This window comes from Chelonoidis abingdonii, chromosome 2, assembly GCF_003597395.2.
Source record: "Chelonoidis abingdonii isolate Lonesome George chromosome 2, CheloAbing_2.0, whole genome shotgun sequence".
NCBI lineage: Eukaryota > Metazoa > Chordata > Testudines > Testudinidae > Chelonoidis > Chelonoidis abingdonii.
In genome coordinates this window covers 47,085,273-47,151,771 of record NC_133770.1, presented here as the reverse complement: position 1 = coordinate 47,151,771, position 66,499 = coordinate 47,085,273, and the positions used below count along the sequence as shown (strand labels likewise).

General features: G+C 43.4%; 2 protein-coding genes across 4 annotated transcripts in view; both read right to left on the bottom strand.

Annotated features, from left to right (window-relative positions):
• Nucleotides 1-12,910: 12,910 nt before the first annotated feature.
• On the bottom strand, nt 12,911-42,437 carry STEAP2 (STEAP2 metalloreductase). The gene is made up of 5 exons (XM_032780897.2): nt 42,363-42,437; nt 31,803-32,325; nt 27,666-28,193; nt 23,920-24,084; nt 12,911-15,197 (listed from the first exon to the last, which is right to left on the bottom strand). The coding sequence occupies exons 2-5, from the start codon at nt 32,292-32,294 to the stop codon at nt 14,913-14,915; spliced, it is 1,470 nt and encodes a 489-aa protein (XP_032636788.1). The 5' UTR covers nt 32,295-32,325; nt 42,363-42,437; the 3' UTR covers nt 12,911-14,912.
• Nucleotides 42,438-60,777: 18,340 nt separating this feature from the next.
• The window catches only part of STEAP1 (STEAP family member 1), a 17,239-nt gene continuing 11,517 nt past the window's right edge, over nt 60,778-66,499 (bottom strand). For 2 of the 3 annotated variants that reach the window (XM_032780900.2, XM_032780901.2), the window contains exons 3-5: nt 66,000-66,499; nt 63,972-64,136; nt 60,778-61,241 (exon numbers count right to left, since the gene is read on the bottom strand). The exon at nt 66,000-66,499 is cut by the window's right edge and continues 13 nt beyond it. In XM_032780900.2, the coding sequence (XP_032636791.1) occupies nt 60,984-61,241; nt 63,972-64,136; nt 66,000-66,499 (923 nt within the window). In that variant the 3' untranslated portion in view covers nt 60,778-60,983. The remainder of the gene's footprint in view (nt 61,242-63,971; nt 64,137-65,999) is intronic. The other variant, XM_032780904.2, reaches the window with a different exon arrangement.

The following is a 66,499-nucleotide window of genomic DNA, read 5'->3' as shown; positions in this document are numbered from 1 at the left end:
TGTGTTATTATCACATGGGGCAGCAATTCGGGTGATCACTGTGTAAGTGTGAGACAATAATATGAAAACAAGTGTGTATATATGGTGAGCAATAAGTCCTTTTCAATTACTAATTAAAAAGCAGAGAATGGGATTTTTATCTAAGTCGCAGAAACCAGAGTGGGAAAAAAGGAACGCAAAGCTCATTTAGTGCAGTCTGCTAATGTATTCTATAAAAATTTCAGAAACATTCATCAAAACGACTAAGTAGTGATCCTCAATCTGAATTGGAACAGGTAAAATGTGCAGCAACCAGAACATAATTGATGGCTGACAGCTGGCGACCACATCATCTTAAAGGTATGAATACCAAATTGGGCATATTATTGGGTTATGTAATGGTTTAATTACCCATGTTAAAAGTAAATGCCAGAGATACCAGGGGCAACCTGCACTGGTGTCTTGGCCAAGGCTTAATGGAGGTAAGCTTGTGGCCCAGAAGGGATGGGGTTCCTCCAGTGGCAGGTGCGGGCTGGGGGACCGAGCTTCTATCATCCAGCCACTTCCTTGACAGCTGCTGCAGTGGCCAGAAGCGCCACGGCCCTGTAAATCACTGTACCCAGAGCCCCTTTTGGTCCCCACAGTAGGCAGCCTGCCAGACATCAACAGCATAACAGTACCTAATGGCAGGGCGCAGGATGTGGGGCGATGGGATAGAGGGGGCAAGCGCTGTAAAGCATAAATGAACTGCCAACAGTCGAAGTGTTAACGTCAGCCATGTACGGGCTGGAACCATAGCCACGTTCTACCGGACGATGGTAGCAGCCCAAATAAGCATGAGGGGTATATCTAAAATCAGTGTCGTTAGTTTGCAGAAACGTATTTGCAGCACAAAGAACATCAGTAGGTGAAAAACAAGGAGGGCTAATAAGTGCAATTTAAGAAAGACATAATAGCAGATTCTGTTAATGAAGGGTCAGGTAATTAACTTTCTAGCTTGTATTGTAGACTAGTTAAGGCACATGTAAGATAACATGAAGAGTGGAATTTTGTCACATATTAGACAGTTACTTAATTACCTAAAAGCGGATAATCTCACAGGTTTGGTTTGAATGCTGATATAAATCGAATAACATCCTTAATGTACACCAAAAATTTGAATGGGGTGAATGATGCTAATTGAATCGAGCAAGTTAAATGAAATCTTGAATTATTAAGATACAGGTGCAGTAAAGTTAAAATTTGAGAAAGAGATTCCAAAAAAGTAAAAGATAGTGTTTCACCATTGACTGGGATTACAATATTGAACATTAATAAACAAGAATGTAGCATTGTTCAAGTGTTGGTCGTAATGTATTCATCATTTCATAATGCCTAATTTATTTTGTAGAAAGCGTGGGAGACTACTGGCACCTATATGCAACCTATCAAATGGAAAAAAAAAGTGAGGATTGCACGATGGTAAGAAACATAGAATTACATGAGAAATATATGCCATAACTGCATATAGGATCATGATCCTTGTAAAAATTCCACAACAGTAAAATTTTTCATGCTGATCAGTTATATATTAGTGATCTCACATGTGGAAGGATAGGATTAGTATGTATAACATAACTTTCTGTGATTTCATTTTTTTAATTGTTACTTATCAAGGTCCCAGTGTGTCTTGCAAGCGATGGGCCATACACGCAATGTACAGAAGGAACCAAAAGAAAACCTGACATATGAGAATAAAGAGTAGCAACTGCAAGACACTGTGCTTAGTTCACTTTCACTCAAAAAGAAAGGCAATAAGAACCCTACTGTGTTAAATGCCGTCTTGTGTCAAAACTAAATGACGCGCAAAGAAATTAGTTTTATGTACATATTTCATTTATAATAAAGTTTTTGGATTTTAAAATTAATTATTCTCAGTATTCTGTCCATCATAATAATGCAAGACTAATAAAATTGTAAAAGTAATTTTAAAAAATGAAAGTGGTGTCATCATAAGATGCTCAATACCCCAAACCCGTTACTTCCCTTTTCACGTATTCACATACAGTCAAGGAGAAGAGCGTGCTCAATCAAATCCAAGTAGTCAGTTTGGCACATTAGCCAGGAAAGAAGGCAGATCGTGAGAGTGTTTTCGACCAACAACTCATCCTCCCCATTTGCAACCCATGGACGCAGGAAGCAGATCGTGGAGTGGTTTTTGACTCATCAGACCCCATCCCTCCCCTTTGCAACCCCATGGACAGTGACAGTGCATAGGCACCAAGTCATTGGAAGTAGCCAGGAGGATCGCCAGTGGAAAATAATAAGGGGCCACTCTGGTTATCACCTTGGGTCAAGGGTGTGGCTGACGCCAAACCTACCCCCTTTACAACGTATTCACACACAAAAGGGGAAAGACGCGTGCCTCAATAATCCAATACGTCATTTGGCCCATTAGCAGGAGAAGCAGATCGTGAGTGTGTTTTCCGACCACAAACTCCATCCCTCCATTTTGCAACCCTCATGGACCAGTAAGCAGATCGTGAGTGTTTTCCGACCACAAACTCCATCCCTCCCCATTTGCAACCGCCATGGACCAGGAAGCAGATCGTGAAGTGTTTTCGACCACAACTCCATCCTCCCATTTGCAAACCCATGGACCAGGAAGCAGATTCGTCGAGTGTTTTTCGACCACAAACTCCATCCCTCCCCATTTGCAACCCCAATGGCCAGGAAGCAGATCGTGAGTGTTTTCGACCACAAACCCATCCCTCCCCATTTGCCATTTGCAACCAGGAAGCAGCAATTCCTGAGCATGAGCACAGATGGCGTCCTTATGAGGCAGAAACTGCAACTTGTTGCAAAACGGGAGGGTAGCTCAAAGTGTCGGTACACCGGCACGAAAGAACGGGGGAGGGGAGGCTGCCACATCCCCACCCTCAGCCCCTGTGCGCCAGTAGTTCTCTCGCTCACAGCACTTCCCTCCCTCCCACTTCAACTCTCTTACTCACAATGCCTCCCCCTACACCTCAACCCCACTTCCCCGGTAGCCTTCTCCCTCACAGCGCATCCCTCCACCTCAACCCTCTCACCCAGCAGCCCTCCTCACAGGCCGGGTGATTAACTTTTTGTGGGCCTGGCGCCAAACATATTTGTGGGCCACCCTGGGGAATGACTGTAAAAGGGGCCGGGGTAAAAGCACAGTGGGGCAGGAGCTAGGGTTGGTCTCTGGAGCAAAGGAGGGGTCAGGGGTAAACTGCAAGTGCAGCAGGGCTGGGGAGGGAGTAAACAGGATCCCCATCCCTGCCCACACTAGTGTTGCCGGCACAAAGTGCCTGAGGCCAAGCAACAGCCGGGGCAGTGGGGGGGGAATCGGTCCGTCGCCCGGTGTGAAGCGCCAATAAACACACCAGAGTGGAGAAGCAAACAAAGTTTATTTCAGATCTCAAAGCTGTGCAAGGAGACGAACGCCTCAAATCATGCACACCTAAAACAAGCAGTTTCTTCTTTTTATACCGGAGTTGCTTTCTGAGAACTTTTTCTTGCTGACTAGCTGATCTCTCACTCCCCCCTCCCTTCCCATCCAGCTGCAGTATTTTTCTCACTCAATCTTGTGTCTTCCCCCTTCCTCCCCCTCTCCACTGCTGAGACATGTATACCATATCTTAAAACGGCCTTGAGCATGCTTTAGCTTAGCTTCAATGTATTACAGCAAAGAACTGACTATTACAACCAAAAACTAACTGCTAACACTACATTTTTGCAGCTATTAGTACATTAGGTTACACTAGGGTTACACAAAGTGTTTAATATGGAGGAACATTAGTTCATTGAGGCCTGAGCAGGAGGGCTTCATCGGCACTCGTGATCTTCCACTCTCCCGAGTTACCTAGGGTTATGCCTAGTGATACCAACACTAGGCTGACCAGACAGCAAGCATGAAAAAAACGGGACAGGAGTGGGGGGTAATAGGATCCTATATAAGCAAAAGATCTCAAAATCGGGACTGTCCCTAATCTGTTCACACTAGCCCACACAGAGTGGGTACGTAGCTGGTTCTAGCGCATTCTCTTTGTCTCCCTCTGCACTGAGTTGCCCCTCCTCTTGCAGCAGTAGGACAGGTTCTCTTCCAGCCCTCTGGGGTGGGTGTTGGGAGTGGGAGGAGCGGAGGCTAATGTGGTTACTCCTATAACTGGACATGTAGTTTCCAGTCAGCACTGCTAACCGGACACTCAGGTCCTGTTTTCTACTGGAGTTTCCAGTCTAAAACTGGATATCTGGCAACAGGGCCGGCTTTAGGCTGATTCACCCGATTCTCAGGAATCGGGCCCCGTGCCTAAGAGGGCCCCCCACCTTAGATGCCTTTTTAATTTTTTTTACTTACCCCGGCTGCGGTCTGCTCCGGGGTCTTCCGTGGCCTCGCTCCCCTGACCAAAGCACCGGCGGGAGCAGGGCTGCCCCACAGCCCCACTCTCCCAGTTGGAGCTCTGGCTGGAGCATGGCAAACCCCGCGGTCCCGGCTGGAGCTCCGGCCGGAGCGCAGCAAACCCCGCAGCCCCGGCTGAAGCTCCGGCCGGAGCGTGGCAAGCCCCGCAGCCCTGCTCTCCCGGCTGGAGCTCCGGCCAGAGCACGGCAAGCCCCGCGGCCCTGGCTGGAGCTCTGGCTGGAGCGCGGCAAGCCCCGCGGCCCCGGCTGGAGCTCCAGCTGGAGTGCGGAAAGCCCCGCGGCCCCGCTCTCCCGGCTGGAGCTCCAGCCAGAGCACGGCAAGCCCCGCGGCCCTGGCTGGAGCTCCGGCTGGAGTGCGGCAAGCCCCGCTCTCCCGGCTGGAGCTCCGGGCCCTTTAAATAGCCCCCAGAGCCCTGGGGTAGTGGGGGGCTCTGGGGGCTATTTAAAGGGCCAGGGCTCCAACTGCCTCTGCCCATCCCCGGTCCTTTAAATAGCTGCCAGAGCCCTGCTGCCCCCATGCACTCCCCAGGGCTCCCGTGGCTATTTAAAAGGTCCGGGGCAGGGAAGCCCAGGGCCCTTTAAATAGCCCCCAGAGCCCTGGAATAGTAGGGGTCTTGGGGGCTATTTAAAGGGCCGGGGCTCCAGCTGCCTCTGCTGCACCCCCTGCCCTGCTTGCACCAGCCCCACCCCAGCTGCCTGCAGCCAGCTCTGCACCCCATGCCCACAGCCAGCCCCTGCCAAACCCCCTGCCCTGTCTCCAGCCAACCCCTGCCACATCCCCCTGCAGCTCTGCCTGAAGCCAGCCAGCCCCCCACACACCCCTGCCCGCACCAGCCCTGCACTGCCTGCCCTGCCCGCATCCAGCCCCGCACCCCCAGCCCTTTCTCCAGCCAACCCCTGCTGCATCCCTCTGCCTGAAGCCAGCCAGTCCCCTGGAAATAGGAAATAGGTCCACTCTGAGGAAATAGGTCCACTCTGAAGTAATGTCAGTAAGCTTCTGGCATCATCTCCAACCTGGCTAGAATAACCTCTTTTATGATGGTATAGGACCTGACCTGCTTATTGAATAGAGCCATGCATGGTCCTTGGGCCTCTCCAAGGAGAAATGGGATCACTCTGACCACCCAAAGATGGTACTGCCAACCCCTGTGCTACCTACTTGAAAGTGTATAGGAAAGCGCCTGGATCATCCTCTGGTCCTAGCTTCAACAGGCCTGATAATGGCCTGCTGGCCCCTGCTCCCCAGGAGCCACAGGACTGCCTGGGGTCCTGCCTGCCACCAGCATGCCCCCTCATGGCCAGAAGTGGTATTTCAGTAGCTTTGCCTCAGTTTCCCTATGTCCTTTCTCGCTCAGTCTGGCCATTGGTGTGACTTGGCCCTCTGGTCAGGCCACACAGCAGAATTCAATGTCTTTCAGGGCCTGAGAATCTTACTTAAAGTCCAAGGGAAAACAGCATAACAAGCAAATTGTCAGCCCAGGTGGGCTCAGCTGTTAGTCTCCTCTTCTTTGCAGTGTGGCCCCAGCTGCAATAAACTGTCCCAACATCAGCTCTAGTTCTTGGACTTCAATCTCACTGCCCAGGAGCAAGCACACCCAGGGTTTTCCACAAGGATCTAATTCCTTATCAGTTCCTGCTAGGCTCCTGTCATGTGATCTGGAATTGGGCAATTGTACCTGGTAGTTGGAGCAGAAGCAGAAGTCAGGCCTAACAGTCAGAGCAGGCATTGGTAGCTAGGAATCAGAGTTCAGGGTCAGAACTGGAGTCCAAGGCCAGATGCCAGAGCCAAGGGTCAGAGCCAGGGGTCGAGAAAGAGAGCCAGGGGTCAGAACTGGGTTATTTGGAGTGAGGCAAGGTAGGGGCAGGTTTGGGGCTAAGGCTAGAACAAAGCAGGAGCTAAATCCACTATAGGCAAATATTTTGAGTAGCTGCCAAATTACTGCGGTGGTAGGCTTAAGAGCTGGTCTGCTGACTCTTGCAACCAATCAGTCAGTATAGCCAAACAGGCAGCCTACTACAGGCCAGTTGTGCTCATTAGGGGTATGTCTACACAGCAAAGAAAAACCCACAGCTGGCCTGTGCCAGCCAACTTTGGCTCACTGGGCTGTTTTGTTGCTGTGTAGACTTCCAGGCTCAGCCTGGAGCCTGGGCTATAGCATCCTGTGAGGTCGGAGTGTCCCTTGAGCCCAGAAGTCCTCACAGCAATGAAGCAGCCCTGCACCCTGAATTCTGCAAGCCTGAGTCAGCTGGTATGGGACAGCCATGGGTTCTTCTTTGCTATGTAGACATACCCTTGGTTGCCCGGAGACTAGCTCTTCTGTAAGCCCTGCTTTCTGACAGCTCCTTTCCCACCACAGACCACTTTGTCTACTCTACTTCCCCCACCAGCCCCCTATTGGTGGGCTTGCTTCCTGTAAATCTGCACAGGTGTAGCAAGGTGGGCCAAAAGGATGGAACAGAGTACCACAAGATCCTTAAAGGGGCAAGCCACCTTGTTACAGTTAAACAATGGTAGGGTTTCCCAGGAGTGGCAGAACGCGGTGGCAGGTGCTAGTGCCCTGCAATGGAAATCTTGTAGGGCCTGCCCCTATGTAAACTTGTGCACGCCCAGGGGCAGTGGCAGGTGCAGAAGTGAGACCAGGAGCTGGATGGACTGAAGGAGCCACTCTGGGGCCCAGGATTGGCTGGGGAGCAGAGATCAGAACCCAGAGGGGCTGGAACAGGCCTGGGAGCAGGTAGGAACTCCCAGAACCCTAATTCTCAGGCTGGCTTCCCCACACCCCTCCAAGTCTCAGTATTTCCCCTCTAGGGTTGCCAACTTTGGTTGGATGAATTCTTGGAGATTTTATCACGACATAATCTTTAATTAAAGATTAAGCTTTAATTCCTGGAGACTCCAAGACAATCCTGGAAGGTTGGCATCCCTACTTCCCTATTCCCCATCCTTCCTCTGCCTCCCCCCATTCACAGAGAATTTTTGCCCCCACCCTCTGAGGCTTCCTGTCCTAGGGTTAGGATTATAAAGGGTAGGACTCTTTAGGCTGGGGATAAGGTTAGAAAAGTTAAAGCATCCCAGGCTAGGGTTAGGGTGACGAACCCTCCTTGGTAGTCGTAGATTGGAGATTGCTCTAAATTATGCTAGGAGAATGACCTGGAATAGAGTGGACCTGGTTTTAGGCATGCAAAGGCCAATTTTATACCCTTCATCCCTGAGCTGTACTATGAATTCTTCAGCTACTGTATGGGATTTGGGCTATAACTCAAATGTTTTTTTATTGAACATTTTTATCTATATTTTTCTCATACAGATTATCTTGATAATGCTAACTGGTTTGGAACTCATTTAATCTTGGATAAATCTGATATGAATTTTTTTGGACTGTTGTCTGGGCAGTCAATCCTGTGCTCTGTGTACTGAACTAAATTTTCTGAATTTCAGAAATAGATCAAAAGTACACTGGAATATTACAGCTTTAACTGTGTAGTGTTTGACTGACAAATGTATGGAAACCATATGTAAATTGGGCAGCATTATCTGTATATTATAAGCTTGGGTCATGAGACATTTACTGGTCAAGTGTTCCAAATATCACACTGCCAGGATTCATTTGCTCTCACTGCAACTTCTTCATGAATCAAGCTTTTTTTGCATGGGATGAAAGCAACGTTGTACAGGGCTGACTCTAGAGGTTCTGCTGCTCTAGGCAAACATCAATCCCTAAAAACCTGCAGTCAACCACACATTTTATGAAATTTGCTATCCCAGACAATTGGCTTATATGGTAGAGCCATCTCTTTCACAGTAAATTGATAATAAAATTATCCTTTCTATAATGTTTGATAATAATTATCCTTTTATAGTGTTTTGCATCAGAAAATTTTAATTCACCACATGCCAGGTACTTTACAACGGTGGACCCTGAGAGGTTCCTGTTGTTACTGCACATAACTTTTCTGAGTGAGAAGACATTTCAGTGCGTTTTTTTTCTGAACTCACTTTAAATTACATAAAGCAATGAGAGGCAGTATAGTCTAATAGGGAAAGCACCAGAGGTCTATGCCCAGCTCTGCTACTAATATACTGTTGACCTTGCTGATATTTACCTCTCTGTGCCTTTATTTCCTTCCACTCTTCGTCTGCTTGGACTGGAAGCTCTTCAGGGCAGGCACCGTCTCACGCTATGTATCTGTACAGAACCTAGCACAAGGGGGCACCGATCTCAGTTGGGGCCCCTAGATGCTATTGTGATGCAAATAACAAATAAAAGCAATCACTATAATGTATGAGAAAATGGTGCAGCAGTTGAACAAACTAGGGAAAAACAGACACCAATGGTGAAAAAATTTTCATCAGTGAGACAGGCAAGGCACAAGTAGAAAGAGGCATGAAAGTGTAATTTTGGACATTGAAGATATCAGACACCTGTTTCATTGTTTGTAAGAGATGATTTTGTATTATTGGTCAGACCTCTTCTGCAGAGAAGCAGCAACATGGGGAGGTTATACAAGGTAACATAAACTTGCCAAGTTCACTGATTTGTGCACAGGTGAAACTGTGACTTCATTGATGTCAATGGAAGTTAAGTTACTGACTTTGATGTGTCAGGATCACTCCAAAGCATAATTTTTATTTCTCTCTCTTGTCATAAATTTCCTTGAAACATATATAATGCTTCCAGAGAGGAGTGAGGGAGGGGAAAAGCTATTCATTTATTTTCCCATTGAAACACTTTTGCTTTTTCATACCCACAACCAAACAGGAAGAACACCAGCACTTGACAAACAAATTAAGCAGTCTCGCTTTTGCCTCAAATGTTTGTACTTTGCTCCTGAAAAATGTACTGACTATATTGCTAGTATTACAGTATTCAGTTTGTGCAACTGGAAGAAAAGAGGTGTGAATACTTGTAATAAGGTATGGGGCAGCCTCCCGCAGTGTATTTTTTAAAAATTAACTGTCATTCAGCCCATTCCAGAGGAAAACAAATGTGCTCTTCAGAAGCATTTTTATGAGCCCCACAGCCATTTCCTCTCTACAGGAGGACATATTAATCAAATCCCAAATGCATGTAAAAGAAAGGCAAAATAAAAAACACTAAGTTGAAATTTGAACAAGTCAAAATATTTGATATTAAGATTTTATTGATTTTTATGTAAAACAGATTCTATGGAAAAATATGTGAAAGCACTGCCAGTCATTTATAATAGCCCTGTTCAGACAGACAACACAAACAGTAACTGACAAAGTTGGAGTACACAACTACAGAGAGGACTGTCAAGTAAGGATTGCACAGAGGAGACTCATAATATGTTCACTATGAAACATTGTCAGCAAGGCATGAGAAACAGTATACAAAGATTATGGAGATCATTGTTTAAATTCGTTCAATGTGTCACTCATTTTAAAGGTAGCAATCTAGTTAACTGAAGCAGTATCATGTAGTGATAAAATATGAGAACTTGAAAGTTACTTATTACATTTATAGGAAATACTTATAAGAACTAGGATGAACAGCCAATAAAGGCAAAACTTTTGTGCTCCAAGAAGTACTGCTTGAAAAGAACTACTCATATGCCTCCACTACCACTGAGTCTGTTCACCTAACTCTTGAAAATATCATATTGAAGAAATCAATCTATCTAATATTTATTTGCATGACATTTCTGAGCCAGGTTCCTAACTCTATTCAAACATTGTGAAATTCATAGCTACTCGAGAATAAACAACAGCTGCCTTAACTGTTCCTTCCCATTAATGCTATGAGGGCTGCATTTATAGCTAATTACACATTGAACATGTACAAGATATTTTATAAGTGATTTACCAACAAATGAAAATACAGTTGCATGTTCTCATGTTGGCACGTCACATGCTATACAATGTTGGAACAAAATTCAGACGTGGCACCAGTACACTGTAAATGTAACATTGTCACCAACTAAGTAAAGAACTTAAAATACAACCAAATCTCAAAATAATTTACCTATTAAAAATTCAAACTTCAACAAGCTGATGTTTATCAGCTTTGTATATAATAGCGCTATTTAACAGAATTACACTGTCAAATTAAGCACAAATATGAAATATTTTTATGGCACTATATAATAAACGTAGTGGATAAAAAATACCATAATCATCTGCAGAAAACAAAGAACATGTTTCAAAATGTCATTCCAATTATTTACTGCAGAGAACATTTACTGATAAGAGTGCATTTACTGCTAGAATGTGTGCAGTATTGCATTATATGTTAAGTGGTATTTTGTTATGAAATATGGCAGGGGTGGCAAACTGTGGTTTGTGAGCCACATGTGGCTCCTTTACAGTTAATGTGTGGCTCGTGGAGCCTCCCATTCACCACCTGACTGTGGGGAGGGCGATCTTGGGGCTTCTGCCCTGTGGTGAGGTGGTAGGACTAGGGGCTTCTGCCAGTGATGACTGGTGCCAGCTGAGGGGGGGGCGGCACAACTTAAATGTTTGCCCTCACCAGCAGCTTGAGTCACGCCCCACCAGCACCCTCTTCTTACCCTCAGTGGCCCCTCCCTGCAGATCTCAGGAGTTAGCTCTGAGTGGACAGGCAGCAGTAAACAGCTGGGAGCTGTAGGGAGGGAGACTGAGTGGGGCCAGCAAACCCTGGCAAAAATGCAGGTAGACATGTGACCCTTTGGCTTCTGTCCAGCAGAGAGGGAAGTCTCAGGTCTTCAGCCTGGCACCTGCGCCTGCGGGGATCAGAACTTCAGCAGGAGCCAGGCTGAAGCCCTGAGCCCCGGCAGGCGCACCCTAGCTCTCAAACTTATGAATATTGTCATATGTAGCTCAGCAGGTCAGTAAGTTTGGCCACCCTTGGTGGCAAGGAAGAGAATTCAGTTATTTTCATTCTATATAGGACATAATATATAGGATATCCCTACAATCAATAAACGGTGAATGCAATGTTGCATAAAAATATATCATTCTCAAAGTTGGTTGTTGAAGTTATGCACCTAAATCTATATTTAGGCACCTAAATAATGGAGATGTCTAACTGTAGACAACCAACATTAAGAATTTTGACTTCAGAACTTGATCCTGCAAATCTGGACTCACTGGAGAAGTTCTTATGCAAACAGTTCCATGGAAATCAGAGATTAACCACATGAAGAAAGATTTCTTACATGAATAGAAGTTGGCAGGATCTGATCCATAATATGTGCCATACAAGACCTCGCCATTTTACTTTCAGAATTCTTGCTAAATAGAATCAATCTTTACAATAAAGTAAATTACAAAATATTTAATAGCAAGTCAGTTTGTTACTCCAGTTAGAAATGAATACATAGGCTAGCTGGGTACACTATTACATATGTAGCACAAAAATTTCATAAAATTTCTTAATTTAGTTGATCCAAAAATATAAGCTATTTCTTCACACTTCAATATTTCAACTTTCAAGTAACATAAAATAAAACGCACATATTTGTTATTTCCCATACACATGGTTTGAACCCCCCCACCCCCACCAATGCATAACAACATTTTATTTAAGAAACATCATGTGGTCCAGATTTACCATGAGTTTAAACATTCTTGAAATGAGTTAATCATGAAATGATCTAATTACTTTTTACATATGTTAAGCAGCATACTACACTGTATGATTTTTTTCCTGTTAGAATGAAGTATTTCTTTCCGCATAGAAATAAGGATAAATATAGTGCATCACACACCACAGAACAGATGGACTAAGGTGGCAATGCACAGTTGCTACTGTATTTTAATAATGCAACAATATTAATACTGTATTAGTGCCACAGCAATATTCCTAAAACATCAAACAAGATCTGGAAAGTTCTAGGAAAGATGAATTTTAGTTGGCATTTCTATATATTATGATAAAATTAATACAAACGTATTAAATATTGAAATAGTAATAGTCACAATCAGTAATAATTTTAGCTCAGTTGTACCCATGCAAATTCAGTGATTTCAAAAGGGCTACTGGAGTAGAACTGGGAGCAGAATTTGCTCCATGGCATTTACCGTATTCTGAGTCTTCAGGATGTCATACATTCCAATATAAGCTAGAAATTCTGTTCTCTTAGAATTCATCCCTCCCAACACAGTAGTTGGTTTTGTGCTGGGAACTAAGTGGGCTGGTACAGACAAAGTCCACCTACCCCTCTTTACAGCTTTGTATAGTGGCTGCTGACCCTCTGCACACATGGGGGAAATTTTTTTAAATGACATGTTTTTCAAAATATATCAAGAAAATTGGTTGAATTCCCCCAGCCGCCCAAACATCCCCTATTTGTCTAATCCCCATTTTTTAGTAGGCTTTCACTGGATAGTAAAGAGAACTAGAGACATGCAACACTGATTGTTTAGCTTGGCAGAGGTTCATGCAAATACTTAATTTTGTATGCAGTGTTATCCTATCTCTGAAAACTGGAAGGGAATCTGAAAGGTCACTGAGTCTAGCCCCCTACCTTCACTAGCAGGACCAAGTGCTGATTTTGCCCTAGATCTTTAAGTTGCCCCCCCCAAAGGCTGGGCTCACAAGCCTGGGTTTAGCAGGCCAATGCTCAAACCACTGAGCTATCCCTCCCTTATTATAGTTGTGTTGGTCCCAGGGTGTTAGAGAGACAAGGTGGATGCAGTAATATCTTTTATTGGACCAAATTCTGTTGGTGAGAGAGTCAAGCTTCCTAAAGACAAAAAGATATTAACTAACCCACCTTGTTTCACTTTATGTTGTGTCATTTTGAGGAAGTCCTCTGCCTGGAGTTTCAGTCTGGGTTTTGAGTTTGAACAAACCCTATATCTAAAGCAGAACACAGGCGAAACCATGTAAACTGCAGATTTTTTGTGATACTGACAAAACCATAAATGGGCCTAGGTTTGTTTTAAAGGCTTGGAGGCTGTAATGAATGTTGAAAAACCTAACTGAGGTTCTTCAGTTTGTAATGAAACTAAAAACAATTGGCACTGAGTTAGTTTGGATTTATGCTGGTGTAAGTGGGAGCAGAATTTGGCTCTAAATACATATTGCCTGGGTGTAGGGCTCATTACAAAAGTAGGCAGTAAAGTCAATGGGACTACTCATGTACTCAACTTAAGTATACACAAGTGCTATATGGATCAGAGTCATATTGCAGATATTTATCATAATGATGGAAAATTATTGCAAAAATGTGAGGAAAGAAAACAATTAAAGACAGCAAAACTGTAATACTGCAAAAATAGGTAGAGATGTAGAGCCAGATTCTGCACTTTGATGCATGAGAACAACTTCCACTGATTTCTATAGAAGCAGCACGAGTGTAAATGAGTAGAGTTTGGCCTATTCCGTAAAGAAGGAGAAAACATGCTAAAGTAGTCATTGATAAGTCATTCTAAACAACATTCAGAAAGCCTCAGAAAGCCTTAGGAAACCAAAATTACAAATTTTAGAGGGAAATTTCCATTTCACAAGATCATCAACTCATGTTAAAATGCTGAAGTATAGAAATATCTGTTTTTATTTCTTAAAAATTTACAGTAAAGCATTCCCCACAGATGGCTGTAAAAACAAAAGTTTCATATAAAAATAGAATGGGGTATTTGTGCAACAAAAGTACGTTAAAAGATCTTCAGGTTGAAAGAGAGGCAAATTCATGTGCCATAACTGAAACTCGAACACAGAAACACACAGATAATGTTAACATTATGGTTGTTCTCTGTTGTGTTTAAGATATTGGAAGTTTCACCCATAAAGTTCAATTTTTTTATTGCAAATTTCTCCCAACTTTAATTTTTTAAAATAATTTTTGGCATGTTTTATTTTTAAAGTGATCATTAGTTGATTGTACAAATTTATATAAATCCTTCTTGCACTTTCAAAGTATTGGATTGGATTTTCACTGCAATGACTCATTAACGTCAATGGACATTACAGGTCTAAAACCATATGCAGCACTTTGAAATCATAGTCCTTAATGCAACTAACATTTTTATTATATTCAAGTCATGTTTTGGTTCAAAATCCTTGTTGACCTACACAAATATGTGTAATGTATGTGTGGAATAAATAATTTCAACTATTAAAAATTTAATCTCAGCTGTTTCAAAACATGTTTATTTTCTAAATTATTAAAATATATTACTCTACATTCTGGACTGACTAACTAAAAATGATCGTTTTAATAAAAGAAGTACTGTCTGGAACATTTGCTATCAGTCAAAGAAATGCTGTCTGGAACATTTGGTTTTAATTATAAAACCACAATGTTTGTGATACAATTGTGCAAAGAAGCATTTTAAAAATCCTGATTTCACATTGTTTGCCCTCTTGTAACTTAAAATTGAAGTGATTTTTTTTTTTTAATTTTTGAAGAAAAATAAATTGCTCATTCCTTGGCTGAGAGCTTGTACCATATGCCAAGCAAGTCCATAGCAACTTTTACACATAGTTATATAAACTCCTAAAAACACAAGTTTTAAAACAAAAAGACAAGTGACAACTGTAGTGCTAATGGACACTATTCTACCATCACATCACCGTAATCCTTTCTGGTGAGAGATGTGGAACAGTCCCACCTCTTTCTTCCATAACTTGGCTTTTTTCCCAGCCTCTTCTGATTCTTCTCAGTTTCCTGCTTATACATGGAAAGAGTAAAATGATCTTACCTACAATTACAATAGAAGGCAAAACAAGGGCAAGAACAAAGTTTGGTGGTGTATAAAACCTGTAGTATTCTTCTTCAAAGGCTCTTTTCCACCCATAAATTAACACATGGAAAGTACTTATGAGCAGAGCGACATATCCCAGTGTAGACTTTGGGAAAAAACAGGGAAAAGAAACAGAAGTTAAAACTTGACACATTATCAGCCACACCTACTATACCTTTAAAATTTCAGCCAGGTTAAAAAAAATCTCAATGTTCTCATTATTGTAATGTGCTGAAAATTAAGGGCTAAATTCTACCCTGATTTACATCCCATCCCTCTTGGCTTCCACATGCTTGCTCTGCTTTGAAAAGGTAAGAGGTCCTCAAACATGTAAAGCAAACAAACTAGTCAAAATCTAAAATCTGGCAGTCCATTGAGTTTCAAGAGTGTAAATAATGAAGTCAATGGAGTTATGTAAGAGTAAAACTGGTGGTGTGATATCAGATTCAGGTACCCAGTGTGTCGCATGAGAGAACAAAGGGCTGGTTTGCTCAGTCATGAGTATCAAGCAGTGTGGCTATGCAGGAGGAGTCCTGGAAAGGAACTCCCTGATCACCATTGCTCTTACAAGGAGAAAGGATTAAATTGTGACACCCCTAAAGGATGCTGCCTGTTTCCCCATCACAATGGCCCAGCTCCACTGGTCAGATGGTGGAATCAAGACTTGGACCACTCCTTACGATGATGATACCACAAGCATACACCCATTAACTGGAGACTCCCCAGATAAAATCCAGTATGAGATGCTGGAGCCCTGCCTTTTCTTCCTATTGCTCAAAAAACTATGGGAAATTCCTTGCAAAAACCTATGCAAAAAGAACATTAAAGCTGCCCAGTTAAGCACTCAGTAGTCAGGAAATTAAGATTGCATCTGTAATGATAGCTGAATCTGACTTAAAAATGATTCTTAGCTGCATGATTGTTCTTTCCTTCTGAAATAATATAACTTTTTTGACATCCTTATAAAACGCATGTGATTAGGGCTTCCATAGGGATTCTTACCCCCATTCTTTTGTGTATAAACAATTTTTGTTGCCACCCTTTATCAGGCAGTACAAAACAGCCTGTTACAGGTGTAAATAGTTGTAGGAAAAAATTGTATAGTATATTTTTAAAATATCACAAGTGGAAATGTGCTATGTCTCTATGCTTACGTACAAGAGGTAAAGTTGCACAGGTAATCTTAACGTTGGCTTAACTTAATTTCTTGAATTGAGTGCTTTAAAACTTTTCATTTTAATATCACATCCCTTCCCTGACAACTAGTTAATGGGGATATCTGGAGTGTAGGGGGCTACACTCCACACCTAATCCTAAGCACATCGTCAACAGAACAATTATGCAGACTGAGTTAAAAGCATTAGCCTGCATTCTAGAAATCCCAAACCACCTTAAAAATTACTGGAGCAGTGCTCTTAACTGTGGTGTTTATCGTATGAAAGGAAACACTTCACCACCAAAACTGATGTAATGTCTCATTCAGTTGGGAAATATTTAGTGGAAGAATAATCAAAACTGGCTAGCAAGATTTTGTTCTCTAACTACAGTAAAAATAAAGAGGTAGAAACCTAACCTCTGTCCTGTTGTTAAGGAACAGTACAGCCTGAAGGGCAAAAGGAAAAAAGATTCAGTGACACAAAAAAGGGAAATATTTTTTGTCAGTCTTTTGAGGAAGGTAAGACTTTTGCATATAGCAAGCTGCTATTTTCTATGCATTACTTTTTCCGGTGCACAGAATGGTTTCCAGAGTTGTGCTGGCATTTGTTTAGATGTACTACCTCATTTAGTTAAAAAGTACAAGAACAAAAATTCCCAAGAAATTGAACATCTATACCAGACAGGATCTAGTCTATATTTGGCATACACAGGATCTTCTGGATATTCTGGAAAGAAATTCGGATGACAAATAAAAGCTAGGGCCTGACTCACCACTGCATTGCTCCAGTTCTATGCTGGTGTGATTCCCTTGAAATCAGTGCTGTTACACCAGTGTAAACATGGAACAACTTAGTGAATCTGACTGCTCATTTCTTCAGCAGGCTCAGCTATGGGTAATACTATATAACAATTATTGGAGAAAGCCAGTGATAATGAAATGCTTTACAGGCATTTTTCATCCTTTAAGCAGAGAAAGCTTAGTTTTATTTGTATGCCATCAGGGGACTAAGATTTGACAGAACATTATGTTACTGTTGCACCTAAAAGAGAGCCTGACAACAATTAAACTCCAGTCACACAAGGGATGGAGTATGGGGTTTTCTTCTGAGTTTACTACCCTCTTCATCTCCTCCCTCTGCACTAGTAAACCTGCCCAGCTAGAAAAGGGCTGCTCTTCATATAGTCTAGGCTCGTGCACTGTTCTGATTGTTACTTAGGTAATAATAGGAGATATACCAACCTCCTAGAACTGAAGGGACCTTGAGTCTAGCCCCCTGCCTTCATTAGCAGGACCAAATACTGATTTTGGCCCAGATCCCTAAGTGGCCCCCCTCAAAGATTGAGCTCATACCCCTGGGTTTAATAGCCCAATGCTCAAACCACTGAGCTATCCCTCCCCTCCACTTAGGTGTGATACAGCACAATAACAAACACATGATGTACTCCTGAAAAGTGTGACTAGTTAACTTAGTTAGGACTTGTCTACATGGCAACTGGCAAGGCCCAGTGTGAATCTACAGTGCACCAGCTTGCCACTCAGTAAGATCCCATGTGGAAACTGCTACAGTGCAGTGAAACTATGCCAAGCTGCACTCTGGGACTTTCAGTGCACTGTAGCAGTGTCCACACAAGATATTACTGTGAGGCAAACTGATGTGCTGTAGATTAACACTGTGGCTTGCCATACAGTAAATTACCATTTACACAAGCCCCTAGAAACCAAGTGTATTCAGCAAAGTGAGCTAGAAACAGCATGCGCATGAGTGTGCGGCTCTCAGAAGGGTGAGTGTCAGAAGGGGGAGGTCAGAAACTGAACAGCTGTAATGATGCTGAGTATCACAACCAGGATGTAGGTGGTCTGACCCAGTGGTCGGAGCAGAAGTCAGTCCAAGTCCAATGCCAGGAGGTCAGACTTGAAGATAGATTAGAGGGCAAACAGAGTCAGGTGTCAAGAGGAAGGCAAGGTTATGTTATCAGGAAATCAGGGTCAGGCACCAGGTTACAGATAACAATCAGAGAGACAGGGAAAGAACAAACCAGGGTCAGAAGCCAGCATCTTGGAACTGTCATTAGCAGGGTCAAAAGCAGACAGGTGGTCTGTGTCATTGCTCAGACAGCTCCTCATCATGGCTTCCTGGTTTATATACTGGTATCGGCCAGTCAGTGGGCTGTGGGGTGCCAATCAGGCCCTGAAGGGAGGTACTTCCTCTCGACTCTTGCTTTGCAGGGTCCTTTTCAGAATCCCCTGAATCCCAGCTTCTAGTTTTGCAGGGTCTTACACTGAGCCCTCAGTTGTAGGATAGAAGTGAGAATTTTAGCAACTAAGGGGAGGGATTGCTTAGTGGTTTGAGCATTGGCCTGCTAAACCTAGGGTTGCAAGCTCTATCCCTTGAGGGGGCTATTTAGGGATCTAGAGCAAAAATCTGTCTGGGGATTGAGCAGAGGGTTGGATTAGATGACCTCCTAAAGTCCATTCCAACCCTGATATTCCATGATTCATTGCTTTGGAAAAATCTATGCTTCTGCTAGATACAGGAGTAAAACTAGTGTCATGCTACTCTATCACCAACTCCCCTGGCGATACTGAGCTGACCAGCCCTTATTCCACTCTGCATCTCCTGCTGATTTCAGGCAGGATTATAATCATTAAGTGCAAACCTTCTTTATAATATTGTATTTCAGTAGATGGAGAAATAGCTCTAAAAGGGCATTTGCTGTATTTTATCTGGCTCTGCCTACGCACTCTATATGAGATCTGAACTTAATCACTGTTAATGTGTGGTGGAATGCCAGCTTCATTTTCCTTGGTAAAATAATCCTTGTAAGGTCAGTGATTATGAAACAAGGCTTGAGGCAGAGGATGTTTCCTAAGAATTAATGAGTAGCTAGGGAACATTTAATGCCCTGAGAAACAGCTAAAGACCATTACATTTAGTTAGTCATTAATCCCAAGGAAACACCTTGTGTTTCAATTATTACTGCCATTGCACACCAAAGGTGATAATTAAAAAGACAATTTGTCCAAATTCTCTTTAATGTGTAATGCAGTTTCACGAGGGCATGTCTAGAGGAGGAATGTCCTGCACACCAGGCAGACGTCTTGAATCATCTCTCAGCATTTCATTACTGTTTATAAGCTGTGATAACTAGAAACAAGTTGATTTTTATTACAGTGGGAATAGTTGTGGCATACTAGTGCATTCTAGTGCATTCCAAAGACCACAAAATAATTGTGCAATGATTTGCCTGTATGCACATTTCTACCCCTACCCCGAGACCCAAGTTTGGAAACTTTGGTAAGGAAAAGATACAAATGCATGACTTGCTGCTTGAGTTCCTGATCATACACTGGATGTATGGCTCAAATCACCTGTGACTAACTGTTGTTGTATTTTAAACTGAAGATTTAGTTCATACCATCATCTCTAGCATAGTCCCAGGCAGAGAACTTCTGAAGGAGAAAGTCTGCCTGGTAGTGAGGTTATGGAAATGCAAAGGGCCATAACTTTGCTTCTCTTCATTACCTAAGAAGTGGGTGGCACTTGTCAGGGACAGGGAAAAGCCAGATCAGTTGGGTGAAGTGCTGATTCAACACATTCCTTCAGCAACCGCTGTTGGAGGTTTCCTATAGATTCCCCACTTGACAGAAACCCAAGGACAGAGAAGGAGGAATCCCTCCACAGACAGAACACCCCTGACAATTGCAGCTAATGCAATGTTCAGTATCACTCACCTTAAAATGGCTATAATTTACAAAGCCCTTCTAGAACCCTAATTATTAAAGTAGTGATGATGTGTGTTACATGAGAGGAGATGTGATTGCTCTCCATAAATACATCAGAGGGATACATTCAAGGGAGGGAGAAGAATTATTTAAGTTAAGCGCCAATATGGACACAAGACCAAATGGATGTAAAGTGGCTATCAACAAGTTTAAGCTTGAAATTCGGCAAAGGTTTCTAACTAACAGAGGAGTGAAGTTCTAGTACAGGGTTTCAAAGGGAGCAGTAGAGGTAAAAAACCTAATCGGCTTCAAGATTGAGCTGAATAAGTTTCAGCAGTGGGTGAGGTTCTGTGGCTGCAGTGTGCAGGAGGTCAGATTAGATGATCACGCTGGTCCCTTCTGACCTTAAAGTGTCTGAGTCTACATAGACAAAAATCAGTCAACAGTGACAGGATTATGAACTAGGCAATGTAATTACAATGGGACAAACCAGACCTTAGTCAGACAGGACTCGGAATAAGGCCTACATTAATACACTCCAAACTATAGCAAAATACACACTTTTCAGACATGCTCTATCAGAATGTGTCCCGGCAACAGACATAAGTCTATTAGTACTTCATATCAATAACCACAGCTTAAAGGTGACAATAATTTCATTTCATGCTGACGTCTTTCTGTGATTAATTGTGCTTCTGGTATGCCTCAATTAAGTGTGCTTTTTGTATCCCTCAATGCCTCTTGCTGGTTATGTCTATTTGCTTCTCTATCAGCTTTCAGTACTACTTAAGATGTGTTACACGCAGGAAGTATATGAAGTGCTTCACCACAGCTTATTCCTAAGTGTTCTTCTGATCCTTCTATGTGATCTACACATATGTTGGGCTGCCATGCCTGCATTTTCCCAGCTGCTGCATGGCAGTTCCTAATTCGGGGCAGACAGTTCTGAGTTGGTCCCGTGACATGACAGTCTGTCTCTCATCAAACAGTGGCATTATTATTATAATGGTGACTTCTGCAAGTCAGGAATGCCTGCTGATGGGGATGAAAGGCCTCCTTTATGCCACATGTATAGCAAATGCAATCTCTTACATCCAGTCTCATGAGTAGAATGCATCTGGGAGCTAGCTATGCTTTGCCCTTCAAAGGCCCTGCATGCTGTAGTGTATGGAGGGCAGCAAATAAAAATAAAGTATATGGAAGTGGAAGAAGGACAACAAGGACAACGTGGCATGTTCCCACTGTGATGCTGGCAGACCAGGGTGCCAGCTCATGCCAAGGCCCCTAGGCCTCAGTGAATACTGACAAAATGCATAGCTGGAAACCAGTCTGTCTCACCTGGGTGTTAGCACTGTTAAAATAGATATTAGAGTTATAAGATTGTGTTTAGACTTTATGAAATGCTTGCAGGATGCTGCATGTATTAATCTCACTTAACATCTATACCCTATGTTATAAGGTTAGATAAAGCATTTGCATTGTAAACCTCTGTAACTGTATAACTCAAACAGGAAAGAAGCATTAAATAATGTAAAATGCCAGCTTCCTATAGAAGGTGTTAGGTCCTGCATACAAGAAAGCCCACTGAAACCAAATGAGCCATTCTGAAACATCAAAGGACATAGACTTTGTTGATTGCTCCCCCCACACTCTTGAAGTGGAGACACACAAGAGGCCTTATCCCATCACCTTGAACTTTGGGGGAAGTGAATATAAATTCCTGACAAGAACTATATCTCTATGCTGCTTGAACTCTGAGGGGTAAAGATTTCTAAGCATAAGCAAGAGTTTCCTATTGCTTGGCCTGGGTTAGCCCTAAAAGACATACAGAGCTTCCACAATACAGCAGCTTCTATTACCTTTTTGAATCTTAGACTGTAACTCATGTGTGTGTACATTTATCTAATTTAACCTTGTATTTCTTTTGCTAGTTAATAAATCTTAAATTATTTTATTATAGGATTACTACAAGCATTGTCTTTGATGGGGAGATCTAGGGTGCAAGTGACTGGTCCTTTGGGACTGGGAGTAACCTGAATATTGCTGTGATTTTTGGTGTAAGGGACTATCTATCTCAAAGTCAAGCTTGCGTAAGTGGCAAGGAGGACTGTCTGTGACTCCATGTTAAGGCTATTGTAGTGCTTGAGGAGTTCACATGTGAAATCTAAGTATAGAACTCGCTGCCTGTTTGGGGTTTGTGCCCTGCTTCTTCAGAGTCTGCCCTGAGGTTGATACTCATGCTTGTGAGCCACTTCAGATAGCTTAACACTCACCTCCAGAGATTGCGAATGCACCTCTGCTTCAGGTGTTCATGTGTGAAGGGAGGGAGGAAGCGTGCCAGGGCAGGAGGAAGGGACAAAAGGCTCCCCTTGAAAAATGCAAAAATACAGCCTGCCTAAGTATTGGGAGTTAATCTAGCAGGAATCAACATTAATTCCCCCTCTTTGGATGGGGAGCAAGTCACAGAAAATGGCAGCATTGCACCACAGGGACCCACACTGCCATGGAGACTGAAATGTGAGGAGCACCAGGTAGGTTGCTGTCCTTCCACGTCATTTCCTGAAAATTGCAGGGACCTGAAGTGTTGGAAGCTGCATTTCCTGCCCTTTCTGCAGCCCCAAAACCTATTGCCTGAAGGGATCATTCAGTGGAAACTCTATGAGGTAAACTTTATGGAATCTGTTTTTCTTCTACCAGTTTTACAATAGAACACCACAATATAGCCCCAAGAATCCTGTAGACTTATTCTAAATACACCCAAACCCTGCTATTACTGTATATGTTACTTCTCTCTTGAAGTATTGCTGGCACCTCCTGGAAAACACTGAAAACATTCTATGTGCTCTTTTTAAGAAAAAGTTAGGGACATTTGCATGAAAAGAAGGTCTATATAGTTTACGAGTTTATGTACTTCTGATGGCTCACTTGAGGAATAAGCACCAGAAGAGACAGACTTTTGTTTTGTTAACAAAAATATTTATTGTCTCTCAGTGAGTTCAGATTGAATCTGTTCTGTTTACAAGTAAACTGATGTTTTGTTCTAACTGCCTGCCCTGCAAATTCACTCTGGGATCTGAAAGTCAAGCTTTGCTCTTTTTACCCAGGGCATCATCCCCTATAATAAAGGTTCTAATGCCCATATTAGATCTTCAGTTATAAAGTTATGTGCATCCCCATTCAGTGACACCTGTTCAGTTGAATTGCCTGCAGTGCGTCTGCACATGTGTAACTGACTGAAACCCAATACATTCTGTCAATAAAAAAGGAATAGTGCCAGCCTACTCAGTCTTAGCTGTGTTGGTTCTGCAAGGCCAACAGAGTAAAATGCAGTAAATACTAATGTCACTAATGGAGATAGATTTCACTGAATACACACAGAAAGAGCTGCTTGGAATGTTTTTGACACATCACTTTTGTCAAAAAATATCCATTTGTCAAAATTGAAATGGCTCGTAAAAGAGGACTGAGTTTGTCAGATCTCTCGACTCAAAAAAATGTCAAGAAAAAGAGTTTCAAAATTGGGAAAATGTTTTGTTCTGACACTTCCTAAACAAAAAATTCTGGTTTTCAGGTTGGAAATGACTTTTCAAACTATCAAAATTATTATTCAAATGATCAAAACTAAACATTCTGTATAACCTGAGATTCAATTTTTTGGTTCACAAATATTTTTAAGATTTTGACTTCTCAACTCAATTTGAGACAGGAGAAAATTTTTAACTCCTGAAAACAATAGAAGGACAAGAAAACCATTTTCTGCCCAACTCTAAGAGGGACTCTCTCTGTTGAGTGAGAAGTTGTATCATTTTTACAGTTACTACTAAAAGGGGAAAAAACCCTTATATTTCATCCTATAGCAAAAGTGTGGTTCAAAATAAAAATGAACATGCATTCTTATTAACCAGTAAACCCCTTATTAACACAAACAACCAGAGAACACACACACCTGAATAAAACTGAATTCCCTCCAGTTTAAGGCACTGTTTACTGAAGGGATGGAAGTAACTGCCAACAAAGAAAGCAAGCCAAGACTCATTATTCCAAAGGAGATATACATTTCAATTCGCCACACTTCTTCCTCATTCCAAGAATTTTCCACATTTGCATGAACCTGAGAAGACAGCAGAAAAGATGGCTTTTATTTTCCAGAATATTAAATACTATTTACAAAAGCTCTTTTGATGAGTAATAGCCTCCAGTCTGAATTTTGTAAGAAAACAGATTACAAATAAATATAAAATGTAATCAAATATTTTAGAGATTTCTTCATGTCTTGGAGAAAAAGCTATTTGCTCCATCACTGCCGGTTCTGGGGGCATATTAGGTTGAAAGATATGTTGAAACAGTGGAAATCAGATGAGATTCTCCACATTGCGACACAAAGTATCTACATTTTTCAGGCATCAACAATTTATGTTCTACACTATAAAATGGGTGGGTCTGCAATTCTCTTTATTTTGTTGAACTTACAAATAAATTATTATTATTTCTTGCTATTGCTTCAACTCCTTGTACTAACTCCTAAATTACTCTGTCTCTTTTGTTGTTAACATCAGACATAAAAAAGATGGATGAGCTTGGATAGCCTCAAGACAGGAAAGAAACAATTCACTTCAACTGTCAAGTCACTTGTGTACTCAACTAGATCTCACAAATTTCCAGTTCCCCGGGGTCTATCAAATCTGTAATTATGTCAGTTCTTGCAAGGGGCCACCATTGACGATGACATGTGAGATTTTCAAATTAATATAAAAGATATGAGAACTTCTTAACAAAAAGTACTAGCAGGTCCTTTGACAAATATGTAAGCCTAAACACTTAGGGTTCCTTGCTGAATTCTGTGTAAGGCAGAGCTGCACTGTAATCCCCACATCAGGGCCATGTGTGATATTCCAGGCGCTTCCCACCTAAGTCTTCAAGATTTGGCTGCCAGCTTGGGGCAAGGTAGCCTGCGCCGTGAGCTCCTCCTAACAACCAAGTAACAAAACAACAACTCAGGATTTGCCTGTCTGTGCCTTTAAACAAAGAGTAAAAACTCCCTGCACATGCAAGTACTCTGTTGCTATGCTCAGGGCAAGGCAAGGCTCTGGCCTAGGTCCTGGGTGAACCTTGAGGAGGTCCTGTTCTGTCCCAGTCTTTGCCCATGAGCAAAAGGAAGCAAGCCTTCTTAATTGGCCTGCTGGTCCTTGACTGGTCAGTATTTCTTCCTAGCCCTTCTAAGCCTCTGGAGGACTGTCTTGCTGGTCACTAGTCTGAGTGGATTTTCCTTAAATGGGCGGTGTTAGACACTGAACCCTCCTGCAGGGGGAAAAGAAGACCTGACAGACCCCATCACAATGCCTGTCATAGATTCATTCATGCTCTTCAGCTGTCTTATTTCAATACTTCATGCTCACCCTTCTTTCTACACTGTTGATCCCATCCCCTTTTATTCTTTCCATTATTATGGCTTGACTTGCTTAGCTGCTACTTTCATAGATTCATAGACTCTAGGACTGGAAGGGACCTCGAGAGGTCATTGAGTCCAGTCCCCTGCCCTCATGGCAGGACCAAATACTGTCTAGACCATCCCGATAGACATTTATCTAACCTACTCTTAAATATCTCCAGAGATGGAGATTCCACAACCTCCCTAGGCAATTTATTCCAGTGTTTAACTACCCTGACAGTTAGGAACTTTTTCCTAATGTCCAACCTAAATCTCCCTTGCTGCAGTTTAAGCCCATTGCTTCTTGTTCTATCATTAGAGGCTAAGGTGAACAAGTTTTCTCCCTCCTCCTTATGACACCCTTTTAGATACCTGAAAACTGCTATCATGTCCCCTCTCAGTCTTCTCTTTTCCAAACTAAATAAACCCAATTCTTTCAGCCTTCCTTCATAGGTCATGTTCTCAAGACCTTTAATCATTCTTGTTGCTCTTCTCTGGACCCTCTCCAATTTCTCCACATCTTTCTTGAAATGCGGTGCCCAGAACTGGACACAATACTCCAGTTGAGGCCTAACCAGCGCAGAGTAGAGCGGAAGAATGACTTCTCGTGTCTTGTTTACAACACACCTGTTAATGCATCCCAGAATCACGTTTGCTTTTTTTGCAACAGTATCACACTGTTGACTCATATTTAGCTTGTGGTCCACTATGACCCCTAGATCTCTTTCTGCCATACTCCTTCCTAGACAGTCTCTTCCCATTCTGTATGTGTGAAACTGATTGTTCCTTCCTAAGTGGAGCACTTTGCATTTGTCTTTATTGAACTTCATCCGGTTTACCTCAGACCATTTCTCCAATTTGTCCAGATCATTTTGACTTTTGACCCTGTCCTCCAAAGCAGTTGCAATCCCTCCCAGTTTGGTATCGTCCGCAAACTTAATAAGCGTACTTTCTATGCCAACATCTAAGTCGTTGATGAATATATTGAACAGAGTCGGTCCTAAAACAGACCCCTGTGGAACCCCACTTGTTATACCTTTCCAGCAGGATTGGGAACCATTAATAACTACTCTCTGATTATGGTTATCCAGCCAGTTATTCACCCACTTTACAGTAGCCCCATCTAAATTGTATTTGTCTAGTTTATCGATAAGAATATCATGCAAGATAGTATCAAATGCCTTACTAAAGTCTAGGTATACCACATCCACCGCTTCTCCCTTATCCACAAGACTCGTTTTCCTATCAAAATGGCCCCCTCAAGGATTGAGCTCACAACCCTAGGTTTAGTAGGCTAATGCTCAAACCACTGAGCTATCCCACCTGCTACTTCATCCCTTGTCTCTGCAGACTTCATATGCTGAATGGCCAACCTGCTTTATGAAATGCTAGTGTAGAAGAAGAGGCAAACAGACACCTCACTGACAGTTTGATTAGGAAAAGCAGACCTTTCTGCCTAGGATGACTGTTTTGTCCAGGATTGTTTTGAGATAAAACTAACTGCTGCTCAGAACTCTGAGTCAATGCCTCCTGCCAGTAACTGTAAAGGAACAAAGAATTTCTTGTAAACAAAATATATTTTTTTACCACTAGTTTGAGAAGTGATAAAACATCTTCATTTTCCCTAGTAGGAACATATATTTGCTTAGGATTTTGCTGTCCTAGACAGTTCTGTAGTGTTATGGCATGCTATTAAACAGCTGGCATACCTCTGCCCAAAAGTGTCTGCATTTCAGTGACGCAGTGAGTGATCCCCGTGTATAGTTTGTATATTAATGCGGCCACCCTTAAAAATCTTTTCAAAAACATACATCTACATTTATGACATACACACACCAAAATCTTTGGGACCAGCGAGAGGAAAAGAACTTGCTAGATGTTTTGAGCTTTCTTACGAATTATCATTCAGTCCTTACACCCCAAGATGATAGAAACTAAGAGCGCTCTTCTGATTTTACCATTGCCTGCCTCTTCCCCACCCTCTCTAGGGTAATGTTCAAGCCCGGTGGAATTAAAAAATGGAACGAATGCTAGACACCCCCTACTGGAGGGACTTGATTGTGGCTGACCCCATTTGAAGCTTGCCACAAGGTAGGGGGCTCCTTGTACCCTCTTTCCCTATTGGCCAATAGGCAGTCACAATGTAGCACCAAAGATTTTCCATTGAAAATGTATTCAGAGACATTGATATATGTCACACAAGTATAACCAAGGCATTCTGATTCTCTCTTCTGTCATTAGATAAAAAATGGTATGTTCCTTACCTGCTGATAAGCCATATTAAGAAACAAGTATCGTTCAGACCTCCTCATAGGTAAGCAGAGACTATAAGCCACGTGCACGGTAGCAAAGAAGAAACTGAGTAGTCCCAGCTGTTTCCTACATTGCAACCAACTCTCCAGCCAGGGAGGAAGTCGCCTATACTTAGTGCCGTAATAAAGCTGATAAGCAGCTGCCAGGAGTCCTGATAAATACACCAGAGACAACAAAGTAATAGCAACAACTGGTAAAGTCTTGTTCACAATCTCAATGGGAATCTTGTAAAAGTCGCTTTGCTGATTTCTCACATATGGATGTATTATATCTCTGATGAAAGAATAGATGAAGAAAAAAGTGGCCAAACTAATAGCCACCACTACCGGCCCTTTCCACAATGTGAACAGCCGCAGAGGTAAGTTTTCAATCTCCCTTGCAGAAGACAATGCCCCCAAATCAATGGGAATAAAATTCAGCTGTCGGGCAAGTTCGATAACTTGATGGCGAGCTTGAACATTGTTACCGCATATAAAGACCTGATGGAAAAGTCAAATTAATCATTTTTAGTCACAGATGAAATCAACAATTTCAAGCCTCCAGGCAGATGTTACAGTACAAAGATCTAAACTAGCTATTGTCACTAGCATATCAACTGAACCACAAAAATTAACCCATGAACAACTCAGGTCAATATTGAAATATGAAAAATGATTAAACAAGGTAACCTACATAAAAAGACTATATATCATCTGAGTTAATATAAACTGGTTTCAAGATGCCTGGTATTCGCAACACTAAAATGTCTACAGGATTAGAATGAACTTTGGGCCAATGGCTAAAATCATGTTAAAAATGAATAAATCACTTAAATATAGAAAGTAGGGCTGTCAAGCAATTAAAAAATTAACTGTGATTAAAAAAATTAATCATGATCAATCGCTGTTAAACAATAATAGAATATCATTTATATGAATATTTTTGAATGTTTTCCACATTTTCAGATATATTGATTTCAATTACAACAAAGAATACAGTGTACAGTGCTCACTTTATATTTATTTTTATTATAAATATCTGCACTGAAAAATAAAAGAAATAGTATTTTTCAATTTACTTAATACAAGTATTATAGTGTAATCTCTTTATCATGAAAGTTGAACTTACAAATGTAGAGTTATGTTCAAAAAATAACTGCATTCAAAAATAAAACAATGTAAAACTTTAGAGTCTACAAGTCCACTCAGTTCTACTTTTTGTTCAGCCAATCACTCAGACAAACAAAAGTTTGTTTACATTTGCAGGAGATAATGCTGCCTGCTTCTTGTTTACAATGCCACCTGAAAGTGAGAACAGGTGTTCGCATGGCACTGTTGTAGCTGGCACTGCAAGATATTTATGTGCCAAATGCGCTAAAGATTCATATGTCCCCTCATGCTTCAACCACCATTCCAGAGGACATGCATCCATGCCGATGATGGGTTCTGCTCAATAACAATCCAAAGCAGTGCGAACTGACACATGCTCATTTTTATTATCTGAGTCAGATGCCACGAGCAGAAGGTTGATTTTCTTTTTTGGTGGTTCAGGTTCTGTAGTTTCCGCATGAGAGTTTTGCTCCTTTAAGACTTCTGAAAGCATGATCCACACCCCATCCTTCTCAGATTTTGCAAGGCACTTCAGATTCGTAAATCTGGGGTTGAGTGCTGTAGCTATCCTTTGAAATTGCACATTGGTACCTTCTTTGCATTTTGTCAAATCTGCAGTGAAAGTGTTCTTAAAATGAACAACATGCTGGGTCATCATCCGAGACTGCTATAACATGAAATACATGGTAGAATGTGGTTAAAAAACAGAGCAGAAGACATACAATTCTCCCCCAAGGAGTTTAGTCACAAATTTAATTAACACATTATTTTTTTAATGAGTGCCATCGGCATGGAAGCATGTTCCTGGAATGGTGACCAAAGCATGAAGGGATATACGAATGTTTAGCATATCTGGCACTTAAATTCCTCGGAATGCTGGCTACAAAAGTGCCATGTGAATGCCTGTTCTCACTTTCAGGTAACATTGTAAATAAGAAGCGGGAAGCATTACCTACCGTAAATATTAACAAACTTGTTTCTCTTAGCGATTGGCTGTGTAAGAAGTAGGACTGAGTGGACTTGTAGGCTCTAAAATTTTACACTGTTTTGGTTTTGAGTGCAGTTATGTAACAAAAAACCCCTACATTTGTAAGTTGCACTTTCATGATAGAGATTTCACTATGGTACTTGTATGAAATAAAATTGAAAAATACTATTTATTTTATCATTTTTACAGTGCAAATATTTGTAACACAAGTAATATAAAGTGAGTACTATACACTTTGTATTTTGTGTTGTAATTGAAATCCATATATTTGAAAATGTAGAAAAACATCCAAAATATTTAATAAATTTCAATTGGTATTCTATTATTTAACAGTGGGATTAAAACTGCAATTAATTGTGATTAATTTTGTTAACCACAATTAATTTTTTAATTAATCATGTGAGTTAACTGTGATTAATTGACAGCCTTAATAGAAAGCTTACCTAATGGCCCAGGACAGCTGCAATAACAACAAAAACCAAAGCAGGAACCCTACCTGACCTCTGTTTTTTAACTAATCATAGTTTGTACAACAATTTGAGCTGCATTTGACAGCTCAGGTTCTGAAAAAAAGTACGGATGGCTTAGCAGGATGTTAAAGGGGGAAAAAAAGCTGCAAGATCCAAGGGATACTTCATTATACTTAAAAAAAAAAGAGTGCTATTACACAATTTAAACAAAGTGCTAGATTTTGCTTCTTTTTTACCTACAGTCATGTAGTTTGCCCATCACCATGGCATCTGATCATCTTTTTAACCTACCGATGATCAGCTTTGAGTTCAACTTTAACTAAGGTCTAATAAAATAACTACATACAGCACAGTTCCACTCTGAAAGGTGACTCTGTAAAATGATGTATGTGAGCGAGGGTCCCATTTTTATTATATATATATCACACTGATTCCATATCAATTTACTCAGTTTAAAAATAAATAGACGGTTGTTTTCTAAACGCCAGATTTGGAAACTCATCCTTGGCTCTGGGAGCCATGCTAGGTTAGTTACTTCTCATGTTGCACCATAACCAGCAAAGGTTCCAAGAACTAGATTTTTGGCCTTGCTTAAATCACTTTTTCACTACTCCAGCAGCGCAAAAAAAACTTAAAGCGGCTTTAACGAGCAGCTGAGCCCCTATCTGTTCTGCTCCTCCACTTTGCACAGGAGGCACTCTGGGGAGACAATTTAGAGATGGAGCTTGAGCATGAGGGGCTCTTGAGATCCTGTGCTAGTGGAAAGGTCCCTAAGATTCGGGGAGGACTAAAGGTAGGGTTGAGCTGCTTTTGCCTTCTTCCTTTACTTCAACTGTGTGAGCTCAGGGCAGTTGAAGACCTAGGCCTACAAAACAAACTATGCCTTTAGTTACATCCAAGCTGCCATCTTTGAAAGTAAATTGCTTTAAATTAGATCATTCACTTATTTCCCACAATTTCTCTTGCAACAGTTGATACCATCACTAACAGCTAAAGTAGAGCACTGCAGGAAACGCAGCTTCTAGCCTTGTTTAGATGTTTGGCGGGTGAAAGTAACTTAAAGGACTTACTGGTATGCTGGGCCAGGGTCCTGAGCAAGGGAAGGGCTCAACTGGAGGGGAAGGGCCTTGGGTGGAAGGGATGGAGCCTTTAAATCCCTGGGCCCTTTAAATCACCACCAGAGCCCCACAGTAGTGGTAGTGGCGGTTGGGAGCCTCAAGGCAGCAGGGTTTTGGCGACCATTTAAAGGGCCAGGTGCTTCGGCAGCTACCGGGAAGCCTGGGCCCTTTTAAATTACCAGCCCAGGGAAGCTGTCCCCTGCTGGTACGGTCGGCTGTGTACCGGCTCTTGTCAGTACGCCTTACCAGACCATACCTTCTTACTTTCACCTCTGGTGTTAGGGAAAAAATTACAAAAATAATGTTTTGGGAAAAAGATAATAAGTGTTTGTTCTGACAGCTGATACCAGGGAGTTGCTGTTATTACAGTTACTGTAGTTTTCATTCTGCACACACACTAAATGAACTCAAACACAAAACATACCTTTCTGCTGGCATCCTTTGGTCCTAACTGCAGTGCCCAGGCTGAGATGACATTAAATCCTTTGACAATCAGCGAATCTGGGAACAGGGAGGCCAAATACTCTGCATTGGATTCTGGATACTGATTCACCCTCATATTGTTGCTAACATCTACAAGGATTTTACCTATAAGTAAATGCTTGAGGTCCCACAAAGAGGCATAATGTTCTCTGTGTATGGCAACAAAAATGATGTTAGTTTTTGATACAGCATCTTCATGGTGAGTAACATCAACCACATGTGGGAAGAACTCAGCAGCAAATTTAGGGTTTCTGCTTCCTACAACCACATGGTATCCACATTTTATAAGCCTAATGGTCAGGGACTTGGCAAAGTCTCCACTTCCAAATATGCCTACTGTGATCTTACTGGCATCCTTGATACCATTAACACCATTTGGTAAGAAGGTTTCATTGAGGTTCTTAGGACTTCCCATCATAGAGATTGATTCCATATTTCCAAGACACCAAGCTTACAATGATTTCCTTTAAAAAAGAAAATATGCAGCATTATACATTTTTACAAGACACTAGAGTAATCAAAACACACTCTAAAGCAAATTTGGTGGGTCTAATTTAACCTATTTACTCTTCTTTATAAAGTATGCATTAATCACTTTTATTCTGTATAGTGACAGTGATACAATCTGAAATACAAAATGTTTTAAGCAGTTAAGTAATATAGTTGCATACATAAATAACAATGGAGAGATAATAAGAAAGAAATTAAAAAGTACAGGCAAGAGAGTAAATATGTATTTTCAAATGTATTTGAAAGAAGATGCGGAGTCAAAGCAGATGAGATATGTGAATGCTGTTCCAGATGGAAAAAAAAAATGTAAGGGAGAAGGCTTTTGGGTTAACAGCTATGAGATTTAGTGGAGAAGGAGGCCAGTGCTTAATGATCAAATGGAGATTTCACATATGAATGAGAAACAATGGGCCATATTCTGTACCTGATAACACATCAAGAATAGGAGGAGTAGCTCAGTGATTTGAGCATTGGCTTGTTAAACCCAGGGTTGTGAGTTCAGTCCTTGAGGGGGCCATTTGGCAATTGGTCCTGCTTTGAGCAGGAGGCTGGACTACATGATCTTCTCAGGTTACTCTGGGGTAAATTCCAAGGAACTCTGATTCAGGGGGCCTAGCGCAAAGCAAGTTTGGGGCCCCCTTCCATAAAAGAATTGCAATACTATATTCTCATGGGGGGGCCCCTATGGGGCCTAGGGCAAATTGCCCCACTTGCTCCCCTCCACGAGCAGACCTGGGGAAAATAAACATTCCACATCTCAGCACAAACCCAGTTTTGAGAAAACTTCTTTACAAGGTATCACTGGTTCTCAGCATCAGCTAGCGCCAAAAGGCACGAAAGCTCATTGAAAGGGTTGGACAAATATTTTCCATCAAAACTTTTTTTTGGATTGAAAACTAGGCATTTTTAAAAGAGAAAAAAATCCATGGACATGCTTGTCCATCAAAATTGTGTTTTTTTAATTGAAAAGCTGTGAATACTGTCTGCCAAAACCTGGACATGGTTTGACGGTTTCAGAACTGGTTGGCAAATTTTGCGTCTGCTGTGTTTGATTGTTTGACGAAGACAATAAAAATATATTCTGCTTAAAAGAAAAAATCAACACTTTTGAAACCACCTCAGCTGTGACAATGCCTGAGGCCATCCAGTCAGAGTTTTCCAGGTTCTGTACACTGCTGGCTTCCTTGACTCATTCATCGATTTGGCTTCATTAGTTAGTTAGAATATATAAGAACAGGTATTTGGGTCAACCAAAGGTCATCCAGCCAGTATCTGTCTACTGGAAATGGGACATGCCAGTGCCCCCAGAGAGTGACGAACACGGTAATGATCAAGTGATCTCCTCTCCTGCCATCCACATCTTAACCTCTGACAAACAGGCTAGAGGACACCTTCCTTACCCATTCTGGGCTAATAGCCTTAGACTATTAACCCATGCATTTATCGTTTCTGAGACTGGCTCCATGGGTCCTCAAAAACTGGCGTAGATGTTACTGGGGTTTGTCCTTAGCTAGCTTATGACATATTCCACGAACTGAGCATTAAGCTTGTTCCAGATCTGGCGATGAGCCTATGTTGTGAACTGAAATGCTCCAAAATAGCACTCGCATGTGAATGGACACCTGGTGCTAAATTAAATTACCAGGGGTTCTCAAACGGAGTTGGAGACCCTCGCGGGGTCATGAATGTATTGCGGGGGTCACGAGCTGTCAGCCTCCACTCAACACCCATTTGCCTCCAGCATTAATAGTGCTAATATATAAAAAAGTTTTTCAATTTATAAGGGATGAGGAGTCTACAACCAGATGTCTTGCAGGAAAGAGGTCACCAGGACAAGTTGTGAACCACTAGCGAATTAACCCCTCTGAAGCCTCAGGGAACTGCAGGAGGTGGGGTGGTCTCCATTGGTCGGTCGGAGATGATATTGCTCTTCTTCATTGATCCTTCTCCAGTGGCTAATTTTAAAATGAAGCTACCTCCCCCTCCATGAATCTCCTTATATGGCATGAAATTAAATATTGACTATAATGGCATTTGAGAGAGTGAAGGGATGGTACCCTAATGAAACTCAACAGCTTGGCTCTTCTGCAAGCTCAGACCTGGCTGAATGAGCTTAGGGCAGGGCATGTGCCTCCCAAACAGCCTGGCCTGCCTCACTAATCTGCTCCACCCACTTCCTGCCCGAATTGCCCCGCTCCTCATATTCATCCGACCCTCCTGTCCCTATGTCCCTCGACCTGTCCCCGTAGCCCCCATCTCAACACCCACCTGGAACCCACCCTTGTTCGGCCTCGTCCACTGCTAGCCCCGGGCTCCTGTATCCACGCGCCACCCCACTGAGTCCTGACACAACCTCGCGAACGCCACAATTCGCACCCCCATTCCGCTGTTCCCTGACCGCCCCCAACCTTCTCTCTCTCCTGCAAGGCCCCAAGACTCCCGCCACCGCTCACTCAGAGCTCCTCACTTGCTCGGTATGCCCCCGAACAGCTGCAGCACGCCTCCTGCTGGCCTTCTGAGCTCCTTCCGCTCAGCCAGGAGCTCACAGTCCCGCCCCTTGACCACGCTGCTCTGAGCGGGGTGGAGCTCAGGAGGCCCGCCGGATGGACGCTGCAGCGCCGTGCAGGAGCGCTGCTTGTTGCGCTGAGGCTCCAGGAGAGGGGCGGAGGTGGGAGCCTCGGTCATTCTCTTGGGGGCCCTTGCGGAGCCCGGGGCAAATTACCCCACTTGCCCCCCCCTCTGGGCGGCCCTGCTCTGATTCCCCCACTGAAAAAATCAGGCACCTAAATACAGCTTTAAGTTCCTGATTTTGGGGGGATATGAGTTTGAAAATGCTAACCTTAATCATTCTGCACTCTTTGTAGAATTAGAATGATAACTCTTTCTGGGATCACTATCATGAGAGCTATGTACAAAAACTTTGTATAAGTATTTTATTATCACAGTTGTTACGTGAGTTGACTTGTCATGATGAAATCTCACAGTACCATTCATGACTGTAGTACTGGAGCAATCTGCAGGGGACCTAATGTAGCCTATTTGTAAGACAAGAGAGACAAAATTATTAAATAGCCTGGAAGTCTAATATGTCTCTCTATTTCTTTTTCCACCGTGCAAGACAAATAGTTATTTTTGGCATTATCATAGCATCTAGGAGCCCTAGTTATGGACAAGGACCCCATTGGGCTAGGTGCTATACAAACACAGAACAAAAAGACAGCCCCTGCCACAAAGAGTTTACAGTCTAAGACTTTTCTAAAGAAGAATGAAATCTAGCTAATGAATCTAAATGCAACGACTCAATTTAGGCGAGTTTTACTTTCTGAAGCCAGTGTTTTACAACTCTATATCCAGATAAAATATCTGCAAAATCATTCTTGGTCCTGGGGTGCATGCCAAGCTAAGAATTGCGAAACTGTATTGTTGTTCAAATACATCCATCACATCTAGTTGTACGACAATCCAGGCACAATATCATATCACTTACATCCTTCAAGTCTAACAAAAAAAGAAACAACCTCTTACTAACTAATGATATTTTACTTACCCTGAATGAGAAGGCTGGCCAAAGGATTCAACATTACAGTTCTATATGTATTAACCTTTCACTCAGCACTGTAACAATGGAAGAAACACTGAAGCAGGGTTACACTGGCTCTCAACATCATGTTTTGGCCTGATCTTTCAGAGATGGTGTCAGGTGACAATGGCAAAAAAAAAATAAAAATCACAATCATTTTGTTCTAACCCTGAACAAGAAACTTTAGTAGAATGAGGAAAACAGTATTGTCCCTAAAGCTTCTATCTTACCTTCAATGTAGAACTTCTGCCTAGAGCAGTGGTACTCAGACTGAGGCTTGGGAGCCACAAATGTCTCTTTAATGTGTTTCCTGCAGCTTTTTGCAGCACATATGAAATTATGTAGTTGTAATTAGTAACCAGTTTAAGGTATTAACCAATCAGGATGCTTTTACTATGTTATTAACCAATTTTAGCTGATAAAATAATAATAATTGGTGAAAATTATATGTATATATAGTAAATGAAACAGTGAATTCACACTACTGTGGCTCTTTGGTAATGTTGATTGCTAATTTGGCTCCTGAACTACTGAGATCTGAGTATCACTGACTTAGAGCATTTGCAAACCTACCTCTACCTAACTGCTACAGATTTAAAGAAACAGTACACATCTTACCCTCCTACCCGCCAAGATGAGCAATCTTTAACAAGAATATTTAACAGCAAATAATAATATATTCAGACAAAACATCAACTTCTCTACTCATACAGATCTGAAAATCTTTTGGACTTGAAGAGAGTATTGTCCAGTTGAATTCACTTGAATTACCTCTCTGTTTTATATCCTTCTAGCAGGTCCCCTAAGGACAAACGTTTTCCTACAAAATTAATTATGTCGCTCTGATATGTGGGGCCAAAAAATGCTGAGGTGGACTCACTCCAGTGCCTGACATGAAGATTGCCCTATGGTCAGGAGAACTAAGACATGGGCTTTTTTCTGAAGAATTCTCTTAGCCATTTGCAAAGAGAACGAGGAGTACTTGTGGCACCTTGGAGACTTACAAATTTATTTGGGCATAAGCTTTCGTGGGCTAAAACCCATTTCATCAGATGCATGCAGTGGAAAATACAGTAGGAAGATAGATAGATAGATATATACAGAGAACATAAAAAAATGGGTGTTGCCAAGTGGGTTTTAGCCCACGAAAGCTTATACCCAAATAAATCTGTTAGTCTCCAAGATGCCACAAGTACTCCTCGTTCTTTTTGCTGATACAGATTAACACAGCTACCCCTCTGAAACCCTTATCAATTTGTACTTCATCTCCCCACCAGACTATTCTCTTGTGGGAAATGGAGGCTGGAAGTTATACTGTACACATAAAAATGGAATTGACTACTTCTTTTGGAATGCCCAGATGAGAATGGACACTTTTTAGCATTTCACTCTGAGATTGTAGCTTCTATGATGGGAAGACTATACCTTTCTTCCTTATTGCTACATTGACCTTCTTAGGTCTACGCAGATACAGTTATGCCCCTTTCCTTCCAAAAAGGCACCATATGAGCACACCATTGTCAGTTCAGGACTGTGCTCCATTACACTATCCTTCCCCATCCTGACTGGTTCTTTCACCACATTAGGAAGCAGAAGTATGGGCAAAGTTTAGACTGTTCTGATTAAGAGTTATGGCCCCCTCTTTCAAGAGGTTCCACACTAGTTATAATTTAAGCAGGCCTTTTTCACTTAATACTGTTCCAACTTCCTCTATGTAGTATACGAGGCCCATTTCAATAGCTGTGGTTTGGTGTATGGTTACTACTTGCAGTGACTCCATTAAAGACAAAGGGAACATTCAAACAATCATTCAAAGGCATCCTTGCCTTTGTAGCTATATATATATATTGAACTAACTCAACTGTCCCTGTAGGCTACTGAGCAATATCTGTAACAGCTTCATTTTAGTGCATCTCCTTCATGCCTATGCACCTGAGTCAATTTTAAATTTAACAACAGTATTGAAAATCTTGAGTGAACAATCTACGACAATTGTTATGCTGAGAAGTGCTGGTGACTGCCTGGATCACAAACATCATTTAGACTGATGGGTGTGAAAACATCTCCGCTTTCCATGCTCCCCTCACTTTGACTGTAGCTATAGTAGCAGGTAGCACAAATATAGGCAAATGCCCATCCGGCCCTAGCTGGGAGCTGTGAAAGGACATGCGGTGATGGCTTCTCTGCAAGACAACTTGCCCATTCTACTTTCATTCCCATAGACATGTATCATCTTCAGAAGCAAAACCACCATGGGACAAAACCCTGTGCTCCTGAGACCCCTGGTGAGTGGGAGAATGGAAATAGGGATGTGGAAAAAAGCCAGATAATTAGGGAAAGTATTAGGAAGCACCAGGATGGGACTGAAAAATGCTGGATCAAGAGATGCAGGTGACTGCATTGCAACTAGCATTTGGGAGGAGAGGATATTGGTGGCTGAATTGTATTGCAAACTTAGGAAAATTATGTTTGTGAAAACCCATTATTAACATAAAAGCAGCACTTCACTGAAATTTTGATCCAACATTCTGTGCTTTTGGAGTGCTCTGGGACGTTGTTGTCTAAGGTTAAGACATATGTCACAAATCAAGTACTCAACAGATGTGATGTCAAGATTGCCGGCTTCAGAGATTCCACCACCAGTTGCTTTGAAAATTACAGATTGGAAGACAGCATGGCAAAAAACAGGCTGACATACCCTTAAGGCAATGTTGCTGAGTACAAAGTATTAAGAAACTCATTAAGCTAAGGTTATGGCATCCAGTAATAATTTACAAGGAATATTTCATCCACCGCTACATTCCTTGAGCTGTTTTCTTGGGTGCTACCAATAAGCAATAGGATCAAGAGTGTCTGATGGTTTTAGGGAACTCCCAAAGCTGTTATACAAGTAGAATTCCACAAAATTAACTAGTATTCAAAATCATCCATACATAATAATGGTTTCCTGTTTTTAACAGCACTGGCAGAATTGGGAAGACAGCCAGATGGATCTTTATTTGGAATTTTTAAAAATAAAATGTGTAGTCAGTCAAGAGAAAGTATCAGGGGATAGTCGTGTTAGTCTGTAACCACAAAAACAACAAGGAGTCCAATGGCACCTTAAAGCTTAACAGATTTATTTGGGCATAAGCTTCCATGGGTAAAAAACTCACTTCTTCAGATACATGGAGTGAAAATTACAGATGCAGGCATTATTATACTGACACATGAAGAGAAGGGAGTTACCCCACAAGTGAAGAACCAGTGTTGACACGGCCAATACAATCAGGAGAAAGTAAACACATTTCTCATGCTTCACCTAATAATATTTCACTGTCATAATTCACCTGTGGAGATTAGGAAGGAAGGAATCTCTCTAACTGCACAACTAGCCAGCTAAGTGTCTTAAATATAGAATTTTTGGTTGGTTAGTTTGTGGTTCATTTGGGGTCTTATGTTGGTGTTAGGCAAAGGCTATGTGCCAGACTTAATGGACTAATGATATGGTTTGGCATGAGTGACAAAGTTCCTTCTCTACCTTCGTGGGTCCTGCGCTTATTGGCAGATTTTCTCACCTCAGTGATCTTCCTCACAGTTTGGATCAACTCCTCCTGTGTCTGATCAGAAGTTGGGAGGTTTGGGGGGAACCTGGGCCCGCCCTCTACTCCGGGTTCCCGTCCCAGGGCCCTGTGGATTGCAGCTGTCTATAGTGCCTCCTGTAACAGCTGCATGACAGCTACAACTCCCTGGGCTACTTCCCCATGGCCTCCTCCAAACACCTTCTTTATCCTCACCACAGGACTTTCCTCCTGGTGTCTGATAACGCTTGTACTCCTTAGTCCTCCAGCAGCACACCCTCTCACTCTTAGCTCCTTGTGCCTCTTGCTCCCAGCTCCTCACACGCACTTTTTCTCCTCTGGCTCCTCCTCGCCTGACTGGAATGAGCTACTTTTTAAACCCAGGTGCTCTGATTAGCCTGCCTTGATTGGCTGCAGGTGATCTAATCAGCCTGTCTATCTTAATTGGTTCTAGCAGGTTCCTGATTACTCTAGTGCACCCCCTGCTCTAGTCACTCAGGGAACAGAAAACTACTCATCCAGTGACCAGTATATCTGCCCTCTACCAGACTCCTGTACCTCACTGGTCTGGGTCTGTCACACATGGTAAATTCTAAATCCCTGTTCTACAGGTTGTTTGATAGTTAACAGGATACTATCAAATAAATCTTTTAGTCTGCTGCTCTACTGAAGCTGATAAGGGTTGGTTCTGCCAGGGAGACACAGACTGACTGACTTTACAGGGGAAAAACGATAAACTGACTCTACACAAAGTGTTGTCAAATGGACAAAGTACACAACTAAAAAAGTGAAAATATTTGTTTTTTGCCAACTTATTTCACTTATAGTTATCTTGAGTGTTACTTTTTACTATGGATAATACAAATTTTTCAGTCAGAAATATGCTTTTCAAGATGATGGTTTCCTTTTTAATTTTCCTCTTGTAGCTTCTAGGAATGTGTAGAAAGAAAGAAAGAAAGAAAGAAAGAAAGAAAGAAGTGAAAAGAGAAGAAAAATACAGAGCAACAGAAACATAGAAAAATGAGACAGAATGTCAAAAACTGAAAGGGAAAAAATGATAAAGAGAAAAGCTTCTAGTCAAATAACCTGTTTTTAAGTAAAATAATTAATTAAAACACCTTCTCTAACAATTAAGTCCTTTCATCTTCAAAGAATCCACAGTGGTTTCCCACTCTGCACATAGACAACTGAGCCAAAGTCTGTTCTCATTTACACTGGTGTCATGTGAAAGGCAATGTGGCACAGAGGCTGGGGAACTAGGCTAGGATCCAGGAAACCTATGTCTACGCCGTAGGGCTGCACCAGAATAGCTATGGTGCAATTAGTATGGTGGCATAAACCCGTAGCGTAGACACATCCTACACCAACAGAAGAGATTTTTCTGTTGCTGTAGGTACTCCCTCTCCCTGAGTGATGTTAGCTAGGTCAATGGAAGCTTTCTTCCATCAACCTAGCTACTATGCCGGGGATTATATCGGCACAGCGACAGGGGTGGCTCTAGACATTTCACTGCCCCAAGCACGGCGGCATGCCACAGGGGGCGCTCTGCCGGTCGCTGGTCCCGCGGCTCTGGTGGACCTCCCGCAGGCGTGCCTGTGGAGGGTCCGCTGGTCGTGCAGCTCTACCGAAGCCGCGGGACCAGCGGACCCTCTGCAGGCACGCCTGCGGGAGGTCCACTGGAGCCCTGCCTGCTGTCCTCCCAGCGACCAGCAGAGTGTCCCCTGCGGCATGCCACCCCAAGCATGCGCTTGGCATGCTGGGGCCTGGAGCCGCCCCTGCAGAGCGATGATGTTCAGGGGAGAGTGGATTTTTCACATCCCTGAGCAACGCAGATATTTTTACGTGTAGGCCAGCCCTATATTCTATTCCTGCCTCTGTCATTGATCTACTGTAGGACCTTGGACAAGTCATTTCTCTCTTTATGTCACTCCCCACTCCCATGCTTTGTCTCTTTAGATTGTAAACTTTCTGGGAACAGGGACCCTCTCTCACTATTCATCTGTACAGTGCCTAGCACAATGGGGGCTCTGATCTTCGTTGGGGCCTCTAGCTGCTACCATAATAAGTCAGAGAAGAAATGACTGGTGTGCAACAGAGCAGAATTTGGCCTGGTACTACTTCCTTCTCAGGGGACTTTTCCCAACACCCAAAGTCACTTACCAGCTGGAGTCCCACTGACAATAGCTGACACTGAAAGTGACTTTGGTGCTTTTCAAAATATGACCTGCCCACGATAACATGCACTGGGTCCAGTTCTGGGCTGACTTTACACCCTGCGTGCCAGGCACGCCTGCGGGAGGTCCACCGGAGCCGCGGGATCGGCGAGCGGCAGAGCGCCCCCCATGGCGTGCCCCGGCCTTAGGGCAGCGAAACGGCTAGAGCCGGCCCTGTGTGTGCCCCACTGAACTGCAGGGTGTGCGCGCAAAAAGAGGCTCACGATCAGTGCAGAATGCGCCCCCCTAGCTGCTCCTTCGGGGGTGGAGTGGGGCTCTGGGGGGAGAAGCGACATCAGGCCTGGCAGGGCGCTGCTGGGCTGAGGGGCAGCGGGCAGCCAGTCGCTGGGCTGAAGCCCCCAGCCTGTGGCCCCAGCAGCGCAGGTCTGTGCGCTGCCTCCCCTCCCCCCGGCGCTTGCTCTGCCCAGCCCGGGATGCTCCCGGCCCGACGATGGAGAGGGAGATGCTCCCACTGGCGGGAGCGGGGGCACTGGATGAATGGGGCCGCAGGGCTCTGGCCCACGGTGGGGCTGGGAGCACAAGGCTCGCCCGAGGGCCCTCCCCGCCCCCGTGCAGCCCACCGCGGAGATGTGCGCTGGGGGGGATGCATCCTCCCGCCCCGCCCGGGACCCGCTCACCTCCCCGGACCAGCCTCCAGCAGCAGCCGCGCCGCGTCTCTCTCCGGACTCCGGTCCCCAGCACCTGGAGGGAGGCGCTTCTCCAGCCCGCCCCCTGCGGCCGGGCTCGCGCTCACCACAGGCCGGCCCGGCCCCGGCTCCGGCTCCGGCTCCTGCCTACCGCCGCCGCGACAGACAGAGGGCGGGGGGCGGCTGCGGAGTGACACGGAGCGACGGGGGCGTGTGTGTGCAGGGGGGCCGAGGGGGCTGCAGCGGCCGCCGCTGGCCGGCGTCCAGCCCTCCCTCTGCCCCCCTCCGCCGGAGCGGTGACTCCCTGTGAGCCCAAACCCCTTGTGGGCTGTAAGCCTGGAGCCTTCCTCAGCCGCGGGGACCCGGCTAATGCAGCGGACGGACATGCGAGACCCCGGGCCCAGAGAGCCCGGCTCCCCGGCAGGGGCTGGTCAGTGGGCTCTCGGTGACTCGACTCTTCCGGGCCCTGCAGGACGCGGCTTTTGCCTTGATTTGTCTGTAGTAGGAGCCGGTGTCACAGACCTGCCTCTAGTTACTAGTTTCAAAAATGCAGCATCTTTCCCGAGCCATTGTCGGCGGTGGTAGGAAATCGGGAGGTAAAAATTCCCTCCAAGGGCCTGTATTCTGGTTTCACACAGGTTGGATGGAGGTGCACAGAGAATTTTGGCTCCTGGGTTTAATTTATATCCCTCACATTATTGTACTTTGATTAATTTGTTCTCTGTAGTGGAGTCACATAAAGTGTAAGTCAGCACAGACTTTGGCTTAACTAGTATAAAAAGTAAACCTAAACTCTTAAGGCACTGGTCCTCAAAGGTATTTGGGCACCTAAATCCCATTGATTTCTGTCGGAGTTGGATGCCTAACACCTTTGAGGGTTTAGGTCTAAGAGCCAAAACCCGCGGGCCTTACTTGGGTAAATCCCCCACTGAGGGCAATGTGGTGTTTGCCTGTGTAACAACTGCAGAGTTTGGCCTTTAATGTAGGCCAAGTTCTGTCCATTACATCTGTGCAGTATGGTTACATCAGCGTAAGAGAGGACAGCTATTAGCCCTGTGTGTTCAACATGCATGTTACAAAAGTAGCCAGGGATTAGAAAACAAATGGGCACAACTAGGGCCAACAGAAAACAGCCAATACCCACACACAAGCGATTAAAAAAAATAAAGTTACTTATGGCAGCTCAGTGAAATTCTTAATGTGTATATTTTCATGCATTAGCTGTACAGAGTGATTTTTTACTGCAGGGTAGTTCATGAGTAGAGGACTTTATTTTATTTAGAAAATTTGAGTTATGTGGATCACCACATCAAACATTTGTTCCCATGAATACTAACAAATATGATATGGGATTTGCAAAGAGATCTAAGAAACCCTGTAATCACAAAAATGCAGAGCTTTTTCAAACATTAAATAATACAGCTCGGTGCATGGTGGAGATGTTTCTAACCATTTTGCATATGGGGAAACTGAAGCACAGACAAACTCAGAACCTGATCCTCCAGGCTGCTGTGCTCTCAGCTCCCAGGAACTTATTACCTGATCTAGAGCTTAGTGAAGTCAAAGGAAAGATGGGCTTTGGAACAGGCACCAAATGATTTTCCCCACTTAGTGTGAGGACCAGAAATTCAGCCCTTTAATTCCCTGTTTTAATTACTAGACAGTCCTCCTTTGGTTTGAAACGAGTTCAGAATGTTTTCAGATGCTTGGTTTGTTTTTCCTTAGCCAGTTCAATTATAGCAGTCTACATCTAGAGTCTTTAAAATGTCAGCTCCAAATATTCAACAAATATATTCTTAATTATACACAAACTCAAAATAAGTAGCTTTACATATTTTAATATTGTTTTACTGCAGCTGGTGCTTTAGCTAGTTCTTGGGATTCTCTTAGCTGTTTAAAGTATTTACATTCAAATGGGCAAAATTTGTCATGGGAGATATTCACACCTGTCAGAATGACAACTCTTCATATGCTTACAAGGTAAAGGCTAATCACAGTCACACAGGCTAGAAACTTAACTTATTTGAAGAGAAAGTTTAGACTGAGAATATATCAACATTCATAGGAAGATCCTACACCTGAATGCTTGTGATATTTTTTCTGTATTGTGCATCTTTATACTCCTCAGATGTGTGCTATCATAGTAAAAAAGTTTTTTTCTCTCCTGCTGATAATAGCTTACCCTAACTGATCACTCTCGTTAGAGTGTGTATGGTAACATCCATTGTTTCATGTTCTCTGTGTATATATATATCTTCCTACTGTATTTTCCACTGCATGCATCCGATGAAGTGGGCTGTAGTCTATGAAAGCTTATGCTCAAATAAATTTGTCAGTCTCTAAGGTGCCACAAGTCCTCCTGTTCTTTTTGCGGATACAGACTAACACGGCTGCTACTCTGAAACCAGTAAAAAAAATGTGATACTTATCATAGCGTATTCAAACTTTCAGGGGATATTGCATTAGATAAATACTGTAGCAAGGAGAGTAATTCTTTTTTTCTAAGCAGACAGCTCAGGTATTGCTCTCTGAATCTGGTTTGCAGCTGTCTTTTGTTTCACAACTTTTTGCCTTATGATTGCTCACCAGTTAAATTTGCCTTCTCTAAGTCCCACACATTGTGGTCTGTGCACTGCATGATGTTCCAGTTCAGGCCCTGATCTTGTGTGCCCTTATGCATTCAAACTCCCACTGAAGTAATTTACTGTACTCTCAGCTACATTGTTTTTTCTCATCTAATTATCTTACATGTTACTAGAATTAATTGCACATATCAAATGCATAAATAGAAGGCAAGCTTACTAACAAAGTTGTGAATTTAGTTGCTTTGCTCTTTCATACTGATGTGTACCCCTGATTTCATTTTCTGGTTGTTGGCAATTAAACTAGTTTTAAGTGACCTTCACAGGATCATTCATTAACAAGGAAAACAAGAGTGGGCCTCAGTACCCTTGAACCACTGAACTTTTATCTCTTGGGTACTTGAACTGCTGACCTGTACAAGTACCCTTTGCTGTAACCTGTTTTTACTGTATTCCTTTTACTCTCCTTGTACAATATTAACTGGCTATGATCCAATCATTTGTGTAGTAGAATATATTTTCTGAAATTTATCTCTGTTATGACAACTTTTCAAATAGCCTTGTAGGATGAGTCACAGCCATTTGCTAAACCCATTAACAAGGCACCATCAATTTGATATCTAGCCATCTTAAAAAATGAGTTAAAGGTAGTTTCATGTACTATACCTGACCGTGGGTCTCCCTGCTGATTGTTATGGATTTACAGTGTCAATTTCCATATATATATATTTTAAATCTCTCCCCCATTGCTATGTGAAAGACCAACTCAAACAGATGAAAGGGGTGAAAGGTGGCCCACAAGTTAGGGTGCTATCTTGTAACTCAAGAGAATGGTGTTCAGTTCCCTCCCATAAGCAGATCTTGCAGTGAACTCTGACTGGGAGCAACAGTGTGTCCACACACAAAGCTCATTGCAAAACTGGAGCCTTACTGTTCTGTGAAACTGACTAAACCAAGAGCTGTCCAATTACATACACCTTAAAGTGTGTAGATGTAACAATAGCATGTAAAACATTTAGGCCTGGTCTAGACAAGAAAATTAGATTGGTTTAACTACATTGGCTAGGTGTGTGAAAAATCCACACCCCACAGAGGCATGGATAAACTGATCTAAATTCCTGTGTAGACAACGCCTGGTTAACAGATTTTTCCATTGACCTAGCTGCTTCTTTTTGGGTATAGCTGCTCTCATTTGTATAGTAGTGTCAACACTGAAGCACTTCAGCTGTCTTGCTGTAGCATTTTAAATATAGACAAGCCCTTAAACAAGAGTTTTTAAATGATGGTGTTACTTTAAAGGAAAAAATACTAAACAGTCAGTGTAAAGAGAACAGGAACCTTTTTTCTTTCTGGAAGGTTTTTTTGTTTGTTTTTTTTAAGCAGGGTCCAGACAAACTTTTATTTTTTCCTTGGAAGAAGGGACTTTAACAAAGAAACTCCCAGTTGGCAAAGGGAAAGAGAAATGTTGGATCTTCCTTCTGGCCATGGGAAAACACAGCTCCTGGGAAGGGTAGTGAAAACAAACACAAAAAAGTTTCTCTTCCCAGCAGGGTAACAAATCAAACACAGTAGTTTTTGGTGTGCTGCTTTCAAGGCAGCCAGTTTTGAGTTCTGGTCAACAGAGAGATACAGCCTTTCCAGACCAGGCTCTTCCACCCCAACTGATCCCCACCATCTTTAGGGTTGCCTGGTAAAAGAAAGTAGGACTGCCTGTTAAAGGATTATTTTTAAATTGCACTTGTGTCCATTATTGCTTCATCATAGTGGATAAAAAAGGCCTGATAGGTTGAAAAACAAAAACAAAACAAAATTTAAAAAATCCTTAATTTTTCTGCTCATGGTGTGTGTGGGTTACACTTGCTTTTCACTTTAGAAATGGGACTATGAGATCTGCTCTTCCCTTTTTTCCCCCTATAGGACCTTCTGGTTGCCGTAAAGCATGTGTATTATAGAATCATAGAAATGTAGCTCTGGAAAGGACATTGAGAAGTCATCAAATCCAGTCCCCTTCACTGGGGCAGGCCCAAGTATACCTACCCCATTCCCCAAGAGGTGTTTGTCTATGCCAGCAGTCTCAAACTCAAATGACCACCAGGGCCACATGAGGACTACTACATTGGCCTGAAGGCCGCATTACTGACACCTCCCCTCCTCGGCCCTGCCCCCACTCCACCCCTTCCATGAGGCCCTGCCTCTGCCCTGCCTCTTCCCACTCCTTCCGGGCCCTCATTCCAATCCCTTCCCCCAAAGCCCCCCCCCAACTCTGTCCCCTCCCTGCCCCCAGGGGGTGCAGGAGGAGTGTGGGGTGTGGCAGGGGCTCAGGGCAGAGAGTCGGGGTGTGGAGTGCAGGAGGGAAGAGGGCTGCAGCAGGGGGCTCAAGGCAGTGGTTTGGGGTGCAGGAGGGGTGTGGCAGGGGGTCAGGGTGCAGGGTACGGCAAGGGGTTCAGCGCAGGGGGGTTGACTGCAGGGGCTTAGGGGGCAGGCTCTGGCCCAGTGCGCACCGGGGGCAGGGCAGGGTCCTTGCCTGCCTGCTCTGTCCCTGGTCCGCTCCGGGAAGCGGCGGGAACATGGGGGAGCAAGGGCAAAGGGGGTATGTATTGCCTTGCTTCAGGCACTGCCCCCAGCATCTCCCATTGGCCAGGAACAGGGAACTGCGGCCAATGGGAGCTGCTGAGGGCAGTGCCTGAAGCAACATCAACACACACACCCCTGCACCTCTCCTCCCCTAAGTTCTTTCCGCCTCCTGGAGTGGCAGAGTGGCACCTGGTGTGTGCCGGGCTGGAGCCGCTCTAGGTAAACACTAGGGGAGGGTGCGAGGGCCTCAAGGAGCTTGCAGGCCGCAGAAAATAACCTTGCGGCCCGCGTGTTTGAGACCCCTGTTATAAACTGATTATTTTCTGGTTATTGTTTATTGTGCAAGATCCAGATTTTCTGTGTAACAGGAGTCTTTAATTCAAAGGAGGGGAAGGATTAGGACATTGAACTGGGACTCAGGATACCTTGGTTTAAGTCCCTCTTCTACCACAGTTTTCCTGGGAGACTTTGACTACATAACTTAATCTCTCTGGATGGGGTTCACAAAGGTACTTAGGTGCCTAAATCCCATTCAACTGTGTGACTCAGTTTCCCATTTGTAATATGAGACTAATAGCATGGCCCTACCTCACAGCAGTGTAGTGAGGCTAACTACATTAGAGCTTCAGCGGTACTTGCAACGGTGATGAGAGTCATATGAATATCTTGGATAGACATAGCTGAAAACATTACAGTATCTGATTCATTCACGAGTGTTTTTTATTCTGTTAGTACTATATATAATTCAATCCATACAGTTCTAACTAAAATCTGAATGCCACTTAGGCTCCCAAGCATGCATTTCATTCAGTTTATATCCTTATGACTAGGGACCTACCAAATTCATGGTCCATTTTGGTCAATTTCATGGCCATAGGATTTTTAAAATTGTAAATTTTATTATTTCAACTATTTAAATCACAGTGTTGTAATTTTAGGGATACTGACCTATAAAGGAGTTGTGGGGGGGTTGTGGTACCTCTACTCTTACTTCTGCACTGCTGCTGGCGGTGGCACTGCCTTCAGAGCAGCTAGAGAGCCGAGGCTGCTGGCCGGGAACCCAGTTCTGAAGGCAGAGCCGTCGCCAGTAGCAGCCCAGAAGTAAGGATGCCATGGTATGGTATTGCCACTCTTATTTCTGCACTGCTGCCTGCGAGCTGGCCACAGCTCTCTGACTGCTCAGCTCTGAAGGCTACAGCACAGAAGTAAGGGTGGCATAGTATGGTATTGCCACACTTACTTCTATGCTTCTGCTGGCGGGGTGCTGCCTTCAGAGCTGGATGTCTGGCTAACAGATGTCGCTTTCCATCCTCCCAGATCTGAAGGCAGCTCAGAAGTAAGGGTGGCAATACTGCAACCCCCCTAAAATAACCTTGTGACCCTCCCTGCAACTCCCTTTTGGGTCAAGACCCCCAATTTGAGAAAATCTGGTCTCCCCTGTGAAATCTGTATAGTATAGAGTAAAAGCACATAAAAGAACAGATTTCACAGGGAGAGACCAGATTTCATGGTCCATGACACATTTTTCATGGCCGTGAATTTATTAGGGCCCTACTTATGACATCTATCTACCTCATCTGTAGATATCAAGTGGACATGCAATTACCTGTGTTTACAAAATTTCTGGGGAAAACACCAGAGGGCAGGTTGATGGCTCTTTAAAAATCAGACCTGAAATTCATTCTTTAATTTCCCTGTAACCAAGTTTATTTATGTCCACTATATAAGAATTTTACACACATTTCTTCAGCACTCTTGTTTTCTTCACTTATGGTTTGATCCCACTTCCAGTGAAATCAGTGATAGCTTTTCCACTGATGTCAAAGGAGTAAAACCAAATCCTTTGCTTCTACAGCTGACCCTGAATAGCAAATACGTCAATAGTGTTCTGTTTTTGAGTGCATTAGGCCTTTTTAAATCCAAAGCTGGAGTTACTACTTTACCCCATTTCAATAGTGAGAGTGATATGACTGTGTTTTATTGCTTTGTTTATTATCCAGTGTCCTTAGTTTTCTACAAATCATCAGTCAAGGAAACCATAGAAAAATATTAAAACATAAAAATGACTGACCTCAACATAATTGTGGGAATGACTGGCTTGGAAAATATTCTTAAAATGGTTTGTGCAGCTGATGATCTCACCTCTTATTTTCTCTTCTATTCTGTCACATCCTTAGTTTTTCCACCACTGTCCTTATCTTCGTTGCAACCACTCCTCTTTTACCCTTTTCTCTTATAGCCTTACCAACCCTATTTTTCTCTGCTCTCCCCTCTCCCCATTACCCACTTAGAAGCATTCATTCTCTTTTTCATTTCTTCCCTCTCTTCTTTCTGCCCATACCCTATTTATTTATTCAGTTTCATTTACTTCACCCAAGTCTTACTTCTGCAGTTCCCCTCTGATTCTTTCATTATAGCCTCTGTTTCCCATCTCCCAGGTTTTACATTTACATATTGTATTTACCACTGAAGATTAAGCTCCCAATCTGCCAAGTCAGCCTTCCACCAAGCAGTTGGTCTGTTTAGTTAGTGAGAGGAAGTCCTGTATCCATGATGCTGACTCAGGAGATCCAGGGAGAAGCAGCAGCAACTACAGTAAGAAAATTATGTGTGGATCTGCTACTGACTAGGCCAAGATCGCTAAATTCTCTTGGTGAAATCCTGGCCTTATTGAAGTCAATGGCAAAACTCCCATTGATTTTAATTGGGCTAGGATTTCACCCTCTGTGTCTCCATTTAACAACTCATCTGTAAAATGTTGGTTATTATTATACTTGAATGAGTGCTGTGGAGCTGAATTAATAAATATTTGTAAAATGCTTTGAGAGCCTCAAAAGAAAGTTGTTCTATAGGGTTAGCACACAGTTATGTCAATTTTTCAAAAATGAAATATTGTAGCTGCTTCCAATGAACCTGATACAACAGAAGAGGTTTTTACCAGGAATGTTTCTGCATATACTGTCCTTCAAGCAAAGAGGTAGAGGAAACCCACCACCATCCCCTGCGATCTAAAACTCAAAGTCATAGATCCTTTCTTGGATAGGCACACGCAAACCCAGTGAGGTCACTGGCATTACATCATTACTGAGAGGTGAATTTTTCCTTCAATTTCCTTTTTTGGTCTCAATATGAAAAAAGTGAAAAAGAAAAACTGGTGCTTGAAGACTGTTTTGTTACACTGGAAGAACCAGAACTCATAGCCCTTAGTCATGCATGAATTGTCATATTGGCTTCATCACTGGGATTATTCATGTGAACAAGAATTTCTCATATGAATATGTGCTGCAGAGACTGGCCCTAATATTTGGAATGTGGGAAAAACAGCGACAAAAACTCAGCAGATGCTGGAACTTGAAGAAAGGACAAATGAGAAACATTGCTGTGTAAATGCAGAAAACTTATTTTGGATCTAAAATTTGGAGTACATTTGAGAAATGGTGAAATCTTTTCAGAGTCCACTTACAGATCGTGTCAGAAGAAATATTCTGTGATTCAGGGAATTCTCTTACACCAACAATTTCCTCAAATCTTTTTATGGATAAAGAATAGGTTATTTCTGAAGCTTGGGAGAAATGAGTGATTGTTTTCCGGGGTAAATGGATTTATATACTCCTGAATATTGTTCATGCTTCACAAACCTCTAAACATAAGCTGATTTCTCTTAAAATAGGTTGTTCTTATACTGGAGCAGATGTGGCTCTTTGTTCCCTGATAAATCGTACGGAACACTGTTTTAAATGGGAAAAAATGTGTTCTTTGATCACTGTTATACTAAATCATTTGAAGGTTTTGCTCCCCATGAAATGAAGGACAAAAAAACCAGATAAGGTACAGAAAGTGCATTAGATTCAGAAAAGCAGTTAGTAAGAACCTCAGTTTTACTCTCACTTCAGTATTGCTTTTTTATTGACTTTCTTTGGGCCTCATCCTGTAGTCCCTGCCCAGGCAAAATTCCCAGTAAAATCAATGGGATTTTTACCTAGATATGGGGGGACAGCAGGATCAAGCTGTTTCTTGGCAATTATTCTCTTTACAGTAAGCATGGTATTTCTGCTTTTTCTTAATGCTTTTGTCTCTCCTTGGAAATATACTTTTCTGATATTTTGGATGGACTTTTCTGAAGTTTGGATGTGACATAAAATACTTCTGTTTAGGTTTTGTATCACTAAATTCCTGAGTCCCAGCTGCTCCATACAAGTGGGTCTTTACATCCATGCAGAGCCCTATTGAAGTCAACAGGGCTGCACATGAGCACAAGGGTCCAGCTATGCAGAACAACTTGCAGGATCATGGCCTAGCTACTTTTGAGGCCTCAGTTTTCCAGTTTTTTTGCAAATTTGCAGGAACTTAACTTTCTGCACGTGGGTAGCCCCACTGAGCTCAGTGTGTTCGTGTGTGTACAGTTAAGCACCTGCATAAGTATTTGCAGAACTGGGGTCAAAATTGGTATCCCATTTTGGATGGTCTGTTCCCCACATGTATATGTTTTCCTCTCATGGTGTCAAGGTTCCTTCCCCACTCTGAACTTTAGGGTACAAATGTGGGGACCTGCATGGACACTTCTAAGCTTAATTACTAGCTTAGATCTGGTAACTCTGCCACCATCCAGAAATTTCAGTGTCTGGATCACTTCTTGTCCCCCCAAAAACCTTCCCCTCCTGGCAGCCTTGAAAAGGCTTCACAAGTCCCTGGTGAACACAGATCTAAATCCCACCTTGGATCTAAAACAAGGATTAACCATTCCCTTCGCTTCCCCCACCATCCCTGGTGAGTCCAGATCCAACCCCCTTAGATCTTAAAACAAACATGGAAAAATCAATCAGGTTCTTTAAAAGAAATGCTTTAATTAAATAAAGAAAAGATAAAAAAAAAAATCATCTGTTAAAATCAGGATGGAAAAATACTTTACAGGTACTCAGATTCATATAGCCCAGAAGAACACCCTCTAGCCTAGGTTCAAATTATAGCAAGCAGAGGTAAATCTCTCAGCAAAAAAGGCATGTACAAGTTGAGAAAACAAACAATAGAATAATCCGCCTGCCTGGCTATTACTTACATTTTGAAATCATTGAAGACTGATTCAGAAAGATTGGAGAGCCTGGATTGTCATCTGGTCCCTCTAGCCCTCCCAAGAGCGAACAACACCCAAAACAAAGAGAGCACAACAAAGACTTCCTCCCCAAGATTTGAAAGTATCTTGTCCCCCCATTGGTCCTCTGGTCAGGTGTCAGCCTGGTTTACTGAGGCTTCTTAAACCTTTACAGATGTAACCCTTCTGCCCTCTGAGTTGGCAGCAACCAAGGGGCCAGGTCAGTATCCAGGGGTTCCGTATCAATAACACAAGGCATAACTGGCTCGAGCCGCACCAGTGACCTGGGACACTTACATACCATACCCTCCTGGGCGCCTCTAGGAGGGCAATACTTCCCTCTCTCGCAAGCCACGGAGTCTGAGTGTAGCGAAATCTTTTTAAATAAAGGAAGGAATCAATGCGGCATCCCATTGGAGAAACACCACAACAGAGTATAACACAAACCATAACCACCCCCAAGTACATTGGCAATGTCCTTTTCCTTAGGGTCTTAAGTCCAATCACTCCAAAGTCCAGCAACCCAAAAGTCTCTGGTGCAATGCCACCCCAGAATTCAAGAGTCCTATCTGTAGAGGTCCCTCCCCCCAGCCTGGGTGAAAGGGGCACCTTACGTGGTCCAGGGCCAACTGCCCTGCCTCTCCGTGGGTTCTGCTTCCGCCTTCTCCACGAACTGCTCCGCCTTACCAGCCGCTCCACTCTGCTCCTCCGGCCGTCCTCACAAACTGCTCCGCTCCACCAGCTGCCTCGTGAGCTGCTCCAGTTGTCCCAGCAAACTGCTCGGCTCCGCTCGCTCTGTGGGCTGCTCCACACGCCCCACAGCTCATCCTGACTCTGCTTACACAGGTAAAAGAGACATTAACCCTTAACTATATGTTTATGACACAGGGTTACCCCCTGTGCTGTCAAATAGAGGGTGTAGGTGAATTGGTTTTCTTATTCTAGGAATATTTCACTTAATTGATGTGCCAGTGTTATACTTATTTTCTGCAGCCCACAAACTCCTTGTGGCTCTCTGGCCCTCCCCCAGCATTTACCTAGAGCGGCTTCAGCCCGGCGCACACCAGGGGCAGAGCACGCTCCATGCCTGCTTGCCTGCCCTGCCCCTGCGCCACTCTGGGAAGCGGAAAGAACTTGGGGGAAGAGAGGTGCAGGGGTGTATGTGTTGAGGTTGCTTCAGGCACTGGCCTCAGCAGCTCCCATTGGCCGCGGTTCTCCATTCCTGGCCAATGGGAGATGCTGGGGCAACAGCAACACACACCCCTGTGCCCTTGCTCCCCCATGTTCCAGCCGCTTCCTGGAGCGGAGCAGGGGCAGGGCTGGCAGGCAGGGAGCCTGCCCTGCCCCTGGTGCGCCCTGAGGGCCAGAGCCCACCCCCTGAACCCCTCCCGCAGTCAAACCCTCTGCCATGAGCCCCTTGCCACACTCTGCACCCCAACCCCCTGCCACACACCCCTGCACCCCAAACCACTTCCCTGAGCCCCTGCCACACCCCTCATCCTTCCTGCACCCCACATCCCAACTCCCTGCCTTGAGGCCCTGCCACACCCCACTCCTCCTGCACCCCCTGAGGCAGGGAGGGGGCAGAGTTGGGATGAGGATTTTGGGGAAGGGGTTGAAATGGGGGCAGGGAAGGAGTGGGAAGAGGCGGGGCAGGGGCAGGGCCTCATGGAAGGGGTGGACTGGGGGCAGGACCAATGGGGGAGATGTCAGTAATGCGGCCCTTGGGCCAATGTACTAGTCCTCATGTGGCCCTGGTGGTCATTTGAGTTTGAGACCCCTGGTTTATAATTTGTTTTTTTCTTTGTTGCTCATTAATATAAAAGTTGCAACTGACCACAGCTAGGAATGGCTTTCGTGGGTGCTATGTAAACTTCAGCTACCAGTGTACACTTCTGCTATTACCTATGGACAGTCAGAGAGAGGAAACCCTCAGATGTGCTCAAATGTCACAGCATATGTGGTGGGGATGTGAGGAGGATAAGCATCTGCCTTTACAATAGGCTGAGACCATCAGACTGATTTATACTTGTAACTTAAGCTACGATTTCAACCAATTTCAGACACTGAAGTCAGAGGAGCTATTCTGATTTGCATCAGCTGAGAATCCTGCTCTATATGAATATCAAACGCACCTTGTGATAATATATTACAGACACGAACTGTCACTACAACTTCATTTTCATCCCGTACTTAAGGTGGGTCTTAATTGTAGCTTACTTACAATGCACCTGGATACATGCTGGAAAAATTAGATTCAGAGCTCTTGTAATCATTTTTATATTCTGTCTCACTCTCTACAACACTGAGTGTTCTAACACCTAGATCCCAGTGTGCATCTAGGCCTAAGTCACTTTTGAAAAATGGGAGTTAGGCTCCTAAGTCACATAGGCACTTGAAAATGCAACCCTTTGCCCATATTGATAGTTCACTTTGCAGTCAGCCACTAATGTAGTTGTACTAGTTCAAGCCCCAAGTGTGAACAAGAAACCCCCACAATTTGCACTGACAGAGCTTACCATTACCAGTTCAAGTGTGGTTAAGATAACACAAATGAAAAGCTTTCAAGTCTATTACTAATCCCCTGAGCAATTCTGTTCGCTACATGTGTACAATTGTATTATTAGGTTGCTCTTCATTTTTACAGGCAGCACACTGGTTGCTTTAAAAGACTTTTTTAAAGCATGTGTTTAATCCCTCTCCTCTCCCTAGCTTTCAACAATCAAGGGTCAGGTTCTGCTTAGATCTGTGTGTCGCAATGCCTGGTTACCTTCAGAACTGTTTATTTCAACTCTGTGTCAAAGGTTCTGATTCCACTGTCAGCTGTAAAACAATTAATCCAGAATGTGACACAACTGGAAAGTGCTCCAAATCAAAATCTTTTAAATAAGAAGCAACCCAGGGCTGCTCCTGCAAAGAGCGCAAGATGTTTAATGGATAATCATTCAAGATCAAATACTACACTCTTTACATGGTGCACTAGGGGGCTTGCACTGTGTTACTAAGACTGTGGGTATGTCTACACTTTGGGATTATTCCGATTTTACATAAACCAGTTTTGTAAAAGAGATTGTATAAAGTCAAGTGCATGCGGCCACACAAAGCACAATAGTTCGGTGGTGTGAGTCCATGGTCCAAGGCTAGCGTCGATTTCTGGAGCGTTGCACTGTGGGTAGCTATCCCGTAGCTATCCCATAGTTCCCCCACCCACTGGAATTCTGGGTTGAGATCCCAATGCATGATGGTGCAAAAACAGTGTCGCAGGTGATTCTGGGTAAATGTCGTCACTCAATCCTTCCTCTGTGAAAGCAACGGCAGACAATCATTTTGCCCCCTCTTTCCCTGGATTGCCCTGGCAGATGCCATAGCATGGCAACCATGGAGCCTGTTTTGCCTTTTGTCACTGTCACCATATGTGTACTGGATGTTGCTGACAGAGGCGGTACTGCAGTGCTACACAGCAGCATTCATTTGCCTTCGCAAGGTAGCAGAGATGGCTACCATCCCTATTGCACTGTCTGACCATGTAAATTGGTGATGAGATGATGTTATCAATCATTTGTACCGTTTGCAATTGGAAAGTGTGATGATGTTTTATCAATCATTTTGTACCATTGCTGCTGTCATAGGTGCTCCTGGCTGGCCTCACTGAGGTTGGCCGGGGCGCATGGACAAAAATGGGAATGACTCCCGGGTCATTCCCTTCTTTTTGTTTTGTCTAAAATAGAGTCAGTCCTGCCTAGAATATGGGGTAGAGTCTACTATGAGAGCCAGAGAGCACAGCCGCTCCGGGTCAGAGCCCCAGGATTCCACAGAAATGAGAGCTGCATGCCATTCTAGGGGTCCCTGACAACAACCCCACCCGTGGCTCTTCCTCCCACACCCTCCTGGGACTACCATGCAGGTCCTCCATTGTGTGATGAAGTAATAAAGAATGCAGCATAAGAAACACTGACTTTTTAGCAGATAAATGAGGGGAGGCAGCCTCCAGCTGCCTTGATAGTTCCAGGTACAGATTTTTCTTTAGCACGAAGGGGACGGGGGGGTTTAGGGTGGGGCTGATGGAGCTCAGGCCCACCCTACTATGATGAGGACGGTTACCCAGCATTTTGACCGTCTGCCAGGAAATGACAGTGGGTCATTTCCCATTTTTACCAGCGCTGCACCTCGGCCGCTCTGCATTCGAGGCCAGCCAGGAGCACTCATGGGACTGATGACGGTTTTCCACCATTTTGTACTGTCTGCCATCAGGAAAGGGAAGTGAGAGGATGCTGCTTCAGCCCTGCGCACTCCGCATCTACCCTAGCAGCATGTCAACTTAGACCATACCCGTGACATTGTAAAAAATGGCAGAATGATTTTTTCCTTCTATTCACTGGGTGGAAGGAGGTGGATTGCCGGGAATTTGGACCTGTGCACCCTGGGAATGCTTTTTGATCCTACAAAGCACTGGGAGCTCAGCACAAGAATGCAAATACTTTTCGGAGAACTTGGGGACTAGTGGGCAGCCTTGGATCCTCCAGCCTCCTTCCTCCCTCTCCATGAGCACTCCATTTGATTCTTTGGCTTTTCCGTTACACTGTCATGCAGCGCTGTGGCTGAGTCCCTGCTGGTGGCTCTGTCTGTCACAGCCTGGAGAATTTTAATTTCAAAGCTTTTTCATTTTGTCTTCTGTAACGGAAGCCTCTGACAAACCCATTTGTCTCCCCATACAGCGATCAGTCCGTATCACTCCCGTACGGTCCATTACTGGAGCTCTTTTGGTTTGGGCTTTGTACATGCGCCACCCGTGCGATCAGAGCTCCACAGCTGGCCAAATAACGGTGTATTCAAAAGTTCGCGTGGGACATTCCTGTCTACCTGGCCAGCTGCATCGCGAGTTCAGATCGCTTCAGAGGCGTCACATGGCTCCGCACTGTGGGATACCGCCCGGAGGCCAATACCGTCGATTTGCGGCCACACTAACCCTAATCCGACATGGCAATACCGATTTCAGCGCTACTCCTCTCGTCGGGGAGGAGTACAGAAACCGGTTTAAAGAGCCCTTTATATTGATATAAAGGGCCTTGTTGTGTGGACGGGTGCAGGGTTAAATCAGTTTAACGCTGCTAAATTCGGTATAAACGTGTAGTGTAGACCAGGCCTATGACTACACTTATGGCAGGCACTACAGGTGTAGCTACACACCACAGTGAAATGCTTCGGTAACTCCTGGTGCTGGAACCTTTTCCTGATGCCCCAGTCTTTCACTGCAGTAGGGAAAGTCTCCACCAGCAGGGAGGGAGTAGGACACTACACTCCTACAAAAAGCAGTGTAGCTATGAGAGGAACCGCTTGGGTGAGTAGAGAGCTGTGTAGGGTACATAGCCTGGGGTTCAGGCACGTAGGGCACTCCACTTACCTAAGCTGTGTCTCACTGGTATTTCTACCTGTGCTATGACTGAATGTGGCTCTAGCCATTCAATTTGTTCAGGTTTTATGGTTACATCTTGAACAATATATAAAAGCAATTAGATTCCACACACACCCATCACTACAATGGGAGAGGAAATTAGCAGCCACTACATTTTTTATACTAAAAATACTAGTTGGTTTGTGGGTAAAAGGAAGGAGGTGAACTCAAAGTACTCTGCTACCCATTATCTAATCTGATGAACTGGTTTGTGAAGTTCTGTAGCATTGTTAGTAAACTATTTTACAGTACCTTACTATGGAGTGCAGATAATGCTTTGATTAAACAAATACCAGGAGCCAGTGGTAGCTCTTAATCTATGTCCACGATAACATCCTCTCATTCATTTTATTTGTTTTAGTGATGGCACTCCAAGTGTTAATGTACTGATAATTGTATGTGCCCTGTTCCTGGAGTAAATAAGTCTGATATGTTCTTGGATTCATATTGCACACTACTGTCCTTTGTTTAAATTCCCTAGAAAATGTCCATCTCTATCTGGCACTACTGACTTTTATAGTGACAGCTTGGCAGTGAGATTCTAGGCGGCTAGAGGGTTTGGAAACACTGAACATATTCAAATCTATTTGTGTTTTAAACACTACAAGTACAGACCAGTCATAGCCACTAACAGTGTTATCCACTTTCTCTTTAGTCAGTGAAGTATAGAGGTAACCACTCTCTTACGTCTTGTACTAAAGCAACATATGAATATATTTAATGCAAGATTTAAGTAGCAAACTACAGTTACAAAAAGACAGAAAATGTAACATATACTGTCCCTACAGCAATGTTAACTGGTCCATTAGTCTTGCTAGGTATGCTAGGTCCATTAATGTATAGTAGACTAATTAGTTTTAAGATATACTGGATCCATGTATAATGTACAATAGATCCATTCCTTTTTACCAATCATCAATTTTCTCCTATTTTTGATTTTTAGGGTTTTTTTTGTGATCATTTTACCATGTGCGGTCTGTGTGTCTATTGTGTGTGGTCCAGGGAAGCAATTACAACTCTTATTTCATTGGTCCCAACAGCAGCCTGGCATCATCAGCACCTGTTCTGGGCTCCCTCGTCAGCCCAAACAGGAAAGTGGCAGTGACGGAGCTAACGCTGGGTGAATAATGAAAAAAGTAGTCACTGCATAATTTATTTGAAAAATATCCTGACATTTGTCAAGTGAATTATTCAACTAATATCATTCAATCAGCTGCTGCTATCACAGAGAATGTGAGGATTCATTAGCTTTGATTAAAATCTCAGTAGAAGCAGAGTAAGTATATTCAGAATTGATTTCATATTTTAAAAAGTAATGCTCTCACCCAATTTAAACAAAATCTTCAGTAAGGACTATGTCAATGCTAATAAGTTTCAAAGCGCTGTTTATTCTCTGACATTTCTGCCTCACTCCACCCTATTTGGTCAGAAGTGCCTAAAGGGTTTAACTGAAAAATAAAATCACCCTTGGGTACAGAATAAAGGTCAATCCTGAAAACACTTATGCATGATCTTAACTTTACTCATGTGAGTAGGATGACCAGATGTCCTGATAAAATCAGGACTGTCCCAGTATTTAACCCTTTGTCCTGCGTCCTGATCAATGTACGATCTGGACACCATTTGTCCTGACATTCAGGTAAGGAGGCGAGTGGGAGGGAGGTGCTGCCTCCATGGGTGCTCCAGGGTTGGAGCACCCATGGGGAAAAATTGCAGCCAAGCTTCCCGCTCCTCACCTTCTCCCCTCAGCATGCCGCATCCCTGCTCCTTCCCCCCTCCCAGTGTTTCCTGCCACCTAACAGCTGTTTGGCAGCACTTAGCACTTTCCAGGAGGAAGCGGGGGGGGGGGGCACGGCGCAGGGTTGCAACATGCTCAGGGGAGGAGATGGAGAAGAGGCAGGGCAGAGGTGCGGACTTGGGGGAAGGGGGTGGAATGGGGGTGAAGTGAGGGCGGATGATTGCGCAGGAAGAGGCAGGGGGGTGGGCGAGCACTCACCCAGTGGAGGGGAAGTCGGTGTTGTCGGGATGAGTGGGGGGGGGTGAAGAGGGGAGTGGCAGGCGGGGAGGGTGAAGAGGCGAGTGAGTGGCAGGTGGCAGGGGTGGGTGAGGAGGTGAGCGGTGCGTGGGGGACTGAGGAGGGATGCAGCAAGCCAGCAGGGGATGAGGAAGGGCCTGGTGTGTGTGTGGGCCAAGCGGGGAGGGCGTGGGACCTGGGGTGGAGCCTGGGAGGAGCAGGGGTGGACTGTGGGCAGGGCTGACAGCACACCGATGTGTCTCAATATTTTAATGTTGTGATCTAGTCACCCTACATGTGAGCAGCCCCACTGAAGTCACTGAGAGGACGTACACGAGTTAAGTTAAGCACATGCGTGTCTGCTTGCTCCTGCTGAAAGCATGGAAGAAATAAATAAAGAAGCAAATAGGAAAAAAAAAAATAAAAAAAAAAAGAGGGGAAAAAAGGAATGGGGGAAAAATGTGATGTGTTACCTTAAACACAACAAGCAATGGGAAACACCCTCTATAGCATAAGAGTAAGATCCTGTTCTTTCAAACTGTTATCTTATTGACCTCTGTAGTCAACATGTCAAGCAGTGATTTATGATTGCCTATCCCTATAGCTGATAATAGTATTACTTATGGGAATGAAGAATTAGATTTTAAATGGCATAAGACTCAGAATAAAGAAATAAGTGAATGCCTGAGGACCCCAATTCAATCCACTGTCTCAGTAAAGGGTACTCCCTTAGCCCAGATCAGGTCAGAGGAGAACAGAGATGCCAGACCCCCAAACAAAAGTGGAAATGAAAAATACAAAAGAAGTATTTAACCCCTGCATGCAAAAAAACCCCAACATGTGACCATTTCATAGAGCTCATTAAACCTATACATGGCAGTAGGATAAACACTCATTCAATCTACAGTCTGGAAGTCATCTGTGTTTTATTCATCTCTGTGTTAGCATCCCAACCGCATCTGATCTTCTGGATCTTCTTCCTGAGGCATGGGAGAAGCAGGACGCTTTTACAAAGCAGGACTATAATAGGAAGAAAAACGGCTATCATAAATGTAGGGGGGGTGTACCACACAAATTGGTTTACGTCAACCCATTTATTCCAGGCAAATACCAATGCGTGAATTGTGCATAGCAGCAAAGCTAAATACCCCATCTTGCTCTGGAAAGAGAAAAGAACACAAGTTTATTTTTTTCCCCCAATAACAGTAGAAAATGTACTTTATTAGGCAGATGTTGTAAACACTAAGGGCTTGATGCATAACCCACAAAAGTCACTGGGCTTTAGATCAGATCAAAGACCATTAATTCAGTAACTAAGGGGCTCAATCCTACACTCATCAAAGTAGTGGCAAAATTCTCCTCGACTTTAATGGGAGAAAGTTTGGGCACATTTTTGCAACTTTTCCATGTAGCAGCAGTATAAACGAGATGTCAAGAGGGATGGGTGGTCTGTGGTGCTACATACAAATCGTACTTCCCTCAGAAGACATAGGTCCATTCTTGATATCAGCTCAGTTTCCCCACATGCCATTTTTATCCTGCGTTAGCAGGAGTATGGATGTGACTTGATGTTTTGTTAGGCCTTTCCCACCTCTTATTTCTATAAGTACAAAGTAAGATTTTTTTTTTTAATTTCTTGCAAAGCAAATTAGTACAATATAGAACTTCTGATGTTCCATGCTATAATCCTCCACCCCCAATTTAATAACTGTAGAAGAGCTCAGTGCTGTCTTTCTTATACAGAAATAACTCCCACTGACATCACTGGATTTGATTTAGGATGCTCAGGGAATTCAGGATTGAGCCCGAAGAGAAAAAAGTACAGAAGCAACAGCGAGAAAACAAAAATTGTTGTTTTTTTTAAATGTAAAACTTTTCATAGTAATCACTGGGAAATCATACACTGCACTTTCATGTTCTAGATATCCCTTCACATAATCAGATTGATACATTATTTGTTTACAAGACTAATCTAGCAAATTAGTGTTATTCTTCTCGTTAAATGGACTTCTTTACCTTGCTGTTGGTATGGGCTGGGTGATGCCTAGTTGAAGAAGAAGGTGGGCATAACTGCCGCCCTTTCATTTAGGACAGCATGAGAAGCTATTGAGCTCCTCTAGAGAACCAAGACGCTGAAACACTACGAGCACCACTCAAAACAAAGGCAGATGCAAGACAGGTCAGAAACAGAGACACACAAGTGAAGGGGTTTCACTGGATATTGTTTTAGTGGAAATGTGTGTGTGTGTCTGTGATAAAAGCAGGAGGGAAGGAAAAGCACCACAGAAGCTGAGACACAAGCAGTAGAAGGCCCAGGGCACAGCCAGAACCAGCTCCGTCTGGGAATGCGTTCCTGAGAGAGCTTTTGGGCTAAGTGCTCGCTGGAACTGAGAGAAACGAAACTGTCTCCTGCTATTTGATTCCTGCTGTGTTCAGGGAAACAGGACTTTATGTACATTCTTTGGAAATTAACAGAGTTGTATCAGAGAAACACTGGAGTATCTGCAATTTCTCCTGAAACAACCCTCTAGATCCTGAATCTTGGCTTACTGGTTGGGTCAAAAAGGGATAACAGTACTTTAATCTGAACAGCCAAAATTGTGAGGTAGAAGCCCCTCTTCACTACTTTCCCCCAGCTACTCTCTATACATCTGAGAATTTTAACCACAACTGATTGCTTCTCATGTTACAGTACATATGATCCCTCATCACTGCACTGTCAGGAGATACTCATTGATGACCTAATGCAGAGTGCTTAATAGGTAATCAAACTTTCATGTTTAGGTGGTCAGGGCCTGATTCACCACTCTGTTAAACCAGTTTTACACTGACTTCAGGGGAGTCTTTTAAAATTAATACTAATGCAAGTTAGAGGAAAACCCTAGGCCATCAAACTGATGCTTAGGTGGCCGAAGCAAGCACATGTGGATGCTGAGATTGGTACATAAGTAGGATTGATTGGGTGTACCTATGGGCAGAATTTGACCCCTTAACTTTTCAACTAGGTTCCTTTGCTTTGAACACACCTTTTTTGCTGGAGAGGGAGAGTGAAAGCCTATGTTTATGGTAAGGACTTGATCCTTGTCCTCCCTTCCATCTGCTTTGTGTTGCACAGGCACATCAGGGTGGCTGGGCCAGTAGGAATGGGCCAAGGTATTACTGAAATGCCTTTTATGGCAATGATACTTGGCCAATGGAATGATCTCCAAGTGGCCATCACTGTCAGTGGCCAGCCCCTGGATTAGTGGAGCTGGAAGGTGGCTTTCCCCTTACCTTGTCTCCTATCCTGAATGCAAGTTGGCTTGGTCCCAGGGATCTGGCCTTAATGGTTTGATATAGGATGTGGCAGTACAAATGCCTCTCCACTGTCCTGTCAACATACTATGATCCTGTCTGGACTCAAAAGAATCTCATGTTAACACCCTTCTAATACCTGAATTTATGATCAAGCCTCCAACAAAGGTGCAAATTGTGAGAGTGGTTTTTGTGATGAACTGCACTGAGTCCACAGTCTTATTCTTGCACAGTCTCATGCAAGAGGCCATGGAACAGCCATCTGATTTTTTATAACCAAGAATGTCAAGTTGGTGACATCTGAACTAGTATCCTAGAGGTATCGGGATACCTTGTTGTTAATGACAAGGCGTGTTGCCTAATCTTCAACAACATTGTAGCCTACCAATATGTCAATCTTTTTTTGCCAAGTAACAAATAAAGTAGAATGTTTGTTGCAAAGTAATTGGCAAAGGACACTGAATAAACTTTCAAACTGGTTTCCATGAACACTGTGATTTTCTGATATTTTAAAGAAAGGCTATTACTGCTGATCTTAATTTATAATGTAAAATCCTCCAAGAGCACACAGATCACATGTAATGTTTATGTGTACCTGAACATAGTGGAACTCTCTCCAGGTCAAAGAATGGCTGACAGATGGAATTGATGTTACTGCCAGTATGGCCAGCAGAGCTAGTCCCAGAATTCCTAGAGACACATAAATCTCCATTCTCCAGACATCATGTTCAATCCAGGCATTTTCCTTTTTTTGCTTGACCTGCCAAAAGAACATCACATTTAAAGTGACAGACTGACACAGGACCTTGCTGTTCCCAAGAATTGTAGCTTTACATTAGAGTCATTTAGCCATAAGCCAAGAGAAATACTGGGCTTTGTTTTCACTCCCTTTCTTTTGCTTTTGCCCTACAAGTGAGAATGCAGCTGAGTCTCTGCATTTAATTGTTGGGTTGTTTACTTCTGATGATAAAGGTTGCATCAGTCTATGCTGAAGGAAAATCACATTGAGAAGTGTTTACTGACTTGAGAAACGGCTTCACCCAGAGGAGACTTGTCCTTCAGCCTTTGTAACCTGACTTCACAGCAGGAGAATCTTTATTCTTTCACAACAAAATTCCACCTATGGCTAAACACCATATTTGGAAGATTCTAACAGGAAATATATTAACCTGGACTATTTTAAGGGGCTAATCAGCAGGCATTTTCAATTACTTTGTTATCCTGCCAGAATAGCTATTCAGCTCTAAGAATTACACTTGGCCCATTGAGCTGCCCTGAAAACAATGGTCTGTACAGAGGAAAGGATTAGACTTCAGAGGACCTTGATTCTCCAGGTTGTTCTAATTTATGGCTGCCTGCAATAGCCCTTAAGAGGCCACTGCATCAGGTAGGGAACACCACAATGCAGTGTGCTCCAGTCACAGTCATTCTGCCCTGACATGGCGCCAGGACACTCTCCATACTGGGGGCTGCGAGTGTCTTAGCAGCACTACGCTACCTGGGGATACTCTAATGCCAGGGAAATTCCCAGCAGGCCACTCAGGCCAGTTTTTTGCAAATTCTGGAGCACAGAGCTTATGCCTGGGCAGAATTCTCAAGAAGCTGAAAGCACTCTACCCTTTTTGAGTCAAACACATCTATGCTCATAGGCCCTGGCCCCGTGAGTGCTCTGGGGCTGGAGCACCTACGGGGAAAAATTAGTGGGTACTCTGCACTCACTGGCAGCCAAGCTCCCCTCACCTCCCACCCCACATCCTCCTCCTCTCCCCTGAGCGCGCCACGTCCCCGCTCCTCCACCTACCTCCCAGCATTTCCTACCTGGCCGTCACCAAACAGCTGTTTGGCAGTGTTAGCATACTTGGGGGTGGGGGAGGAAGCAGGAACGTGGCACATTCAGGGGAGGAGGTGGGGGAGAGGTGGGGCTGAGGCAGGGATTTGGAAAAGGAGTTGGAATGGGGGGAGAAAGGGGGTGGAGTAGGGGTGGGAAGAGGTGGGGCAAGGGTGGGCCCTCATGGAAGGGGTGCAGTGGGGGCGGGCCGGGGGCAGAGGGAGGGTCGAGCACCCAGGGGAAAGTGAGGAAGTCGGCACCTATGTCTACGCTGTTAGCGGAAAGCTGAGATGGGACTTCAAGACTACCACCACTTTACACTTATTTGTTATTTATAGGACAATGGCAATTGGGATTAGTACAGGAGCTGTATAGATAGGAAGACAGTCAGAGGAGGATCTCAAAGTACTTTACAAACAACTAATTACCTGAGAGGCAGGTATGACTGTAGTTGTTTTATGGAGGGCTAATCTCAAACCCACACAGGGGAAGTGACTTGCTCAAGAGTATGCTGATTCATTGGCAGACCCATGATTGACACCTGGAGGACACGACTCGAGGCTTTAGCAATTAGATTCTGCTCTCTCACTTTAACATACCCTGGCCTGTTAAATGAAGCAATATATATTTTGTGGGTCAGCCCATTGGTTTTTAAACAAAGAGCTTTGTGGCGGCTGCCTCAGATTCAAATGACAATCTTTCTCTTCACAGGCTTCTCTGTGTGAGTTGAGTAGATGTGAGATCAGGACTCTGTCAATAAACAAGTTTTAGTTAGATATTTGGACCCAATCCTACCTGTTGGTATGCCCAGTTCAGAAGCTTGTATCTGTAAGATCTCCTCATTGGGTAGCACAAGCTATAGCATGCATGCATGGAGGCAAAGAAAAAACTGAGAAGGCCGAGTTGCTTTCTTGATAACATCCATCCATTCAACCATGGTGGAAATCGTTTATACTTGGTCCCATAGTGGAGCTGGAAACCTGCAGCTAATATTCCTGGTAAATAAACCAGAGCCAGAAGGGTGATTGAAACCACTGGTAAAACTTTGTTTACAACCAGGATTGGAATTTTATAGAAAGTGTTTTCATTAGTAGTGACAAAAGGGTGGACCACATCTCTCAGAAAAGTATAGATAAATATTAGCAATGAGGATATAGATGCTATCTTCAGTGGCAAGTGCCATTTGGGGAAGAGATCTCCCTTGCAGTGTTGATCTGAAGAGTATTCAAATTCATCAAAATGATGTGTTTGATGTAAATGAAAAAATGCAACATCTTTGTGGGTGTAGGTGACTT

What these genes read in the sequence shown, in the direction of transcription:
- STEAP2 (XM_032780897.2), bottom strand. Translation starts at nt 32,294, where the DNA reads ATGGAATCAATCTCTATGATGGGAAGTCCTAAGAACCTCAATGAAACC. An exon ending in CAAAGGATGCCAGCAGAAAG is followed by an intron (nt 28,194 to 31,802) that starts GTATGTTTTGTG and finishes CTTTTCCATCAG; the next exon opens with GTCTTTATATGCGGTAACAA. An exon ending in TTAATATGGCTTATCAGCAG is followed by an intron (nt 24,085 to 27,665) that starts GTAAGGAACATA and finishes CTGTCTTCTCAG; the next exon opens with GTTCATGCAAATGTGGAAAA.